We start from the raw sequence: 72089 nt of genomic DNA on the forward strand, positions 1-72089 counted from the left end.
TAAAGTTTAGTTTACAAGGCTACAAAACTTAACTGTCTGGAATGAATATTTGAATTATACAACTGAATGAAATTGTATAACTTGTACTTGGTTGAAAGGTTAGCTTCATGTAAGTCTAGATACATTCACAAACTCATAGTTTGAGATAAGTAAATTCACATAACAACTTGGAATTCTTATCAGTTGACATAAATCAAATTCATGACTCACATGCTCTTTTAAAAGTCTTAAAAGACTATGAATTTCCCTCTAACTTAAACCAAAGACCATGGATTTCTCTCTAACTTAAGCCAAATTGGTTCTTTTTGAAAAAAACTCCAAGCGTTCAAGTCAATTTTACACATACCCCCTATTACAACAATTGGCATCAAGACATTCAATAGAATATTCAAGGTCCGAATTACAAGTTTAATCCTTGAATTTTCAAATTTGTATCTACTTAGTTTCCAAACTTTAAAAAGTTTCTAACAGGTCCTTTAGGTCTCTAAACTTTAAAAGAAAAAAAAAAATAGTGTAATAGGTTCTTAAACTTTCAACTTTGTGTCAATAGGTCCTCGAAATTTCAAATTTGCATGTCCTCGACCTATCCAATGTTTTTGAAAATTCACGGATCTATTAGATACAAAATCCCAAATTTAAGATCTCCTTATACATAAAATTCAAATTTGTATCTAATACATCAGCTATTTCAAAACCTTTTTAAATAGGTCTGGATTCTATTGGACACGAAATTAAAAGCTCATAGACTATAGAAATACTATTAAGTTCAAGAACTTACTTGACATAAAATTGAAAGTTTAATAAACTACAAACACTTCTCAAAGTTCAAATATGAAATAAACACAAACCTAAGCGAAACTTGTAGTTCAACCAAGTGACACCACAGTTCTACACACACTCTAACCACAAAAACATCTAAGTTCAGAACTTCTTTAACAAAACCAGATCTAAAATCATCCCTTTCTCCTACTGGGGATCCACAAAGATTCAACAAAACACAAAGAAAACAGAGTTTACATTCCAAAAACTACATGAAGTTCAGAATTTTCTTCTTGGGCTTTCTCATCCATCAAACAGAGTAACAAATCCATTAAAAATAATCATACCGAAATATATCCCAGCAGGTTTCCAAGCCTTGAACCGGCGGCGGAAACCCATCCTTAGCAAAAATACTCCGGTAAACCGGCCCGACCGACGGCCTGTCAGCGGCGGCTTCCTTAGCCTCCTCCACCTGAACCAAGTACTTCCTCTGCATTTTTCTTCTTCCGAAATTTCAACAGGTTCCCAAAATTTGAGAACTTTATTTAGGATTGAAATCGAAGATTTCAAATCTTGAGACAACGTGGGTAAGAAGTTAATATTATAATTAGACTGAAAAATATTAAATTCGAGAGCTTGAAGATAAGACCGTTTACTTTGATTTTCAAATGCAAGGGCAAGGCTGGCTCTAACTTCATTTTTCTTGTGGATATTTTTAAATGGGGTTGCTTTGATTTCATGAAGGAAGGATCTTGACTTTTCAAAATGACAAATTTTTGCTTTTTTTTTTTGAAAAATTCCTCAATTTGGGGACGAGGGTGGTTGAAATGATCGAGTTGGATATTGCTTCCTGAAAATTGGGACTTTTCTTGACCGTACGATTTGTTTTTACGACGTACTGTTGTACCCCGATGTTCTTTTTTCAAAAAAGAAAAGGACTATTTTTATATGATTATATTTTAGAAAGGTCATAGTTTTTTTTTTTTTTTTTTTTTTTTAAGGCATAAGAAAAGGTCATAGTTTACTTTGTTTATGTGTTTTATTTGATTGTTTAGATTATAAAGTAGATTATGTTAATTAGGGTTATTAACTTATTAGTTTGTAGTTATTCAAATCGACCAACAAGTCAATTCATATTTTCTATTTAAATAAAATTCTCTATAATTATTCAAATGTAGCTCCAAGTCAAAATCTTTTGTTTTTCTTACACTTGATGTGATTAGTGGTATTACTTAGTTTGATAATGGGATGTAAAGAGAGAGAAAAATAATGTTCGGTGAATATATAAACTTGGTCATCATAGTAAGAAGATGTGATTTATAAATTGAGCAACGTCCTATTAAAAAAACAAGGATGAGAATGTGAACTAATTAGTCCAACATTTTAAAAAGATATATTTATTTTATACACTAGAGAAAATTTTAAAGCTCCGTAATACAATGTAAATTATGAACTATTTTAAAATTTTAAAATAATTGAAAAGGACTACTTTCTTATATATCAAGATTGTTAAATTAGTAGTACAATGGATGAATCTAAAATTTTATTTAATCTATCAGAATGGTGACCGTGTAAATAGATTTTAATTATATGTTTATGATTTAGAAATTGTTATTATTTTTTATAAAGGATTTAAAAGTTGTTATATTTTTGTTAAGAATGTATATACATACATGATACATCTTTAAAGAAGATTGATAGTAATTGTGGTGATTAAAAAGTTCTCCCAAACATGGAATTTTCTGACCTTCTTAAAGGTGGGACTATGTTTCATGAGATATTTTAGTTTTAAATCAAATACCAAATAAAAAGGAATCATTCAAATCATATTTTGAAAACTTTTCTACCTATTTTAGAATTCGGATTGGTTCCCATATATTTGAATCACATCATAAACTATAAATAAAGTTTGTTTTCTTAAAATAAATAAACTTTGTCTTGTATTTAAAAAAACTTTATTTATCTTGCATATTCAAATACCAAAATTATTGTACCCATAGTTTTAATATCTTCTATACCTATAAAATAATATATACCACTCAAAGTGTTCGCTTTAGAGAATCTAGAATTTTTATTTAGGAGTTAGGACATGTCATGGAGTGATTCTTAAAAATTACTTTTTGTCATTTTCATAATCACTTTTTTTAAATCATTCAAACTCAATTTTGATGATATGAGTATTGCATTTAAAAGTATAAAATTAAATATCAAATTAATTACGAGGGATTAAAAATGTGTTTTGGATATGACAAAAATGATTTTGATAGTTTCAAAATCGCTCCCAAACATACACTTAGTTTAAAACAAAATTACTTTCAATTTCGTGTCTTATAGGTCAACAAAATATCAAATAGCTAATGACCTATTACTTAATACATAGACATTCGAACTTAGATCACGTTTACCAAAACAACAATGAAAAATTTGGTGTAATCGTAATGGAATCAATTGATGGATCAATTGTAATTAAAAGATGTAAAGAATATGAATATTTTTGTATGTTAATGATAAGGGAAAATACTGTGCATTGAAAGGAGAAGAAGGCACGAGAATATAAAGAGAAAAAGGGAGGATATGTGGCAACCCAATATTGGTTATCTTATAACCACTAATACAACTAAAAAGACTAAAAAAGACTTACATAATGCAATAGTAAAGATGCTATTTTATCATCCCCTATAAGTTGAATTGGAGGGTGAATGACGAAAAGCTTGTTCCTGGGATTGCAGAAGTGTTGAGAAGGAAATGGTTTTGTAAACATATCAGCTAGCTAGTCATCAGAGGGAACAAAATGAATGATAAGCTGTCGGCGAGCAACAAGTTCTGTAATAAAATGTTAGTCAATCTCAATGTGCTTAGTTCGAGAATGGAGAACAGGATTTGCTACCAAAAAAGTGGCATTAACATTATCACAAAGTAACAAAGGAGTAGAAGAAGGAGAAAAGCCTAATTCTATCAGCAATGATTGAACACAGAATAATTCACTAGCAGCATTCGACATCCTTCGGTACTCAGATTCGGCACTGGAATAGGAGTATACCTTTTGTTTCGAGGAAGACCAAGAGATCAAGTTGCCTCCAAGGAACACATAGTAGCCGTTTGTACTACGATGATCATTCGAACAATTTTCCCAATTAGCATTTGTCTAACATATCAAGGACAAGTCAACAGAGAGTGAGAATGAAATCCCAAGAGAATTGGTTGCCTTAAGATAATGCAAAATGCGTTTAATAGCCTGCCAATAAGTAGTAGTCGGGGCATGAAGGAACTAACACACTTTATTAACAACAAAGCTTAAATATGGACGAGTAAGAGTATAATATTGCAATGCTCCCACAATGCTACGATACATAGATGGGTCAGGAAGCAGATCACCATCATGAGCAGACAGAGGTGAGCCCGTAGCCATTGGGGTAACAATGTGCTTGCAATTGATGAGTTCAGCACGCTGAAGTAAATCTGCTATATATTTGGCTTGAGACAAATGAAGAGAATCACCTTTGCGATAGACTTTGATTAAAAAAAGATAAATCTCTAAGATCCTTTAAGGAGAAGTTAGTATTCAAATCATAAATAAATTTCTGTATGAAAACAACATCACTTCCAGTTACAATTATATCACCCACGTAAATCAAAATGAGACCAAAGACTGAGGCAGAGCGATAGACAAATAAAGAGACATTAGACTTAGTTGCAGAAAACCCCCAATTTAGTAGCCATGTACTAAGTTTAAGGAACCAAGCTCACAGATTTTGCTTCAAGCCATACAATGCCTTACAAAATTTACACATATAGGATGGTTTATCCTGATCAATGAAGTTGGGTGGTTGAGCCATATAGACATCCTCATGTAATCACCATTTAAGAAGGCATTATGAACATCTAATTGTCTTATAGGCCACCTAAAATGGACAGCTAAGGCTAGTACAATGCGAATGGTAACTGGTTTAACTACCGGGCTAAACATCTCAAAACAGTCAATTCCATATGCTTGATCAAAATCTCAAGCAATCAACTGAGCCTTGTATCGTTCAATGACTCCATTTGGTTTTAATTTTAGTTTATAAACCCATTTACATCCAATGACTTTATAATCATATGAAGGAGGAACAAGGCTCTAAGTTTGGTTTTTAGTTAAGGCTTCAAATTTATTTTGCATAGCTTGTTTCCACTCAGCAAATTTAACAATAGTCTTAAAATTTGGAGGTTCACTAGGGGTAGAAGAAGGAGAAGGGGGGGGGGGGGGGGGGCTTAAAGACAACCAAAGCTTTGGTTTAAAAATGCTAGCCTTAGACCTAGTTATCATAGGATGGGTATTGCCTAAAAGGGGAATGGATGCAAACAGAGGCATGGAAGATAAGAACTAAGGATGGGGTGAAGAGGTTGGAATAGGAAGAGAAGAACATGCTGCTGATGAAGCAAGGAAAAAGGAGTAGGCAATGAGGATTCTGGGGAAGAGGAAGTAAAGGGGATAAAGGTTGAAGGACATAAAGAAGAAATAGGGCAAGGATCTAGGGGAGTTACAAGTGATGGACTAGGAGCTTCAATGTGATGTTGGTGAATAGGAGCCTCAGTTGACAAAGATAAACGAAGAGTAGAATAGGAGAAACCAGGGGGTGCTAGTGGAGAGATAGATGCGAGATTAGTGAGAGTAGGGGAGGCCAATAGAGATGTAGATGGTGTAGATGGAGCACGTGAATTATCAGGCTTAAAAAGTGATGGAGATAGAGTAAGGGGGAAAAGATGAGAGGGTCGAGAGCCATATGAAGCTATAGGCCAATGAGTGTGGTCAGAATGAAATTTGGTAGTTTTAGAAAAAGCCAAGGGGATTGTTGGGAAGGAAAGACATCTTCATTAAAAAAAATAACATGACGGGAAACATAGATGCAACCAGAAAAAGGATCAAGATACAAGTATCCTTTGTAATTCTCACTAAAACCAATAAAAATACATTCACGAGAACGAAACACAAGCTTATATGAATTATATGGTCTAAGAAATGGAAAACAGGCACACCCGAATACTTTTTAACATTTGATAATCAGGAAGATATCCATAAAACATGAGGTAAGGAGATTTGTAGCCCAAAACATGAGTAGGCAAGCGATTGATGAGATAAATGACCATTTGGAAAGCGAAGCTCCAAAAAAAAAGTGGGTAAGTGGGAGTGAGCAAGTAATGCAAGCCCCATCTCAACTACATGTTGATTCTTTCTTTCAGCGCGACCATTTTTTTAGGGGTATATGGACATAAGACTCGATGGATAATCCCAAGGGAGGAGAGTAAGGGAGTAAGACTTCAAAACTCACCACGCCAATCAGTTTGAAGACTTTTAATATGAGTATTAAATTGTGTTTCCACAAAGTTCTGAAGTGATAGAAGCAAGAAATTGTTTCATCCTTAGTTTTAAGTAAATAGAGCCAAGAGTAGCGAGTAAAATCATCAACTAATAGGAGAAATTAATGAGCTTCATTGATTGAAAGTTGAGGGGAAGAACCTCAGACATCTGAGTGTACTAATTGAAATGGTGCACAAGTTTTTGTAGTAGATAGTGGAAAAGGTAAACGATGGCTTTTAGCCATTTGACACGAATTGCAAAAATCAATAGTGTTAACAGTAGGAATTGAAAGATTACATAAATGCAAAAACATGTTTTAAAACTGGGCTAGCAAGATGGCCCAAGCGTAGAAGCCATAAGGAAGAGCAGGAATGAAGACAAGATGCAAAAGTTGTTGCAGAAGGGGAGGAAGAGCTTGAGTAAGAAAAAGGTTGGGGAGACAATTTGTATAGTTCATCTTCAAGAGTGCCCTGAAGAAGAACTATCTTGGTTTGAAGATCCTTCACAAGAAAGAAAGAAGCATAAAACTCAACAAACGCTTGATTATCATGACATAGTTTAGCAATTCTGATCAATTTATTTGAAATAATTAGAGTGTGTAAAATATGCTATAATAGAACAGGTTTAACATATGAATAAATTTGTGTAGTTCTAGTATGGAGAATGGGAAGTTGCTTACCATTGCCAACCATGACTTGTTCACCACCATAATAAGGAAGAGTGTTGCTAAGCATAGAGGAATCTGGGGTCATGTGGTGTGTGGCTCAAGAATCCATAAACCAGGATTCATCAGGATGCTAAGATCGGTTGTAACGACAAAGGAAGGATCAGAGGTAGGAGGAAAGGACGACTGAGGAGTAGCCATGCTGAGATGAGCTTGAGAAGAAGGCTTCCGAGAGGCAAAACTAGGAAGTTGATAGCAAACAAGGGCCAAATGCCCAAGTTTGTTACAGAGTTGACATTGAATTTTCTGGTTTGTAGGCTTAGGGGGCCTAGCGAGGAGAAATGATTGAGGTTTACCCAAAACACTAGGAGAAGAGTTTGGAGAAGGAGAGGAGGAAAAGGGCCTAAACTGAGGAAAGTTGGAGTGAGGTGTGGGGGGGGAGGTGCACTTTTTGTTAACTTGCTAAGTAGAAAGACTAGTAAAATGAGCCTAAGCCAAGTTCAACTATTCAACAGAGGTTTTCTTTTCCAATCGTGCCTCATAGGCTAACAGTAAACTTCTTACATCTTCAAGGGTAGGGGTGTTAGCTCTGTTTTGAATGAAGTAACAAAAGCATTGTATTCAACACCCAATCCTTCCCAAATATGACCCAAGTGATCCCTATATGAAATAGGTTCCCCTGTAGCAGCAAATCTATGATTTCTTTAATTTGAGACAAATATTGGTTAATAGATTGACTATCTTTTCGAATTTTATGGAGCTTGGTTTTTAGAACCATTATTCTAGCAGTGGTTTTAGAATCATACACACGACATAGAGATTCCCAGATTGCATGAATAGTTTGAAGAGAAACCATCTCACCCATTTTGCCTTCAGATAGAGAAGAATACATCCAACATATTAATACCTGATCCAAATGATGCTAGTAAGTAAAATCATCACTGACCTAAGTTTGATGAACATCACAAAATTGAGGAGGACAAGGCACACACACTACCATTAAGGAAACCTTCAAGGCCATTGACTATAACAGCATTCATGAGTTGGGTTTTCCAGAGGAGATAGTTGGTGTTAGTCAGTTTAACAATGAGAGGTTGTGGTAGGGTGGGAAACATTGGGGGAAAGGTAGCGTAGGGGGAACGAAGGAGGAATTGAGGATACTGAGGAGGAAGATAAGGAGGGTATTTTTAGGTTGGTACATAGGGTTGAGTACGAGGATACTTCGATTGGAACTGAGGTTTCGGAAACCTCTGAGAACTTGGGAATTGAGGCTGGAAAATTTGGGTCTACGTTGGAAGCTATTCTGTGGTCGAGGTTCGAAGACAGGGGTTGGAAGAGGAGGATTCAGAGAGATGGGAGGATTGGTATTCGAAAGAGAGTCGCTGAACTTTGGAAGAGAAGATGAAGAAGAACCTTCACCTGACATCATTGGATGACAATATAGTAGAGTCGTGGCTCTGATACCATAAAAGATGTAGAGAATATGAATATTTTGTATTTACTGAAAAGGGAAAATATTGTGCATTAAAAGGAGAAGAAGACAAGAGAATATCAAGAGAAAAAGGGAGGACACGTGGTGACCCAATATTAGTTATCCTATAACCAACTAATACAACTTAAAGGACTAAAAAGGACTCACATAATGCAATAGTAAAGATGTTATTTTATCAGCAATGAGCCTGAATAGCAAATGTAGTTAGATTGCTTTTGATCACGTTTACTCGAAATTATGAATTTTGTCAAATTTATTATTACCATTACTGTTACCATTATTTCTGAGGGTGAAACAGTAACATTAACGATAACAATAAAGATGTCCAAATTCATGATTTTTCTCCTGAAACAGTAACAATAATGGTAATTGTGACGGTAACAATAATGATATTATTAGAGTTTATGTCATAAATCTCGTGGTTCTCAGAATTTGTAATATGTATATGAATTACTTATTTGATAAAAAAATGAGTTATTTTACTCGACATTTAGATTGCATTAACTTAATCCAATAAACTAAGATCCAATGATATTTTAAACATGTATGTGGTTGACATATAGGTGAATCATGGTTAAGTAATAACCTAAATGGTCTATAACATATGAATAAAGTTGGGTGCCTTATTTTTGTGACACTACGGATATGACCCACTTTGTAATTATGTGTTACAAATGATGTGATCGAAATCATTTTTGTAGAGATATGCGAGTGGAAGGATTTTATATAAAGAGTTTGTGTAAGACCGATGTTGGGTGAGAATGCGATCAAAGTCCCACATCAGTTATATAAGTGGATGATCATGGGTTTATAAGGGAATCTAGGGTCGGTATGGCAACCCCTCTAGGAGGTGAATAGAGTTTAATCAAATTAATTAAAACTTTTTATTAATGTGAGTCCACTTAAATAAATTAACAAACTTTTTGTTAACATGTAATTTAAACACAATAAATTCATGCAAATAAATTCAACTCAAAATAAACAAGAAGTTAATAATACTACTTTAAAGCACCCAATTTGATTCTAATAACAAGATTGATGAAAATGTAGAAATTTAAGAACTACCAATCAAAATATACAAATATGAGCAATTAACTTCAAGAATAAGTATTGCAATTAATTTCATGTAATAAACTATAATAACACATTAATTGCAAAATTAAAGTAGGAGAAGGATAGAGAAATTAACATTAAAAATTTTTATAGTGGTTGGACACAACCCGACCTACATCCACTTTCCAAGCTCCACTCGAGTATGTCACTACGAACTTGACTCTTTCCACGGTTTTGAGTCAACCCACTACAATGTTCTTTTTTCGGAAGCCTGATCATTTCTACGGTTGAAGATCAAAATGTTACCACCACTCTTTTTAGGGATCAAGAGCAACCTTACAATGAATTTGAAAATAAATAACAATATGAGAAAAACTCTCTTAAAGAGTAGATTTATAAATTTAGCACTCAATGAGTTAATCTTCACAACATAAAATATCTCTCAAGAAGAAGATGAAAAGAAGAAAATTTAAGCTTGGAGAGAGAGCAACAATGGTGGTTTAATGAGTGGAGGATTGGAAAAAAAATAAAAATTGTTCTAAATATTTGAAGAATAATTTGAGTTTAAATAAAGAGAAAAAATTGTTGGAAACCACATTTAATTTGGGTCAATGGATCTTGGAAAAGAAAAATCAATGGTATAGAATTTAAACCCAACTAGTCGTTAACACAAAATATATATATATATATATATATATATATATATCTTTTTTAAATCATTTCTTTTAAAACTAAACAAAAAGCAAATGTCCACCATGTGTCCAAAACTAGTCGTTAGATACAAACATAAGATAATATTAAATTTATTGTCTTTTTAAATTCATTTTCTTTTTAAAATCAATTCAAAAATCAAATCCCAATATGTGGCACTTCTCCATTGATCCAAGTGACAGAAAAATTCTGTCACGTCATCAGCTCAAGATTTTTCCATTAAGATTGTTACGGTCATATCTTCTTCGTTTGATGTCCGATTTAGGTGATTCAAATTGCATTGGAAACATTGTTCCGAGCTCTGCACAATAGACACTTCAAAACAATCAAATATTGATAAATAAAATAATTAATTAATTTGGGATTAAGGGCCAAAAAGCCACCGGGAGGACAACTATATCTAATGGTATGAGGCCTTTTGGTAGTCCCAAAAGCAAAGACATAAATGTTTATGCCCAAAGTGGACAATATCATATCATTGTGGATATATGTGAAGGTTCGTTGTCCTTAACAACTAGTATTAGAGCCCTAACCTACCAGTAAAATTCCTTAGTGGTCAAACAAGATGTAGTCATATTTAGAATATTCGTTCGTGGTTGAGCCTTTAGATGGGTAGTGTGCTCAAGTGTAAGTGGAATGGATGACTACTTTATGGTTGAGTTAACATGGAGATCAAATGACTATTTGAAAGAACATTTGGTGGTCCTTTGTTTGAGGGGAGGATTATTAGGTGGGAATGCAATCAAAGTCCTACATCAGTTAAATAAAGGGATGATCATGGGTTTATAAAGGATGACAACTATCCCCAATGCTATAAGACTTTTTGGGTGGTACCAAAAGCAAAATCACGAGGGTTTATGTCCAAAGTGGACAATATCATACCATTGTGGAGATATATAGAGGTATGTTGTCCTTAACCGTGGGCATTCTAACTTCTACTGGCAACTAAACAGAGGATGATATTTTGATTGAAAAATCTTTTATTAACTACTTTACTCAAATTTTCACTTCTTCTAACCCTTCACAAGAACAAATGAATGAGGTTTTGCAATCTGTTCAGCCTTATATTACTCTTAATGTTTTGATTCTAAGGTGGAGAATCCAAAGACAGTAAGGGATTATAGACCTATTAGTCTATGTAATGTAGCTTATAAGATTGTCTCTAAAACAATTGCAAACAGGTTAAAAATAATCTTTGATGTTGTGAGTTCTCCTTCCGAATCGACTTTCGTGTTCCTGAAAGACTAATTACTAATAATATAATGATTGATCGTGAACGTTTGCACTTTACGGGAAAAAAAAGCTAATGAGGACGTTGCTTCTCTCAACTTGATCTTAGTAAAACATACGATTGATTTAATAGTCTTTTCTAAAAAATATGATACAAAGAATGGGTTTCATCTTAATTGGATACAATTGTATTACATCTTCTCAATTCTCAATTGTTATAAATGGGAGCCAAAATGATGTATTAAGCCAAGTAGAGGTCTTCGTCAAGAGGATCATATTTCTTTTTCTCTTTTTCTAATTGTTGTTAATGGCTTGCTTTTTATTTTGCATACTGCTCTCTCTAATGGTGCTTTATCTAGAATTTTAGTCTTACATTCTTGTCTAGTGATCTCTCATCTTTTATTTGACCGATGATAGTTTGATATTTTTCAAGGCTGAAGAAAAGGAGTGTAACAACCTCAAGTGTATTCTTCATTCATATGAAAAAGCTTGGTGCTCTAATTAATTTTGCAAAGTCAATCATGCTTTGTTCTCCTAATATGCCAACTTTGAAAAAGCAATTTTGTTCTAATATTATTAAAATTTTCTCAAGATTTTGGTGGGGATCGTCTGATTCTAAGCGGAAAGTTCACTAGTTAAAGTGGGAGAAAATGTGCCTGCCGAAAGCCTTAGGAAGCCTTAATCTGGAGATTGTTTACCTTCTCGGACAGTTTGGTGGCCAAGTTTCTAAAAGGTATATAATTTCCTGATTGTTCCGTATTAGAGGCTGAAATTGGTTCTGAACCATCTTATTTGTGGAGAAGTTTATTTTGGGGTGGAGATTTTTTAAAAGAAGGGATGAGATTTAGAGTATCAAATGGGGAAAACATAAGAATGTTTTTTGATCCCTAACTCTAAAAGGAACTTACTTTCAAGCCTTTTTGTATTAATCCTGATCTGAAAGATGCACTAGTATTAGAGTTTATTTCTCCAAGTGATGAATGGGATTGTTCTTGATTTCAATATGCTACTCATGTTTGCATGAGTCAATATCAAGGTAAACTCTAGCAATAGATAGGATTATAGTTTTCTATTTCTAATATTATCCTCCCTTTCGACGGGCTTGTTGGGGTAGAATTATAAGATCTAAAATGATGGATAACATTTACAAAATCACATAGTAGTTAATGTGTTTTGACCAAATAATGGTAGCTAAACGTTATAGAAATAAGAGTTATTCTGGCATAATGTTTGGTTGAGAATGTCTCAATCTAATGAAGGAGCACTTGACCTACCCTTCGGCGGTACTTGTTCTAAATCATTGGAGTATCATTGCATTAGACATGATTTATAGAGTTCATAGAATTAATGTTAAATTTAAATAGATATTTGATTGCATGTTGTTAACTAATATATTTTGTATATTTCCATATTGTGTCATTTTCTCTCATGTTTTTTATTTTGAATTACCAATATAAGTCAAAAGTTGAGAAGAAAAATATTACTTGGAAAAGTACCATAGACACTATTATAATGGCAATGTAATTTTCAGAATTTGTCTTTAATTGAGAAATGTCTCAAAGTTTTATTGTCACTTCATGAATTGTTGTTGTCACTTCATGAATTGTTCATGAACCATGTGATTGATGAGTCACAATGGGAGAGATAGCTTAAATTTATCTCCTAACTAACATAATTGATGTCAAGCATGGAAGATACAAGACAACAACATATGAGATGTTGAAATCAATATATGTTTAATTTAGATCATTATCTAAATAATCTCAAGATTAAATATTATGATCCAAGAATATAAACGCGGATTTTTTTTTTCAAATTATCTTGGGGAGTCACACTTTAAGGAATTTTGAAAATACCTCATATGGAAGAAAAATAAGAACGAAAGTAAATATGATTGACTAGATTTTTTGTAGAGAATTAAGATTCACACCTAGATGGTTAAATAAGAATTCACTCTCAATTTTTTCTTCAGTATAATTAAATTGAAATTCTTGGAAAATACTTAATAATGTAGAATGGTTTCTACATGCTGGACACCAGTAAACCCATCTCAATTAGTATAGTGAGAGACATGAGATGTCATAATTGTTACTTATGTTGAACATGGTGGTTTTATCACCATGAAATTTTATTACTAATTAATTCATAAGGTATGAATGTTTCATGTAATAAAGTGTATTCTAAAAAATTGTTTGAAAATATGTTCAGCTTCAAATATGAGTTAAAATGTTTAACATATACAAAAAGCTACACTTAGACATTCATAATTATTGAATCCATAATGGAAAGGCAAATTATTTTCTTCTAAAAAATACTGTCTTTGACAATTAAAATTGATTACCATCAATTTAATAAAATGACTACTCTCATACGAGCTCCCGGCGCCTCGTTTCAAAAAAATACGCCGTCTGGGGGCTTAGAGTTAAATTACTTTACATGTTTAAAAATCTTGCCTTTCATGTAAGATAGTCAATGAACCTTATTGGATGAGGCAAAAGGCCAAAGAACACGTTTGACTAGCACATTTTCACCCAAGTGGTTTGGAGAATATAAAAGTCAAACAAATATCATAAACAAATACCACAAATATCATATTTATTTGAGTTTTAATCTAACATCTTTATCTAATGCAACTAAAGTCTTTTCTTTGAAGAGTTCAAAGAAGTTAGATTAAAACTCAAATTAATTAGGCAAGTCTATCAAGACATATTATGATTAGATCATAAAAGTACATAAATTACAATACTACACCTAGTTGACAGAAAATGAGATTATATCTTAACTTTAAGCATTTGATACAGCTTGGGTGAACTTGTGCTTTAAGAATGAGAAAGATGACCTTGTTAGAATTAGTCACATTAATGATGAGTACTTTATTAGACATGGTCACATCATTAATAAATTGCACATCATTGTTAGATTCTGGTAAGAACGTGCAATAGAGAATGCACTATGAACATTATTCTATCTAAAACTGAGAGACAATTTCAAATTATGGAAGTGTAGTAAACTAGTTTACAACATTTTAGAATACGAGTACGTTAAGATGCACATGCTGAAACAAACCTAAGAGGAATATATATGTTCAAAGATCTACCTATGGGTAGGTTGTCGTTGAGGAGAAACAAAATGGTCTTTTATGCAATCCTAAATAAAATAATGTATTTGTATGACGAATATTAATTTTATAAGGAATGTCGAATAAAAGACTACATACTTTTACCAAGGTTAAATAGTGTTATCATTTTGGTTTCAAGTAAATCTACTAAATAGTTAATAAGTGTTATTAACTATTTAATCACATTTGAATGTTAAACGAATCCTAATCAAACAGGATAAGTCTTTATTATAGCGAGAGAGTTATGAGATGACTCAACCTTTACATTGACTTAATAGAAGTCAAAGTTGTCATATTAGTTGACAAGTTGAAGGTTTGTTATTCTCAAAGTTATGTTGGGGGGATTAAGCATTGTTTGGAAAAAGTCATGATCTTGAAATAAAGTCTATGTACTTCATTTCAAGTCTGGATTTGTAGACTTTCTTGATAGGGTAAAACCCATAGAATATGAATAGATCTACAAAAGAGATGTCCATGTGTAGATAAGAAGATACAAATCTTCAAAGTAAGACTCATGGCAGAGTGAAATCTGTTGAGAAAAATTAGACTGTGGGTCAATTTTCTCACTCATTGCCATAATAAAGTCTTTTGAGCATTGTTCATTATTGAATATGAGATATGTAATATGAATATTTAGATTCTTTTATGAAAAGAATTTAAGGAATGCATCTACACAGATAAACAGAGGAGTTCAACTTTTAAAGATCATATGTAAAGAGTTTGCATAATTGTATATGTTCATTTGAGAAATGAATTAGACAATTAGAGATCTTTGAATATAAGGTTTAATAAGAGTTATCGTAATCTATGAATTTGAACAAATATTAATGATCTTGTATAGACAAGAGAATCATTAGTTGACAAGTAGATATTTCTTATGTTTTATGTTTATGACACGTTACTCATTTTGAATGATCTAATATAGCATAAAAATTTGACTACCTAACCCATTAGGAATATAATGCTAAGAGAGTTTGAAGCATCTTACATTTGCAAAATGTTTGTTAAATATTCGATACAAAACTTCAAGAGGATGATAGTGTATCATTCTAATATAAAGCTAAGTCTAAGAAAGAGTATTCTAAGACACCTCAAATGTTGAGGATAGATGATTAATTATCTTTTCTTTATAGGAGATAATTAATGCATTAATAAGACTTAACATTTAATTGTTTAGTTATATCGGTTATATTAATGGTGTGGCCATTGAGTACAAAATTAAAAACTTCCTCAAAGTATCTACAAATAATGAGAAAATTTGTGTATAGTGTTAAGATATGATTGTTCACAAGATACACTAGGTCTTATAGAGATTTAGAAAAATCTATAGGAAGGTTAATTTTATCCTATGTGGTGGACATTGGTACACAAGACATTTGTTTTTACTTGTGAAGCAAAACTTTGTGTAGCCATAAAATATCCTTAAAGATCTTAAAGTGTTTCAGTTCTGAATTAGTCTATCACACTTTTATGATGCAATAACGATGCAAAGACTAAGACTAAAAATATTATAAACGCTAGTGTCTAGAGTAAGACATATTAGGGTAATGACCAAGATGACTTTTAATGACATATGGTGTGATTTATATAAAATGACTCTCTAGGCTAAAGTGTATGAGGCACCTAGAATGTCTAGGATTACGAGACATGTCTCTTCTTCACTAGGACATGTGGGAGATCAGTTGGGTATAGAGTATGTCCTAGGATACATGTCTCACTGGCTTTAGGTAAGCAGGAGATTGTTGGGATTTGTGCCCTAAAGCCTCATAATTTACTAGTTCATTAATTTAATTATTAATTAAGCAGTATTAATTTATCCATTAACTAGAAAAATCCAAGGTTATTGTATGAAATCTTAAACATGTGTGTAGTTGATGAAGGGATTGGATTCCTGAAGTAGAAGCGTATGAACACCTTGTGTCTTGAATTTCTTTGTAAAACTCAATAAAATAGAGAGACGGAACACAAAATAAACAACAAAACCTAAGCATGCTTTTTCTATAGAAATTTAGAGAAGAAAGGAAGATCGAATAAACTAACCCTTAAAGATTCGGTCTTCTCAAAATCCTCTTCATTGAGATCACAAACGGTAAAGTTTCTTCTCTCGAACCCGAACACCATGAACACACCAATGAGGACACCACCACAATATTACCTTGTTATTCTCAAGGTGAGATTCACAAAAAGTTTTATAGGCTTCTATGTTTAGTTTTGCGAAAAGGACGAAGAGAGATCTAGAGAGATTTTTTGAAAATGAGAAAGATGAAGAGGGAAGCTAGAGAGCACACACCTACAAAGAGATCAAATCTCACGTTATTATAATTTCCCTCTTCTTTAGGCCTCTTGAGAGGGGTGGGGGAGATCAAAATAACTCCCTCCCTCATTTGAAAATAACTTCCTTGAGAGTTAATTTTCAAATTTCAAAAAATAAATTTTAATATATATTAACTAATTTAATATAATATATCAAAATTAAACCATATGTTATATCACATATAACATATATCCTATAGTCTATATGATATCACGTATAATATAACCTATAGTTTATTATTCTTTTATATAACTTATAGTATTAACATTAATCATATTCATATTAGTAACCTATAGTTTTTATATGAACATATTCATATAACTAATATTTGAATCATATTCAAATAGTCATTTCTCTCATTTAGACTTTATATTATAATGTGTCATATACATTATATTAATTGTATCACATACAACAAATTTCCTTTAATTAATTTAAACAATTCAAATTAATCCAAAATTAAGTTGATTTTCATTAATTCTTTTTGAGCTAACAAGGGAACCTTATGGACCTACAGATTGAAACTCCAATGGTACAATATTAATTAATTAAACTCTTTAATTAAATTAATCTCCGTTCATTAACTGTTGGTCATTCCACTAAAAACCAAAAACTGCACTCTTCGCACTATAAATATATTTCTATGTTCATTGAATATAACTAATCAACAATGCGTTGAATCTTCACAAATAGCTCGTAAGTACAACTGGGTCAAAATTATCGTTTTACCGCTGTAGTTACATCTAACTCCTTAAGTACCATTGATCCCTCTAATGAACAATTAGTCATTGTCCAACTATAACTTAACTACTCTCGGGTTAGGAGAGGGTGTGGTACTACATTGAAGACCCGGAATCAGCCCTTAAGGGAGCAATTTATCTACTTACCCTAACAACAGGAATGAGTAAATTCCTTTTTGCGTAGTTGTGTTCCCAGCTCCCCGATCAGACGAATCTCCAAAAGATAGGCTTATTGAGTCGATGAATCTGGCCACTATCACCCATGCAGATCATAGGACCATTCCCATAGGCGGGAGTTCACAACTCACTCAGGATTAAGATCAAGTCACCTATGGTTATCCTGGTGAAATGTAACTCCCTTCTACTAACAACGTTATAAAGAGAGACTAAACATTTCGTAGTCCGGTCTTATACAAACTCTTTGTATAGGATACTCCATTCACATTTCTCCACATGAATGATCAATATCATATCATTTGTAACAATTACAAAGTGGGTCGTATCCATAATGTTACCCGGATAAGGTACCTAGTCTTATCCATCTATTATAGAACATTTAGGTTATTACTTAAACATGATCCACTTGAATGTCACCACATACATGTTTAAGCTACATCAAATTACCTTGAATCTTAGTTTATTGGTTTTGAGTTGACGCAACTAAATATAAAATAAAATAATACTTATTTTATTAAATAAATAATTTGTTTGTACAAATAAAGTTTAAAAACTACAAGACCACGAGATTTAGTATATCAACCCCAATAATTGACATGCGGATGGATCATATTCAACAAATAATATAAAGGTATGGATAAGGATAGTGCCTTATCATGATTTATATGAATTAAATTTAAGAGATCTCGAAGTTGATTATAATTTGAAGAAAATAAATTTAAATTAATTTTACAAGATGACTGCTTTAAATTTGTTTGCAAAAGGATCTAGTATTTGAATTAAAAAAGATTTGGAATTTGGAATTTTGAGAAGATATTTGGAATTTAAGAAGAAAAAGGAAGGGAATTTAAATAATATATATATATTGGAAAATTAAAAGTGAAAAGAAAGAAAGGAAAAAAAAGAAAGAAATTCAAAGCTCTCTCTTCTTCTCTCCGTGTACGCAAAGCCGCAGCCCCCCTATGTTTTCAAGCGCTTCGCGTCAAGCCCTACCTGCCGTCGACTGCTTCAGCAACCAGCGTCGTCGCTTCATCACCCGCCGACGTCGCATCTTTGACCACTCCAGTCCACCGTCGACTGTCCGCCGCTCGTCACCAGTAAGGTTGTAGTTCGACCTCTCTCTCTCACGTCGGGTTCTCTCTCTCTAAGTTTTTCCTCTTTCTCCGTTCGACGTAGGTACTCCGTCGTCACTAATAGCACTAGTTCGATGTTGTCGTCCGTCGTTTGCCATCGCTCAGCCTCTGTTGTCGGCGAAAGCCACTGCCATCACTTGTCGTTACCAAAAGTTTGGAATTTTAGTTTGGTGAGTTCGTTTTAATTGAGGTTCTTGGAGATTCTTGATTATCCATTGAGGTTTGATTTCAATTGGTTGATACATATTCTGTTTGGAGGACAGACTGGAGGAATTTTGAAGTTTTATTGTGTGTCCGGCTAGTTTTAGGGGTGTTTGGCTCCCAAGTCGGCTAGTTTTAGGGGTGTTTGGCTCCTAAGTCGGATTAAGTTGGATTGGGTGGATAAAAAAACTCACTCATTCTTTGGTTCACCAATTATTAAAAAGGTTTATCATCCGTATCAACTCTTCCAATTACTCTCTTTTTATAATAATTATCAATTCAACTTAACTCTACACGTTCTAACTTTTTAAATTTTATGTTTGGGTTAGAATTACTTTACATTGAAGGATTGGAAGTGATTTTGGGCCAAGCCACCGTTGCAGTAAGTTATTTATAGACATTTAAATAAATTTGGTTAATTGGAATTAGATCCTAAAGGTTTAATTCAATTTTTGGCTTAATTATTTTAGGTCTTGAATTAAGATTGTGTTTGGCAAAGAGAAGATAAGTGTACTTGAGTATATTTTGGGCCTAAATTTCGAGGTAAGTAATCTTGCTACTAGAATCGTCTTCGTATCAGACGATACAATTTTATGTTTGAAATATGTTAAGTGTAAGAGCTTGATCTTGATTTTTATAAGATGTTTTATGACGATGAACGAGCCTGATCTAAATTTTATATGATATGTTATGAGGATGTATGTGCATGATGTATTATTTCCATGTTGTGGGACTCTGATTTATACTACATGATAAGTTAATTAGTGATGATTACCTCCTACCTATAGTCATATACCTACTAGGGGTTTGAGTTTTCTTCGGGATTTACAAGAGGTTTGTGTCTTCCTCGAGATTTATCAAAGGTTTGTGTCTCTTAAAGGATTCACCAGAGGTTTGTGATTTCCTTCGGATTTTCACTAAAGGTCAGTGATCTCCTTTGAGATTTCACCAAAGGTTTGTGAGTACCTCTCATCTACGGTAGGAGGGGTTCAATTATTCACTAAATGGTCATCCATGGTCAGTTGAGGTTTTTTGCACGTCCCACAAGAATGTTGCATTTATTAAACATAAATGCATAATCTAGCCCCAATAGTAGAGTTACTTACTAAGTATTTTATACTCTTCTCTATTATGTTTTTTTAGGAAAGGGTAAGGATACATTGGCGAATGACAGGTGGAATCCGTAAACTTTTCCTATGATTTCACAGTTTGTCATTGAATTTAGTGAACTTTTAGTTTTTGCACTGTTGGTTGTTTTAGATAAAATTTTTTAGTGATGTCTTTATTTATTTATTTTTAATTAAGGGTATCATGTTTAATGATTTTCAATTATTTACTTTTAATAAAAGTTATTTATTCTATAACATTTATTTGGTTTTTGCCCATTCATGAAAAATGTCGTTTTGAGGTGAATGCATGTATATAGTAATGGCCTATTACAAGTCCTAGGGAGTCGAGTCGTTACAACTATGGATACAACCTACTTTGCAATAGTTACAAATTGTTTGATCCAAACTGTTCATGTGGAGACATGTGAGTGAAGTTATCTTATACAAAGAGTTTATATAAGATTGAACCATGAAATATTTAATCTTTTATAGTAAATTCATTAATTGATGAGATTAATATATCATAGGATGATCATGTGCAACTTGATCTTAATCTTAAGTGATTTATGAACTCCTATCTGTGAGGTCAACCCTTTGATTTGCGCAGGTGAAAATGACCCAAGTTGTTGACTCAATAAGCCTACCATTTTTGGGACTTAACTAAATGAGGAGCTCAAAACATAACTTCACACGATGGAATTCACTCTTTCCTGCATAGGTAAGTAAGTAGATGAGTAGTTCTCTTAAGCATTGATTTCGAGTCTTGAACAAGGGATCCCACCCTCTCACTGGCCCAATAGGAACTTAGTTCATAGTTGGATCATTAACAAATTGTTCATTAGAGAAAAGCAGTGTTACTTAAGGAAAATAGGTAATTGTAAGAGTACAACGAATATTTGACCAAACTGTAACTATGAATAACTCGTGAAGGATCGACTTGCTTATATTAATTATATCTATGTGAAGGAACTCTAAATCGAGATCCAGTGAACGAAAGCGGATTGTTCCAAATCCTATTGAGAAAGAACATAAACAATTATAGTCCACACAGAAACGATTATGCATAATCAGAAATTACAGCATGCTACTTAATAAAGGAACAAACAGGGATAGAGTGTGCAAACCTTTGAAGAACCTTCAAATATCCCTCGATCGTTTAGCAAATCGTTCAATCAGCACGAACTTCGAACGCAACGATCAGAACTCGATCTCAACGAACGTCTGAATGAACGTCGATCCTAATCGAATCCAACTCGATCCTCGAACTGAATAGGAATACCAACACAAGTGTTATCTTGGTATTCTCGATGTGAGAATATAGGAGATGTAGGCTTTGTATGATTTTGGATTGAGGAAAGCAGGAGGTAGACGATCGAGTAAGTGGGAGATGTATGTTGTCTATCATATAGACGAAATACTCAATCGTTTAGAAAGATGAAGCCTATCGTATAGACTTTGCTACTCAATCGTATAGCAACAAGTAAACGAGTAATTATCATATAGTAAATTTGTAACTTAATCATGTATGTTTTTTATGCTATTGTTTGGTAAAACTTTTTTACTTGATAGCCTTTTTGTGAGATTAATCTGAATGGACAAAAAATCAACTAAATTTTGGAAAAAAAATTTCTTTTATCTCATAGTTACAACAAAACTTTCAATAACATCCCACTCAATTCGGTTATTAGAAAAAAAAGAATAATTAATTATCATGTAATTAATATCATTCTTTACACAACAGTCTGACTAGTGTTAGAGTGAAAGTTCTTCGGTGGATGGTTAATGATAAAAATAAAAACGAGGTTCGCAAGTGTAGGTGGCCGATGAGTGGTTTCATTAAAAAATCAACCCTAGAGGATCTGCACACACCTGGGACTTAGGCCTATAGTGATGTATATCATTTCGTAATTACAGCTTAAGTTTTCACATGTATGACATTTTGTTTACTATGTTAAATCAGATTTATGTGTAATTTTCGTTCTCTACATGACTATATTATATCAGAACATGTATGTAGTGCAAATGATGAACATGATCATGTTGCTAATAAAGCATAAAGTTTCAGTTGAAAGATCTTAATCGACATTGTTGTTTCGACCCTGTAATGGTTTGTATTACTCATTTGTTGAATTGTCCAATTTTTTCATGGAAACCATATTGTTGCTTTATGAACACTTCCCAAACCATTAGATGTAATTGTCGTAGGAGAGCCTTAGCATGCCTCACGAGGTGTATAAAGACATTTTGTGGGAGTCATGGTCAAAGGTTAATGTTGTTTCAGAAGTGAAGAAAAATCATCTAAATAAGTTAAAAGACAGTTCATTACCACCTGGTGAATCCTGTCTTGAGGGTAAAATGACTAAAAGATCTTTTTCTAGAAAAGGTCTTAGAGCCAAAGAACCCTTAGAGCTCGTACATTATGACCTTTGTGGTTCAATGAATGTTAGAGCTTGAGGAGAGTATGAATATTTCATCAGCTTCGTTGATGACTATTCTAGGTATGAGCATATTTACCTGATGCATCAAAAGTTTGAAAGATTTGAAAAGTTCAAAAAGTATAAGGCTAAGGTTTAGAATCAATTAGGTAAAAAGCTTAAAACACTTCGATCAAATTGAGGTGGTGACTATGTGGACTTGGAATTCAAAAACTATATGATAGAACATGGAATCCAATCTTAACTCACAGCCCCTAGCACACCTCAACAAAATGGTGTGGTGGAAAGAAGAAATAGACATGGCTCGTTCCACGATGAGTTATGTTCAATTACCAAGTTCTGTTTGAGGTAATGCGGTACAGACTACAGTATATATTTTGAACATGGTTCCCTCGAAAATTACTTTTGAAACACCTTACGAGCTCTGGAGAGGATCTAAAGAAAATTTACGTCACTTTAGAATTTGGGGTTGCCCGACACATGTGTTGGTGCAAAATCCTAAAAAGTTGGAGCGCCTTTCAAAAGTATATCTATTTGTAGACTATACAAAAAAAACGAAAGGTGATTTATTTTACGATCCTCACGAAGACAAGGTATTTGTATCAATAAATGCAACCTTCCTAGAGGAAGACCACATGAAGAATCATCAACCTCGCAGTAGGCTAGTAATAGAAGAAATGTCTAAAGAAACGATAAATACATAACCAAGAGTTGTTGATGATACTGGTATTTCACATCATTCCCAAGAGTTGAGAATGCCTCATCGTAATGGGAGGGTTGTACAGTCCAAACGGTACATGGGTCTAATTGAAAATCAAGTCATCATATCAGATGATAGCTTAGAGGATCCATTGTCTTTCAAACAAGCAATAAATAATGTGAATAAAAACCAATGGATTAAAGCCATGGACCTTGAAATGGAATATATATATATATATATATGTCAATTCTGTCTATGATCTTGTAGATCAACTTGAAGGGGTAAAACCCATTAGTTGCAAATGGATCTACAAGAGAAAACGAGACCAAGCAGGTAAGGTATAGACCTACAAAGCTAGACTTATGGCAAAAGGGTTTACTCAAAGAGAGGGGTAGAAGAAACCTTCTCTCCAGTTGCCATGATAAAGTCAATTAGAATACTCTTGTCCATAGCTACATTTTATGATTATGAAATATGGCAAATGGATGTCAAGACATCCTTTCTGAATGCCTATTTTGAAGAAAGTATCTATATGTCTCAACCAAAAGGGCTTATTGAATAGGGTCGAGAGCAAAAGATTTGCAAGCTTAATCGATCCATTTATGGGTTGAAACAAGCATCTAGATCCTGGAATATAAGATTTGACACTGTAATCAAATCTTATGACTTTGAACAAAATGTTGACGAACCTTGTGTTTACAAGAAAATCGTTAACAAAACTGTCACTTTTCTGGTTTTGTATGTTGATGATATTCTACTTATTGGGAATGAAGTAGAATTTCTAGTTAATGTTAAGAGATGGCTGGCTATGCAATTCCAAATGAAAGATTTGGGAGAAGCACAGTATGTTCTTGGGATCTAAATAGTTCGAAATCGCAAGAACAGAACATTAGTACTATCTAAAGCATCTTATATAGACAAGACATTGTCTAGATATAAAATGCAAAATTCCAAGAAATGAATGTTGCTTTTCAGACATGGAATTCATGTGTCTAAGGAACAAAGTCCTAAGATGCCTCAAGAGGTTGAGGATATGAAACGAATTCCATATGCATTAGCAGTAGGGAGTTTAATGTATGCAAAATTGTGTACTCGCCCTGATATATGTTATGTCATTGGAATAGTCAGCAGGTTTCAGTCCAATCCTGGATATGATCATTGGACTGCCGTTAAGAACATTCTTAAGTATCTTCGAAGAACAAGAAATGACATGCTCGTGTAAAGGATCTGATCCTTACTGGATACACTGATTCTTATTTCCAAACCGATGTTGATTCTAGGAAATCGACTTCGGGGTCAATGTTCACTCTAAATAGAGGAGTTGTTGTTAGGAGAAGTATCAAGCAAAGTTGTATAGAAAACTCTACAATGGAAGCTGAGTATGTAGCTGCAAATGAAGCAGTATGGCTCAGAAAGTTCCTAACTGACCTAGAAGTAGTTCCAAATATGCACTTGCCTGTCACCATCTATTGTGACTACAGTGGTGCAGTTGCAAATAAGAGGGTTTCATAACATACCTTTGTAGAACCACTTAAATTTCGAATTCATCTACGAATTTTCTCCAAATCTTCTTGTGAACCACCTCAAGGTCTTCCCTACTATTCTCTTGGAACCGTACATTGAGTTGTGAGACTCAAAATAAGCTTGTATAAAGGGAATTTGGAGAACAAACACACTGTTGCAACTAGAATAACACCTTTTTCAACCTCTCAAGCTTTTCAACAAAAACTCATGAAGTTCATCAATTTGCATGCCCAATTCTTAGTCCAATCTTCTCTATTTATTGTAAGACCATCATGCGAAATAGATTGCTGCATAAAACCAGCTCATGCTTAAAGATTGACTCAATTAATTTGGTGGGAAAAGAGTAAGCTACTACAATGAAGAAAGTGGAGATCTCCCACTTTTTCCATTTTTGATCTTTTCAATTTTTGTTTTTACAAATTTGATTTCCAAAATCAATTTTTGTTTTCAAAAATTGAAAAACTTTATTAATTTTACAAAATTAATTTTCTAATAAAAATAATAATAAATAATTAATTAAACGCTTTAATTAATTCTAATTAATTCAATATCAAATATTAATTTACTACTAATTCCACCATCATGAATCTATATTCATGAATTTAATATGATATTCTCCAATTTTATTTAATTCCAAAATTAAACGTGTAATTATATCACATATAATTACTAATTCCTTTAATTCTAATTTGAACGTTTCAAATTAACTTATCACACTACTCTAAGGCTAATCCATTTACGAGCTAGTAGAGGGACCTCGTGGACGTACAGATCATGGGCTCCAAGGATCCAAGATTAATTGGCTAAACTCTTTACACCGAATTAACCCCCATTCGTTAACTACTGGGTCTCTCCACTAAAGCCCAGAGTTGCACTCTCCTCACTGTAGATATATTATGTCCACTCGATATAACTATAATTAGTAAGTTGACCCTTCACAGGTTGTTCGTAATAACGGCTGGGTCAAATGTCTGTTTTACCCTCGAGATTACCTCTTGTTCCTTAAATCCCACTAATTCTCTAATGAACAATTGGTTTGTGATCCAATCAACAAACCGAGTCCTCTCAGGCTAATGAGAGGGTGGGGCCTTTTATTCAAGTTCTAGAGTCAACACTTAAGGGAATAACCTCTCTACTATCCCTAAAAGCAGGTAGGAGTGAGTTCCATCTTGCACCCTAAGTTCCCAGCTATCTACCCATCCTTACACCTGAAATGGAGGTTTATTGAGCTGGCGTTGTTGCGTCAACCCTCACTTATGAAAATCTAAGGATAATCCCGAATAAACAAGAATTCATAATTAGCTCAGGATTAAGGTTAAGTTACCTAGGTCATCACTTTGAAATAGTCAATCCTAAACAGTAAACAACATTATAAAGTAAGAGTGCCTGATTTTGTGGTCTGATCTTGTACAAACTAGGGTTGGAAAAAAACTCGATGGGGCGGGGATTCCCCGGTTTGATCGGGGATAGGGTCAAACCGGGGAATTTATTCGGGGCCCCGTCCAGGGGCGGCGTAGGGATGGGGACAGTAATCCCACCCCGACCCCGACCCCGACCCTGAATATATATATATATATATTTTATCCCCTCCCAGTCCCCTCTCGCTCTCTGCAATCTGCAACAAAACATCCCTCCCCTTTCACCCTCACCCTCGCTCTCGCCCTCGCGCTCTCGCTCTCGCTCTCACCCTCGCCCTCGCTCTCGCCTTCTCCCTCTCGCTCTCGCCCTCACCCTCACCCTCTCGCCCTCGCCCTCTCGCCCTCTCGCTCTCACGCTCTTGCTCATCCCTCCCTTCTCACTCATCCTTCCTCTCTGTTGAAGTCTGCCACGAATGGGGACCCCATTTCCCCGATGGGGAATCCCCGCCTTCAAATGGCGGGGATGGGGGACAATTTCTCCTACGGGGGCGGGGACGGGGGATGCCCCCCGCCCCACCCCAGCCCCATTGTCAACCCTAGTACAAACCCATTGCACAGGATGCCCCCACTCCTCATGTCATAACATGTATGAATTAGGATCACATCGTCTGTAGCACTTTATAACTCCTTGTAACAACTATAGAGTGGGTTGCATCCGATAGTGTTACTAGAATAAGGCAACCAACCTTATTCATATACTATAGATCATTTTGCTATTTACTCGAACCTGATCCACTTTTATGTTAATATTCATGGATCTTTTAGTTTATTGGATTTATTTCTAAAACGAAATAAGTAATTCATATATTCAATAACAACTTATTGAATTTTCAGAATAAGTTTTATTGTTTACAAACCACGAGTTTTAGGACAAAAAACCCAACAATTTCTCCCAACTCTAAAGAGCTTGCCCATTGCTTGGCATCATGACGAAGTGAATAAGGAAACAAGGATATTCTGATTGCTTCTGGCATGATTCCAGGAATAACGAAGAAACGTTTCATGTGAGCATGGGGATCCTCACCACGATCACCTCCAAACTGTCCTACTGTCTACAACATTTGGAGCATTATTGATTTCATTTCAAAACTTGTCGCATCAAGCGTTGGGTAGATGATCTTAAGTGAGAAATCATATAACATTGGTGATGCATACTCACGCATTGGACGTGTGCTATTGTTCATCATTATAATAAGATTTAGTGCAGCAATTACCTAGTTATTGGGCCAAGTTCTTATTAATTTGGTCGCCTGCCATTTGTTGTTGTTGTTGTTATTGTAGCTGTCACCTTAACCTTCGGCGTCGATTCGATATGTTTCTTTTTCTGAAGGTTCTTTCAATTTCAGGGTCATATATGAGTTCAAGAGTGCTCTCTCTACTCATTAAATGTTCACAAGTTCAGGCTTAACTTGTAATACTCCTTTGATTGAAATTTTCTGCAAAATATATAAAAAGCCAAATTCCGGTAAGCTACGTTGCCAGAATCCCCGACAATGGTGCCAAAAACTTGTTCGCCCATAATTTTGATTCTAAATGCGCTTATGATGACAAATGTAAACGGTGATGAATGATTATGGTGAGTGAACATGGATGAAGGATCAATCTATCTATTGGTATGAAAGTAAGGCGATGTGTTGGTGATAGATGTGTGTACACTTTGTTAATGCATACAAGTTATCTTGAGTTAGACCCAAGTATAAATCTAACCCAAGTTTTCTCGTAAGTCTAGGATCAAACGTAGGGACTCTAAAATGTACTAATGCAGGGTTTGTTTTCGGATATAATGTAGAAGTTTCCTAATTAACTGGGAGGCGTTGGTTATTTACATTGATCTAATGGCGTGCATGCAAGAAGAAATAGAAGTTCAGAGGGAGATAGGGATTATGAATGAATGGTTTTAAGGTTTGAATGTTATACATTGATTTCCTAGTAGGAATAACAAGCCTATATGAGCTCAATGAAGATGAAATGGAGATGATGCAAATGTTTGTTTACAATCTAAGTGTACGTGTTATGCATTGAGAATTTTGTTCTTTAGTTCATGCTAAGTTCAATATTCTCGAAACAAATGTCACACATAATCCTATCTCTAGGATGCATGCATTAGTTACAAAGAACGGACAAAAGACATGAGCAATTCTATCTCTAAAATTACTACACACTCTGACTTGATGCGTTCAACAGTTAAATTATTCTTTTGAATAAATTAACTACTTTATCACTTCAATCAACTGATCAGGAAGACTTAAGCAACAAATTTCATGCTCTCATCAAGCCGGGAAAGTTAACAAACACAAACAACTTTGAAAGTAAATAGATGGAGAAATGATGAATGGTTGAAAATAAGATTGAACTTAAGATAATAAAGGTTGATACAAACATTCTTAGTTTAACAAGATAGAGTAGTGAATGGAAATATAAGAAGAAAAAAGAAAAGAAGCCGCAGAGTTCAATATCTTGTCCTCTTTTGCTTGTTTTTAATGCTTGTTATGACCAACTTCGTGGAGGAGTTGAGGAAGATATTTCTCTCGAGCTTCTTTCTGGTAACACCTCTTTATCAACGGTGGAATGGTGGTTGTCCTCCTTCTTCTTACTTAAAGACGATAGAGAGCTTCTAACTATTGGTTTCTTTTGAAAACTATAACTGTCTAACCTCTAAATTTTCCCACTTGATTTTGCAGGTGGCTTCCCTTTTTATAGGCAATCTCTCAACATCTTGGTGATTTGACTGCATTAAATTCCATACCATGGGACAGCCGCCACCACTTCTGAATTGCTCAGACGCCATCAATTAGATTCCCATGCTTGCAAGTGGTGATTGGACATGAAATGCACGAGCCAAATGTATCATTCATGCCTCGAATAATTTTAGACGCATACCTCTTGTGTTGACCTTGTTTGCAACACTTGGTGCACTTTTTCTGATTTTTGCATTGAATGCGTTAATAAAGCAGCTTTTTACTTAAAAGGCTACTTTTGTATGATTTTATTATATGTATGGAATTTCATGTGTTTTCTTTTATAATGAGTGCGTTTACATCACTAAAGATCCTAATTATTCCAACTTCGAAAGAATAATAACTTGTATTTCTACAAGTTATCAGGATTAAATTGCTAGTAGGTAAATCTCTTATTCTTGATAAAACAATTTCTTTTGACCCTTCTGATCATTGTTTGGTGGTAAATAACATAAATTTCCTTTTCTAGGAAGTCGACCATAAGGAAAGGAAAATTGGAGTTAATACATTCTGATATTTAAAGGCTTATTGAGGTGGAGTCACTTGGTGGAAATAAATATTTTGTCACTTTTATTGATGATGCTACTCGAAGAACTTAGGTATATATGTTGAAGACAAAAATCCAAGTGTTCAAGATTTTTAGGAAGTTTCATGTCATGGTAGATTGTTCACAATATGGTATTAGGCATGTGTAGATAGAGTCTGGTAGACCAAAACACAATGGAGTTGCTGAGAGAATGAACAGAACAATTGTGGAGAAGGTGAGATGTATTCTTAGAATGTTTGATCTTCCTCAGATATTTTGGGGTGAAGCAGTGCAATGTGTCATGTATTTGATTAATTGATCTCCATTAATTCCTCTTGGTCTAGATATTCCAAAGAGAGCATGGAAGGGACATGATTCCACTTATTTGCATCTCAAAGTCTTTAGCAACAAAGCATACATGCATGTACCTAAAGAACAGAGGTCAAAGCATGATTCGAAGACCAATCCATGTATTTTTGTTGGGTATGGTGATGAAGAGTATGGTTATAGGCTCTACGATCCAGAAAAGAAAAAGGTAGTGAAAAGAAGAGATGTATTATTCTTTTAGCACGAGAAAGGTGTAGATCTTCTTAGTACAAGGTAGACTTCTACTTCAAAGTTGTGTTTTGATACTACTAATGATTCTACTTCTACTCCTTCTATTGTTCAGCCGACAAATGAGAATGTTGATGATGTATATGATAATGTTGGTAAGATACAACCTGATGGTAATGTATCAAATCATGTTGGTGATGATGATCTTGATGAATCTTCTTCTGATGAAGAAATTCATGAGGAAAATGCAAATGAGGAAATGATTCATGGAGAAGTTCATGAGCAAAGGGAACAACCTATTCCCTAAGTGGAGGATACTCATGCTCGAAATTCCACCAGAGTGCGTAAACCTTCAACAAGGTATCCAAGCTTAAAGTTCATTCTAATGTTGAGGTTGATGCCCTAAATCTCGTAGAGTCCGATAGTTTGTAAATACATGTATGAGCAAACATTTGTGATGTAATAATATGAGATATTTATTTCACTACTGTCTATGAAATATGAGATATTTTAGTTGTATTAACCACAAAGCAATAAACTAAGATTCCTGGTTATCGTTGTAACTTAAGCATGTATGTGATGACATACAAGTGGATCGTGCTTTAAGTGATAACCTAAATGGTTTGTAGTATATAGATATAGGAGGAAAATCTTATCCTGATGATGCTATTAGTGTAGCTCGCTTTGTAGATATTACAAGTGTTGTAAAGTGCTACAAATGGTCTGATCCTGACCATTCATGTAATAGACATGCGAGCGGAGATGCTCTATACATAAGAAATTGTATAAGACGGGACCATGAAATGTTTAGTCTCGTTATATAACGTCGTTCATGACAGAGACTTTCATTTCACTATGATGACCATAGGTAACATGACCTTAATCCTAAGTGAGTTGAGAAATCCTGCCTATTAAGACGGTCCTTTGATTTGCATGGATGCGAGTGGCCAGATCGCCGACTCAAACCTACCACTTTGGGGATTTGTTTAACTAGGGAGCTGGGAACTTAGCTACATAAGACGAAATTCACTTCTTTCCCAATTCAGGGGTAAGTAGATAAATTTCTCCCTTAAGAGCTGATTCCGAGGCTTGAACAATGTTACACCACACCTTCTCTTGGCCCGAGAAGGGTTTACTCATAGTAGGACTATGATGTATTATTCATTAGAGAAATCAGTGGTACTTAAGAAGTTAGATATAATTACAGGGGCAAAATGGTAAATTGTCCTAGTTGTACTTACGAGTGATTTGTGAAGGGTCATCGTACTGTTGATTGGTTATATTCAATGGACACAGAAATATATATGTAGTGCGAAGAGTGCAGGTGTCGATCTTTAGTGGAATGTCCGACAGTTAACGGATGGTGGATATCGTGATTAAAGAGTTCAATTAGATATTCACGTGCCGTTGGAGCTTCAAGCTACAGATCTATAAGATCCCCTTGATAGCTAAATGGATTCATGTTGAGAATCATTTTTTGGGTTAGTTTGAAGTGTTCAAATTAGCAAGAGGAAATTTGATTATATATGATATAATTAAATTGTTTAAATTATATGTGATATAATTGATTTGGTGTATTAGATACATTAATTGGAGGACATATTATTAAATGTCATAAAAGAGAAAAAGAAATATGGCTTATATATTGCATGAGATGTGATATTAAAACTATAGGTTATGAATATATTATTTATTTGTAATTAAATCAATAATGGGATAATTGGTTTCGATTTTTTCTCCTAATAACCAACTTGGTGGGAAGTTGTGGCTAGTTATGGTAACTGATGGATAAAATGAAAATCATTTTCATTTTTTGATTATGAGATTGTTAAGCATTTGATAATCGAACGCACAAAAGAATATAGCTATACGATAACTTGAGAGCATAAACGATTGTCCATTGAGTTTGCTATATGATAGACACTCGTTTCCTAAACGATCGAGTATTCAGTCTATACGATAGACTCCAGATTTCTCCCATTTACTCGATCATCTATATGACCATTCAATTCCTCCTTTCCTCTTCCAAATCCATACAGAGCCCACAACTCCTGGATTCTCACACCGAGAATACCAAGGTAGCCTAGTGGTGGTGCCTACTTGTTATTCGAGGGTCAATGTTATTTGTTCCTGTTCAAGGAGTTTGCTGAGGCGTGACGTTCGTGTTGTTAAACGTTCGTACTTTAGATCGATGAAAACAAGAAGAAAAATTATTCAAGGGTAAGTTCACTCAATCTTTCGTATTTTCCTTTGGAAGCATGCTGTAATTTCAAGTTTATGCATAACTCTTACTGTTTGATTGTAAATGTGTATGTTCTATCACAATGGGGTTTAGAACGATCTTGCTTCCGCTCATTGGTTCTCTTTGAATAGAGTCCCTTCATCTAGTTAGTGAAGATGGAGAGCGAGAGAACTATCAAGAGGTTGAAGGAAATCAAACATGAGGATTTCCATGAGTAGCAGAAGGATCCTTCCAAATTCCATTCGAGCGAACACAATCAATTACAATCTAAGAACGGAAACTAGCAGGTCATGAAAAACTCGAAATTACAGCATGCTTATAAGAGTATCAAGGAATAGAGTATGCATACCTTCGAAGAAACATTCTTCACGAATCCCTCAATCAATCTTCAAGTATCCAAGGATAGCAACGCTCAAATGCAACAACCGGAACAACACGAACACAACGAACGGCCTCTACGAAACCAATCGAGTCACACTCGATTCACAAAGTGAGTGAGGACACCACCACAATGGCTATCTTGGTATTCTCGATGTGAGAATCTAGGAGTTGTGGGTTCTGTATGATCTTGGCTTGAGGAAGAGACTGGAGGACAACGATCATGTAGACAATCGAGCAAGTGAGAGATAACACAATCTATCGTATAGACAAGGTGCTCAATCATTTAGTAAATGGCAAAGCTCCATGTTTCCATCGATCGCTTTGACTATACAATAGATTTAGCCACTCGATCGTTTAGCTATGATCAGCTGATAACTATTGTATAGTCAAAGCTTCATGATCATTTAGTCTCTGCACAACTATCGCTTAGTGAAACTCTTTCACTTGATAGCTTTCTCCGTGAGTTTTTTCCTTTTATCTCACGGTTACCGTAAAACCACCAATAACCTCCCACTCAACCGATTATTAGAGAAAAAGATTTAATTATCATATAATTAATATATTATAAATAAATATGATAACCAACTTATTATATTATATTTATAACCTATAGTTTTAATATTTCATCTCATGAAATATACAAACTATAGCTCTTTTCTATTTTATGGTACTTAATTGTAAATCATATTTACATTAATCCTCCACTTGATGTATCTCATACATCACACCAATTATATCATATATAATTGAATTTCCTCATGTTAATTTGAACATTTCAAACTAACCCCAATAACTAATTCTCAACTTGAATCCATTGAGCTACCAAGGGGACCTTATGAACCTGTAGCTTGAAGCTCAACGGTACGTGAATAACTTATTAAACTCTTTGGTCACGGGATCCACTATCTGTTAATTGTCGGGCACTCCACCAAAGATCAACAACTGTCTATATCAACCAATCAACAGTGTGATAACCCTCCACAGATCGCTTGTAAGTATAGCTGGCCAATTTACCGTTTTGCCCCTATAGTTACATCTAACTTCTTAAGTACCACGGATTCCTCTAATGAACAATAAGTCATAGTGCTACTATGATTGGGTCCTCTCTTCCAAAGAGAGGATGTGGTTGAAGGAAATTGAACTCGAGATTCCCTGAGTAGTGGAATAAAGATCATTCCAAATTACAATCATGAATGAATATTACAAATTATAGTTGTACAGAAACATGCGGTTATACAATAAATACAGAAATTACAGCATGATAACTACAAATGAATAAGCCGAAAGCTACAAACATTTGTAGGCTCGTCTCCACGCTCCTTGCTCACGAATTCTCGAACACAATAACCTCAAATGCTCAAACAACACGATCGCTCTGTAGCACGAACACCATGCACTGGAACTCTGCAATCGCCACGGTCACGAACTCCCCAGCAAGAACACGAACGGCCTTCAATGAACCTCGACGGTGTTGAGTTGAGTATGACATCACCAAGAAGGTTACCTTGGTATTCTCGGTGTGAGAATCTAGAGGGTGGGCTCTGTTCGAACTTGGTATAAGGTAGATGAAGGAGGAAAGAACAATCGTGTACATGGTTGGGCAAGTGAGAGAAGATAGGAACCTATCGCATAGGTCGATGCCCAATCGTTTAGCTAAAACTAAGCGATCGTCTAGCAAAAGCTAAGCAATCGTTTAGCTCTCGTTTAGCTCAGTGTTTGCCGCCTACAAAACACTACACGATTGTTTACTAAAACACATTGTTGCTTAGTAAATCAGTATTTACTTGACAAATGCTTGTGAGTTTCTTTTTGCGAGAGAAATCTCAAAACAATTTTTCAACGTTTGTAAAAACTTACTAAAATTAGGAAAACAATTTTCCTTTTGACTCATGTTTACCATGAATCACCAATAACCACCCATTCAATTGGTTATTAAAGAAAAAGAATTAATTATCCAATAATTAATATTATTATAAATATAAATGATAACCAACTTATTATACTATATTTATAACCTATAGTTTTAATATTTCATCTCATGAAACATATAAACCATAGTTCTTTTTCTATTCCATGGTACTTAATGTAAATCTCATTTACATCAATCCTCCAATAGATGCATCTCATACATCACACTGATTATATCATATATAATCAAAATACCTCTTGTCAATTTGAACATTTCACATTAACACCAAGAACTGATCCTCAACTGAATCCATTGAGCTACCAAAGGGACCTTATGAACCTGTAGCTCAAAGCTCCAACAATACATGAATAACTAACTAAACTCTTTAGCCACGGGATCCCCCATTCGTTAACTGCCAGGCACTCCACTAAAGACCGACAGCAGAACTCTCCTTACCACAGATATATTATGTGTCCATCTTAACCAATCAGCAGTGCGACAAACCTTCACAAATCGCTTGTAAGTACAGCTTGGCCAATAATCGTTATGCCCCTGGAGTTACATTTAACTCCTTAAGTACCACTAATCCCTCTAATGAAAATAAATCATAGTCCTACGATGATCGAGTCTTCTTTTCCAAAGAGAAGTTGTGGCCACTATGTTCAAGCCCTAGAATTAGTCTTTAAGAGAGCAATCTCTCTACTTATCCCTACTTTGGGAAAAGAGTGAATTCCATCTTGTGGATTGAGTTCCCAGCTCCCAGATCAGACAAGTCCCTAAAAAGGTAGGCATGTTAAGTTGGCAATCTGGCCACTCTCAACCATACTAATCAAAGGACCGCCTTCAAAGGCAGAAGTTCCCAAAACAATCAGGATTGAGGTCGTGTCACCTATGGTCGTTTAGGTGAGATGCAAGTCTCTAGTATCAACGGCGTATATACAGAGTCTAGTCATCTCGTGGTTCAGATCTTATACAAACTCTTTGTATTGGACACCTCCGCTCGCACGTCTCCACATGAATGGTCAGGATCTATCATCTGTAGTAGTTTATAACACTTACAAACCTCTACAAAGCGGGTCGTATCCGTAGTGTCACCAGGATTAGGTATCCCCTCTTAATCCTTATACTATAGACCTATTTAGGTTCTTACTTAAGTGTTTTTACCAAAAATTCTTATAGCTTTTTGAAACGTAATCACTATAAGAGCTACTGAAAATAATGGTGTAGTACCAGAAACGAGATAGATCTTCCAAAGAAAAAGGCATGATCCACTTATATATCACTATACATGTTTATTCACATAAGGTAACCAAGGAGCTTTGTTTATTGGATATGATTAAATTCCAGAATTAAATAACACTTATTTTATTCATCAAACAATGTGTATCTTTACAAAACAACGAGACTCCGGGAGAATTATACCAATCCCAACAGTAGCCACTATGTTCAAGACCCAAAATCAGCCCTTAAGGGAGCAATCTATCTACTTAACCTTGCTTCGGGGAAGGAGAGAATTCTATCTTGTGTAACTGAGTTCCCAGCTCCCCAATCAGACAAATCCACAAAAAGGTAGGCTTGTTGAGTTGGCAATCTGCCACTCTCACCCATACTAATCAAAGCACCGCCCTCAAAGGCAGGAGTTCCCAAAACACTCAGGATTAAGGTCATGTCATCTATGGTCATTTAAGTGAGATGTAAGTCTCAAGTATCAATGTCGTTATATAAAGAGATGAATCATCTTGTGGTTCAGTCTTATACAAAATCTTTGTATAGGACACCCCTACTCGCATGTCTTCACATGAATGGTCAGGATCAAACCATCTATAGTAGTTCACGACACTTGTAAAACTCTACAAAGTGGGTGTATCCGTAGTGTCACCAGGATAAGGTATCGCCCTATTCGTATACTACAAACCTTTTATTACTTAAGGCATGATTCACTTGTATATCTCATATACATGCTTAAGTTTACATACAATAACCACGGATCTTTGTTTATTGGATATGAGTAAATGCAAATAAAATACCTCTTATTTTATTAATAACAATGTATACAAAGTTTACAAACTACGAGACTCCAGGAGAATTAGGACACCAATCCCAACAATCTTCCACTTATCCTAATGCCTCGGGAGACTAATGTACAATACATGAAAAAATAAGTACAATATACAATAAACTATAACATACTCTATACCCCAGTATCATCTCCCACTTGCCCTAGACAAAATGTCGTATGTCCTGTAGACCCAAACTCTCCAGATGACCCTCGAACACTTTAGTCGTGAGAGCCTTTGTAAACGGATTAGCAGCGTTGTGCTCCGACGCAATCTTCGTGACTATCACATCACCACGATGCACAATCTCCCTGATCAAATGATATTTGTGTTCTATATGTTTGCCTCTATGATGACTCTGAGGTTCTTTTGAATTTTCCACAGCCCCACTATTATCACAATAGAGAGTGATCAGAAAAGACATATTTGGAACAACTTCCAAATCTGTAAGGAATTTCCTCAGCCAAATAGCCTTCTTAGCAACTTCACAAGTGGCTACGTATTCGGCTTCCATAGTGGAGTCCGTGATGCATTTTTGCTTGATGCTTCGCCAAACTACAGCCCCTCCATTCAGAGTGAACACCAACCATGATGTCGATTTCTGAGAATCTCTATCAGTCTATAAATCAGTGTCTATGTATCTTGTAAGGATCAAATCCTTATCTCCATACACGAGCATGTAGTCCCTCATTCTCCAAAGATACTTGAGGATCGTTTTGACCGTCGTCCAGTGATCTAAACTTGGATTGAACTGATAATGACTGACAATCCCTACTACATAGCAAATGTCAGGTCAAGTACATAACATTGCATACATTAAGCTTCCAACAGTCGTAGCATAGGGAATCCATCTTATCTCCTCAACCTCTTGAAGTGTCTTAGGACACTGATTCTTAGACAGAACAATTCCATGCATGAAGGGTAATAAATCCCTCTTGAAATCCGGCATTCTATATCTGATCAACATTTGATCAATGTACGATTACTTACGATCCAAAATGATTTGGAACCCTAGAACATACTGTGCCTCTCTCAAATCTTTCATTTGGAATTAGGCAGCTAGCAATGATTTAATGTCAGTCAGAAACTCTACATCATTCTCAATGAGTAGGATATCATCCAAATACAGTACCAGGAAAGCCACTGAGTTGTTAATGATTTTCTTGTAAATACAAGGCTCATCAACGTTTTGATCAAAGCCAAACGATTTGAACGCACATTCAAATATAATATTCCACGATATAGACGCTTGTTTCAACCTATAAATGGACCTATGAAGCTTGCAAACTCTTTGCTCTTATTCTGGAATGATGAACCCCTCTGGTTGAGCCATCTAGATGGTCTTCTCAAGATTACCATTCAGAAGAGCAGTCTTGATGTCCATTTGCCATATCTCATAATCATAAAATATGACTATGGACAGGAGTATCCTGATAGATTTGAGCATGACAACAAGTGAGAAAGTTTCCTTATAGTCCACTCCCTCGACCTAGGTATAACCTTTGCCACGAGTCTAGCCTTAAAGGTCTGCATCTTTCCATCTACACCTCGTTTTCACTTGTAGATCCACTTACACCCTATAGGTTTTACCCGTCAACTGATCCACAAGTTCCCAGACATTATTGAAGTACATAGACTCCATTTCCTAGTTCATGGCTTTAATCCACTCATCTTTGTCAACATCGTCCATTGCTTGCTTATAAGACAATGGATCCTCGACCCCATCATCAGATATGATGTTTTGGGCTTTAGTTAAATCCATGTAGCATTCTGGTGGGTTCATAACCCTCCCACTACATCGAGGCAGTCTCAACTCTTGAGATGGTTGACTAGATGAACCGACCTCAATAACTCTTGTTGATCTGTCAATCTGTTCAACAATTCTTGTTGAACCCTCAGTAGTCTCACTAGAAATCTCATGTAAAACAAGCTTGCTTTGTGGTTTATGATCCCTAATGTGGTTTTCTTCCAAGAAGATAGCATTTGTCGATATAAACACTTTGTTCTCACTCGGATCATAGAAATATCCACCCCTCGTTTCACTGGGGTAGCTTACAAAGAGGCAAACTGTCGAACACGATTCCAACTTCTTCGGGTTAGCCACAAGCATATGGGTCGGACATCTCCAAATCCTGAAATAGCATGGCCTCTCCACAACTCAAAAGGTGTTTTAGAAACACTTTTTGAGGGAACGTTGTTCAAAATATAACATGCAATCTCCATTGCAAAATCCCAAAACGTATCTGGAAGATAAGCATAACTCATCATAGATCGAACCGTGTTCAACAAGGTTCTGTTTCTCCTTTCTGATACATCATTCTGCTGAGATGTACCTGAGGCCGAGAGTTGGGACGTAATTCCATGTTCTAACATATAGTTCTAGAATTTGATGTCCATATACTCTCCACCACGATCAGATCGTAGTGTTTTTATCTTCTTACCTAACAAGTTTTCAACTTCATCCTTATACTTCTTGAACTTATCAAGAGCTTCAGACTTACGTTGCATTAGGTAGAGATACCCGTATCTTGAATAATCATCTATGAAAGAGATGAAATATTCATACCCACCTCGAGCTCTAACACTCATCTGACCACAGAGGTCTAAATGTATAAGTTTCAAGGCTTCCTTGGCTCTATAACCTTTTCCAATAAAAGGTTGTTTGGTCATCTTGCCTTCAAGGCATGATTCACATACCGGCAAGGATTTTTCTTCTAAACTCTTTAGAAGTCCACATTTCACCAACTACTCAATCCTATTAAGGTTGATGTGACCTAAGCTTAAATGCCAAAGATGGGCATTTTCCTTAGGAGAAACTTTGGTCTTTCTGCAATTGTCGCCGTACTAAACATTTCAGTATTAAGAAAAGCTTTTATGACTAATGACCTTAGTACATACAAGTTATTTTCCATTGAACCAAAACCAATCTCCATACCATTCTTGAAAATAAACACTTTACTCTCAGAAAAGGAGACGGTGTAGCCTTGTTCAATGAGACAAGAAACCAAGATTAAGTTCCTCTTGATATGAGGAACTACAAAAATATTATCTAGTAATAGATAACGTTTCTTGTCCAAAAATAACTTTAGCCTGCCTACAACAACAGCTGAAACAACCTCACTAGTACCGACTCAAAGAGTCAACTCTCCATGTGGCAACGTTTGCCAGGAACTAAATCCTTGGTAAGAAGAACTAACGTGATTAGTAGCACCTGAATCAAGGATCCAGGCAGAATCATCATTTTCTACTAAACACATCTCCAAGACAAATAAATCATATTTACTGTCTTTAGACTTCCTCCTCTTTGGAAAGTAGTGAGATTAGTATTAGAACCTAAATAAGCTCCAAGTACCATTTCAGAGTACACTTCTCGTCTATGAACTTGAACAGAGTCATCAACACTTGCTTTCTCTAAGTTGAGGTTATCTTGGGAACTGACACTACTGGTTTCTTTGTCATCCTCCCTCTGTGCCCAAAAAGTAAGAACTAACGTTCAAAAAATTCTTATAACGAGTCCATGATCTCACATGCAATGACCATGTTTTCAACCCTTTTACCCAAAGCAGCAGGTATACTAGCCAAAATGTGAAGTCAGACCAATGAATTAGCCTTCATCCACACCTCATATGCATTACGAACATTTCGTGGTGCATCAAGGGTCGGGGCTTGAGGAAATTCCTCAACCATGACAAACTCGAGGTCATTTACCACGATATATGTTTTAACGGACTCTTTCCACTATATGTAGTAGATGAAATTACAGGCATTTAACGTAAAAACATTCATGTCGCTGAAAAAGAAACACATTGACCTACATTAGATTTTAGCAAATACTCGTTAAAAAACAAACAACATCCAATACGGTTTAGCAAAACTGAAATGAACCCCGTGTGACATCTAGTTTCACAATGACACTTCAAAAGTTTAGGACAAAAGCCACCGAAGGGTAGTCAATTCATCTTTCCTCTGAATTGAGACATTCTCAACCATTCATTAATACCAGAACAAAGCTTACTCCTATAACGACTAGTCATCATTGATTTGGTCAAGAAATCATTAACTTGCTTAACAATTTCCCATAAGTGTGACCCGTCATTTTAGGCCCTAGAGTTCCACCCCAAGCAGCCAATAAAAAATCCGATTAGAGCAAAAACTAAAGTGACCCTATCCATTTCTAGATTTCACCTTGATATTGACCAACTATATAAAACCCTTCCGAAGAAGGACGCTCCCAGAGCGCCACGAAGGAGTGCAAGAAGATCTTACGGTGCGAACTAATGAAGGAAACCGTAGGATGTGTTGACACACACCGTTCACCCATTTACTATAAACATTCTCTCCGTCCACCTTAATATTGATTCATGCAAACACCATCCGAAGGGGTATGCTCCCAGGGCACCACAAGGCCAAGCATGAATCTCACAACGTGAACATTCAAGGAGAAACGTGAGTGGAATCATTGACATATCATCTATATCTCTTTCTCCCACTGAGTATTTTATAACCAAGAGTTTAGTTTACTTAGAAAAAACACGACTAAGAATTTTAACTAATTGACTTTTTAGGTTTACCCAAGAGTAACTCTTACCTTGGAAAGTTGAACAACTTTTGATCATCATTCATTAAACTCTTTAACAAAGTCTTTAATCAACTGTCGCATGCTTGCTGAAAATCTATCTAATTCACCTTTCTAGGTAGGTTCCTAGGTAGGGGTGTTCCGTTTCCGTCATCTTAAGTACCCCAACCTAGACAAAACCCGCCTTAGACAAAAGGTCCCTTATAGATATATTTAATACAAATTTAATCTTTTATGTCAATCAATTTAATCCTATTAAACCGATTTAAAAGATTAAACTTAGGTATCTAATCGCATTAGAACCTTGAACTTAGGTCTATCTTAATCCAATTTTAAAACTCTTTTAAAACATAAGTTCACCTAAGTCCGCATGCAACTCTTTCTTATCGATTTTAGTTCTAATTTTCATTATAACGCTTATAACAAGAAACAACTAAAACCAAAAAAATGCGAAGCTACACATACAAGGCATTCATAACGCTTACAAATTAGCCTAAGTTTCATGCTCCATGCATTGTTGATTCATTGCTACTTTTATATAACACTTATACAACCAAGCAATGAACCAAGCAAACATGCTTCCATATACCCTCATACTATAACGTTTATAATATAAAGATGATGTATTAATATGCTTACTACATAAATGTAACTCTTATATTTCATGATGCATGCACATGCTCTCTTTTAATTTCATCATGCCAAAAGCTATATTATAACACTTATATATGATGCATGAATCAAATGCATAACCTAAGGTGGCTTTCAACTCTATATGTTATACACTATGGCATAGAAACTGTTGGATCAACACCATCAATCAGCGAAAGAAGTCAGGATCCATAAGCATTCTAATTCATTAATTTTGGTTGAAAAGAAACATGCTACAAACATAGTATAATGGGTTTCAAGAACATACCTTGGTCGAACCAACGAAATCTCCATTTCCAGCTGCTAAATCCTTCAAATCCTTGTGTAGACCATCACAAGATCTTCCCTACTATCCTCTTGATACTCTAGATTGAGTTGTGGGACTCAAAATAAGATAGAATCAAAGGGAATATGGAGAAAGCTCACTGAACCAATCCATTGAAGAACACCTTCTTCATCCGAAATTTTCAGCAAAAATTTAGTCGGTTCATCATTTTCTTCACTCCAATCTCTTCAATATATTGCAGACTATCATGCAAAGAGATGTGTTGCATAGGATGCAGCTCATACTTGGAGTAAACCAAAGAAGAGGTGGTGGGTTCCTTGTAAGCTAGTTGAAGATGAACTTTGAAAAACCCATTTTTTCAAGTTTTGTGTAATTTTTCAATTTCAAAAAATCTATTTTGATTTTTAAATCATAATTTATTTCTAAAATCAAAATTTATTGATTTTACAAATTAATTAATTTTCTAATAAAATTAATAAATAATTATAATTAATTTAATATCCAATATTAAATTAATTTTTACACAAATTCATCTTCATATATTTAAATCATATTTAAATATATTTTCTCCAATTCCGTTTTATTCTAATTTGAATGTTTCAAATTAGCTTATCACGCTACTCTAGAGCTAATCCATTTTCAAGCTAGTAGGGGGATCTCATGGACCTACAAATCATGGGCTCCAACGATCCGAGATTAATCGGCTAAACTCATTAGACCGATCTAACCCTCCTTCATTAACTAATGGGTCACTCCACTAAAGTCCATAGTTGAACTCCTCTCACTATAGATATATTATGTCCACTCGATATAACCATGATTAGTAAGTTAATCCTTTACAGGTTGTTCGTAATAACGGCTGGGTCAAATCTTTGTTTTACACCCGAAATTACCTCTTGTTCCTTAAGTCCCCACTGATCCCCTAATGAACAATTGTTTTGTGATCCAATTACAAAACCGAGTCTCTCTCATGCCAAATGAGAGGGGGGGATCCTTTGTTCAAGCCCTAGAATCAGCACTTAATGGAACAACCTCTCTACTATCCCTAAACGAAATTGTGGTTATCTTAGGAGAAGTATATTGAATGAGTGCTAGAAATGTTCATTATAAAGCATTCTAAGCCTATTAGTACACCACTAGAAACTCGTTTTAAGTTAAGTGAGAGAGCTTGCCCTACAATAGAGAAAGAGAAAGAAGTTATGTCATCCATTTCTTACTCTTCTACTATTGGTTCTTTGATGTATGCTATGGTTTGTACTATACCTGATATTACACATGCAGTCAGTCTAGTGAGTCGTTTTTTATCTAATACAGGTAAGACTCACCAGAAAGCAGTGAAGTGGATATTCAGATACTTGCAGGGCACCTCGAAATTGAGTTTATATTATAGAGGTGGCAAACATATGCTTGAAGGCTATACTGATGCAGACATGGCAAGTGATCTTTGTTGGGATTGGTGTCCTAATTCTCCCGGAGTCTCGTTGTTTTGTAAAGATACACATTTTTTAATGAATAATATAATTGTTATTTAATTCTAGCATTTACTCATATCCAATAAACAAAGATCCTTGGTTATCTTACGAACTTAAGCATGTATATGTTATATACAAGTGGATCATGCCTTAAATGATAACCTAAATAGGTCTGTAGTATAAGGATTAAGGTGGGATACCTAATCCTGGTAACACTACGAATATGACCCACTTTGTAGAGGTTTGCAAGTGTTGTAAACTACTACTGATGGTAGATCTTAACCATTCATGTGGAGACGTGCGAGCGGGGGTGTCCTATACAAAGAGTTTGTATAAGACCTAGACCACGAGATGACTGGACTTTGTATATAACGTCATTGATACTAGAGACTTGCATCTCACCTAAATGACCATAAGTGACACGACCTCAATCCTAAGTGTTTTGAGAACTCTTGCCTTTGAGGGCGGTCTTTTGATTAGTATGGGTGAGAGTGGCCAAATTGCCAACTCAACATGACAACCTTTTTGGGGACTTGTCTGATCTGAGAGCTGGGAACTCAATCCACAAGATGGAATTCACTCATTTCCCGAAGCAAGGATAAGTAGAGAGATTGCTCCCTAAGGCGGATTTTGGGGCTTGAATATAGTGGCCACAGCTTCTCTTTGGAAGAGAAGACTCGATCATAGTAGGACTATGACTTATGTTCATTAGAGGGATCAGTGGTACTTAAGGAGATAGATGTAACTACAGGGGCATAACGGTTATTGGCCCAGCTGTACTTACGAGCGATCTGTAATGGGTTGTCGCACTGCTGATTGGTTATGATGGACATATAATATATATGTGGTAAGGAGAGTTCAACTGTCGGTCTTTAGTGGAGTTCCTGGCAGTTAACGGATGGTGGATCCCATGACTAAAGAGTTTAGTAAATTATTCACGTACCGTTGGAGCTTCGAGCTATAGGTTCATGAGGTCCCCTGGTAGCTAAATGGATTCAGTTGAGGATCAGTTCTTGGTGTTGATTTGAAATGTTCAAATTAACAAGAGGTATTTTGATTATATATGATATAATCGGTATGATGTATGAGATACATCTAGTGGAAGATTGATGTAAATAAGATTTACATTAAGTACTATGGAATAAAAAAAGAACTATGGTTTATATGGTTTATATGTTTCATGAGATGAAATATTAAAACTATAGGTTAAAAATATAGTATGATAAGTTGGTTATCATTTATATTTATAATCATATTAATTATTGGATAATTAATTATTTTTCTTTAAAAACTAAATGAGTGGGTGGTTATTGGATTCATGGTAACCGTGAGTTTAAAAGGAAAATGGTTTTCCTAATTTTAGTAAGATTTACAAACTGTTGAAAAGATTTCGTAAAAAGTTTTTTGAGTTTTCTCTCTCACGCAAAATAAACTCACATAGTCGTCAAGTAAATACGAATTTACTAAACGACGGCTAGGGCGAGTTAAAAAATCGTGCAATGGCGAGCTAAACGATCGTACAGTATTTACCAAACGATCGCATAGTTTTACTAGACGATCGCTTGCCCTAAGTAAACGATCGTGTAGTGTCTGTAGGTGACAGATCGAGCTAAACGATCGCATAGCTTTTGCTAGACGATCGTTTAGCTTTATCTAAACGATTGGGCATCGACCTATAAGATAGGTCTCCACCATCTCCCACTTGTCCAGTCGTGTACACGATCGGTGTTTCCTCCTTCGTCTACCACAATCCAAGTCCGAACAGAGCCCACCCTCTGGATTCTCACACCGAGAATACCAAGGTAGCCTTGTTGGTGGTGTCATACTCAACTTGAAACCGTCGAGGTTCTGTGGAGGTCGTTCGTGGTACTGTGGAGGTCGTTCATGTTTCTGAGGAGTTCGTGACCAAGGCGATCGTTGAGGACAAGCATGAAGTGTTCGTGTTATGTTTATTCTGTGTTGCGGTCATGTAGATTGAGCGTTCGAGGTTTCTGTTGTTCGAGCAGTCGTGCGCAAAGGAGCGTGGAGATGCATCTTCAAATATTCATAGAGTATTCTCTTTGTTCATTTGAGTTTTCATGATGTAGTTTTTGTAAGAATTGCATAACCGCTTGTTTGAAGTCAACTGTAAATGTATTGTTCATTCATGATTGTGATTTGGAATAATCTTGTTTCCATTGCTCATGGAAATCTCGGATCTGATTTCCTTCAATCTTGATAACAGAAAGTCTACCTCTGGTTATATGTTTACTTTTTTAAGAGGAGCTATCTCATGGCAATCTAAGCTACAAAAATATGTAGCAGTGTCCACAACTAATGCAGAGTATATTGCAGCAACGAAAGCAAGCAAGAAGATGTTATGGCTTAAAAGATTCCTTCAGAAGTTGGGTTTAAAGCAAGGTGAGTATGTACTATTTTGTGATAATCATAATGCTATAGATTTGAGCAAGAATTCAATATATCATGCTCATTCTAAACATATTAACATTAGATATCATTGTCTATGAGATGTACTTGAAGAGAAGAGATTGAATCTGAATAAAGTCCACACTGACAAGAACAGTGACAATATGTTGACTAAGGTAGTTCCTAGAAGCAAGATTGAGCTTTAAGCTTGCCAGGATGAGGTTCAAATGATCATGAATATGATTAAGTCTTTCCCGTGCTGGGCTGGAGGGGGAGATTAATTGATAGGACCCAAACAATATAACAATAACCCACTAGGATCTCCTCCGACCAAATAATTGTTCTCCAAAACATCAAAAATAAATCACAAAATAATCACCAAGAAATCAACCAACAATAGACAGCAATAACCACAAAATTCTGGAAGACTAAAAATAAATAGCACACATGAATTATATGTGGAAAATCCCTTCGATGTGAAGAGTAAAAACCACGCGACTTGTAAGGAGTTGATAACGGGCAGAAATGCACGTTATCATAGTGCTAAGTTCTTAAACAATGTTGGATTGCATTGATGAAATATGTTAACTTGCGTCCATTAAGTATCGTTTTCATGATATTGCGGTCGCATGCGTTCAGTGCATTAGAACAGTTGATTTTTGTATTTTTGTGCAGAATATGCGTTAACGCAATGCAAAGATTGCGATCATAGGAATTCATTGGTCGAGCGCAACTTCACCATAAGGATTTACGTTGATCGTGCTCGCAAACATTCGCCCAAGAAGGATCGCCACAACTTGATCAGCGCAACATGGTAGGCACATCTGGGTGAAAGGACAATTAAGAGCGATGGGACAGAAAACTGATGACAGTCAAATCCAAATTAAGTTGACAGTCGATAACAGTCACAAAGTACATTCAGCTTTATCGGTGATAATTATTCGGCGCATCAATCAGGAAGTAAAGCTATCCCATCTGTACAACTAGAAGAGAGAAGCCGCCTTTCACCATGGATGCTCTATAAATACCAAGGGCATTCTTCAGATAAGGGGTTGACTAGTTCACGAGTTTAGTAGTTAGAAATTTCATACTTCAGTTCATACGTCTTTAGTTTTCTTTCATTTTAAGGCAGACACGAGGGAAGAAGTTGTGCCGGTAGATCATTCTGGTAAGCTTGGGAGAGTGTCGAAAGCTTCAAGGATAGAAAGGGGGCCGACGCCTGTGGAAGCGGGAACATCTTTAGATCAGAATAGAGATTCCAGTGTAAAAAGCCTCGGTCAGCAAGGAATTGCTACCAAGCTCTCTACCTTTACTTTCCATTGTCATTTTGTACTCAACTCATCTATAAAAATGGAATTCCCTTCTCTATATTTGTTCACTCTCTGTTATTTACGCATGAGTAGCTAAATCAGTTGAATGGGTTGAGAAGCATTTAGCTAGCACAACTAGGGAATCTTCATTCTTTGCGATTATCTTGTTTATATATGCTTCATTCGTCCATTAGAGATACTCGAGAAGGTAGTCTAAGGACAAGATCTAGACTTGGGAAGGTCAGGTTAGAATCTAGACTCAAAAGAGCTAGATTAGAATGCATAAAAAAGAGATAGATGCTTAGGAATGAGTACTATTTGTTATCAACGCATCACATGCATCCTAGAGATAGAATATGATTGTATGCGGTCACCTTGCTTTTATGATTTTTTTGCATCATCGCATAGGACAAGAGTAGAGACTTAGGGATGAACTCTATGGACATTTTGTATTCAACACATGCGTCCTAGATTTAGGAGCATCGCATTTACATTGGAAAATGACTTGTTGTGCATGGTTGTTACATGATCGCAAAGTCCGATGCATTTCGAAGTAACGCTAGCTAAAGATCTTCTCAACCCGTTCATCGCATACTCATTACATCTATTAACGCAACTGTCTTTTCTCAACTCCACCGCATTTGTTTATTTCTTTTTCATCAACGCAAACAACAAATCCAACACCTTATTTATTTATCCGATTACCGCAAAGTTCTTCATAAAAATTACCAACGCAACTGTTTTCACAAGTCCCTATGTTCGACCCTGGACTTACCAGAAAACTCAGAGGAATTTACACTTGGATTCCGCTGGGAAAACTTGAGTGCACAACACAATTCCATCAACGCATAGCATCCATATTTCCACTTCATAAATACAAGTATCAAGTTTTTGGCGTCGTTGCTGGGGATTGCGGAAATGTTATGCGAAGAAGTCTCTTATTTTACTCCATCACTGCAATCCAAAGAAGAGAGATCGCCGCAAAGATGGATGCGTCAATACACAATGCGGGCGACAACGCAAAATTTGGGAGTGTATTCTTCCTTATCTTTATTTCAAATTTTGTGCTATCACATTGCATTTTAGCTTTCACAGTTTTATCACCGCATCTTCTTTGATTACCGCAATCATTTGACGTAGATAAATTTAGTAGTTTATCGCATTTTGTTTCTTTGCCAAGTAGGATTTCAATGATGAAAAATATGCTTCTATTTCTTTCGTATATCCTAGAGTCAACTTAGTCTTAAGATAGTCCCCTCATGAAATATTTCTTGAAGTTAGGGGTTGCTAGCTTTCTTTCAAACTCTCTTTACAACACATTCTAAGAACATCACATGACTTATTTTAATCTTTTGACAATGAGGATATTGCTGCATTTTAAATTTGGGGGTGAGGTATTTATTTTCGACCTTACTATTTAGATATATATATATATATATATATGCACACTGAGAATAATAACTCCACTATCAACGCAATGGGAAACCCCTGTTGATAAGAGTTAAGTTGTGAAAGACACTTACCCGTAGTTGGATGTCCACATTACACGCGTGAGGGCAAGCCAAAACGAAAGTAAGTTACTAGGATCAACGCATAAATAAATGACCGCAACTCCACTGCCAAATTGGTATGAGTTTAGTCTGAGAAAGAGTGCATTGCTCGTAGTTCAATGTCTGCATGATACCCATGGGGGCAAGCCAAAACGAAGGCAAGGCACTTGGACCAGCACAAAGTCAGGAAAAAAATATCAATGAAGAAAATTTTTGTGCAAGGATAAAATCATTTGACACCTCGGTAGAAAATTTTCTTTTTGAAATAAATCATGCGATGTTCCAGAATTTAGTAAAGTCCTTTTGAAAGTTAAGCTTGCAGTCCCTAGGTCTTAGAAATATTTTAAGAAGAGACTTGAATAAGACTTAAGGAAATTTTGGTATATAGGATTTGAACAAAGTATTTTTGAGAAATCTAGGAAAAGAACAGTGTGGTTGACTCGCTAAAGGAATCTTTAGCTTATGCTTGAGGACAAGCATTGTTTAAATTTGGGGGTGTGATAACGGGCAGAAATGCATGTTATTATAGTGCTAAGTTCTTAGACAATGTTGGATTGCGTTGATGAAATATGTTAACTTGCGTCCATTAAGCATCGTTTTCATGATATTGCAGTCGCATGCGTTCAGCGCATTAGAACACTTGATTTTTGTATTTTTGTGCAGAATATGTGTTAACGCAGTGAAGAGATTGCGATCATAGGAATTCATTGGTCGAGTGCAACTTCATTGCTTTTCATTGATCATGCTCGCAAACATTCGCCCAAGAAGGATTGTCGCAACTTGGTCAGCGTAACATGGTAGGCGCATCTGGGTGAAAGGAAAATTAAGATCAATGGGATAGAAAGCTGATGACAGTTGAATCCAAATTAAGTTGACAGCCGATAATGGTCACAAAGTACATTTAGTTTTATCGGTGATAATTATTCGGCGCATCAATCAAGAATTAAAGTTGTCTCATCTATACAACCAGGAGAGAGAAGCCGCCTTTCACCATGGATGCTCTATAAATACCAAGGGCATTATTCAGAGAAAGGGTTGACCAGTTCACGAGTTTAGCAGTTAGAAATTTCATACTTCAGTTCGCACGTCTTTAGTTTTCTTTCATTTTAAGGCGAACGCGAGGGAAGAAGTTTGTGCCAGCAGATCATTCCGGTAAGCTTGGGAGAGTGCCGAGAGCTTCATGGATAGAGAGGGGGCCGACACCTGTGGAAGCGGGAACATGTTTAGATCATAATAGAGATTCCAGTGTAAAAAGACTCGAAAGAGCCAAATTAGAATGCATAAACAAGAGATAGGCGCTTAGGAATGAGCACTATTTGTTATCAACGCATCGCATGCATCCTAGAGACTTAGGGATGAGCTCTATGGACATTTCACATTCAACACATGCATCCTAGATTTAGGAGCATCGCATTTACATTAGAAAATGACTTGTTGTGCATGGTTGTTACATGATCGCATAGTCTGATGCATTCTCAAGTAACGCTAGCTAAAGATCTTCTCAACTTGTTCATCGCATACTCATTGCATCTATCAATGCAACTGTCTTTTCTCAACTCCTCCGCATTTGTTTATTTCTTTTACATCAACGCAAACAACAAACCCAACACCTTATTTATTTATCCAGTTACCGCAAAGTTCTTCATAAAAATTACTAACGCAACTGTTTTCACAAGTCCCTGTGTTCGACCTTGGACTTACCAGGAAACTCAGAGGAATTTATACTTGGATTCCGCTGGGGAAACTTGAGTGCACAACGCAATTCTATCAACGTATAGCATCCATATTTCTACTTCATAAATACAAGCATGAGGAGTCTACCCTTGTCAACTTCTCTTATTATGATAAAATTGAGGGAAAAAGAACCCAAATAAGTCGTACAAAGGTTCACTACCCACCCAATACTTTCATACATAAATGATGAACACTTCAGAGATAAAAAGAATGAAAATCACCTAGTTTTATAGATTTTATTTGGCAGCAATTACGGATAAATTAGAACTCCAAATAAGGATCCAATCATTCAAAACGAGACCATATATGTCCACAACAGGCTGACCAAATTTTAGCATGATCTAACGATTCAAACTCTAGTAATCAATAACTTTGTGGAAGTTGACACTAAAAAACCAAACTGTTATCTTTCTCTCCGATTTTTGCTTCTTTTTCACTCTCTTTTTTCCTTATGGCATCCTCATATCACATAAAAGAAGACCTAGGCCTTACAAGATGGGCCAATCTAAAAATTAGCTCCAATTGGGCTCACAAAAAAAAAAAAAAAAAAAAAGCTTAAAATAAAGTCTTGCTTGTGCAACAAGTGGGCTGGACACCCACAATAGATGAGCGGTATTTAATCCATGTGTCATGCCAATCGTTGCATTGAAGGTTGGTAAATTAACGGTCATTTGGGATTTCAAGCAACAAGAAAGATACAAACTAATTGTCTATATATAAAACCCTTCATCATCCTAATCCATCACTAACGCTTCAAATTTGAATTAATTTTTCCTCTTTTTTAGCTAAAAAAAATAACAAAATGTGACCTGATTATAGCTATGATTCATATGGCAATGATTGGTTTGGTTACGTCGATGATCTTCCCAGTTCTGATCCACCAAGCCCTGTCACACCTCTAACAAAAGAGGAGTTATCTAGGGAGGATGATGACTCCTCGGAAGCCCGCTTCTCGAACTACCCGTCCGATCAATGAACTTAGTGTACTAAAGTTTAGTAATTTCAGACCGAAAACGGTAACTAAACGACTATAGGAATTAAAAGCTATTTGGGAGATAGTGTTTGGTCAAAATTGTTTGTTTTAGTGAAGGAGTATCTGACTGCCCCTCGATAAATGTATTCTGACTCACTATAGTATCATTGCAAATAAATAAGGGTTATGGGTACATTCTTACTTGTTTTCCTAAAATTTTACTTTGGATTTAGTTGCAATCTGCTAATCAGAATTTGTTACAAAATTTTAAGCATGTCAAAATCTTCTAGAATACTCGCTTCCGAGTTAGTTAAGGTAAAATCGAATCGACATACAAATTACTAGCAGTTAATGGTACTAAAAGGGTTTTAACACAAGATTGTCCTCAATCTCCCAAATCATCTAAAGTTTTGAACTATATATGAAAATGCAAAATTCGAAAAACAAGATGATTATGATTTACTTGATATCGAAGCATGTTTAGTGGAAAATGATAAAACCTGGATAATTGATTCAGGTGCCGTTAATCATGTCTGTACTTTCTCACAAGAAACAAGTTCCTAGATACAGTTAACAGAAGGCGAAACAATCTTTAAGGTAGGGACCGAAGAGGTTGTTTCAACTAAAGTAGTGGGAGATATGAAGTTATTTATAGGAGATAGATACATTTTGCTTAAAAATGTTTAGATATTGCTTAAAAATATTTAGATATATTTTGCTTAAAAATGTTTATTACGTTCCTTCTATGAAAAGGAATCTGATATCTGGCTCTTGTTTGCTGAAACAAAATTATAAAGTTTCTTCAAAACTGATGAAGTGTTTATTACTTGAAAGAATATTAAAATTTGTTCTGCAAAATTGAAAATAACTTGTATTTGTTAAAACCGACTAGGGTAATGGCCGTTTTGAACATAGAGATGTTTAAAACAGCTGCTGGTGAACACGATGAATCGGTCAATGGAGTAGAAGGGAATGTGAGTACCATAGAAGGGAATGTGGTTATTGTTAGGGTTGATGCCTTAAAGTCTCGTGTCCTGTAGTTTGTAAACAGTATGTATGAACGCTTGTGTTGTTAATATATAATATTTACTTCACATCTTGTATTTTGCTCACTTAATTGTTTTATTTGCTTTACCACAAACCAATAAACATAAAATCCCTGTTTATCTGTATGTGACTCAAGCATGTATGTGGTGACATACAAGTCGATCATGTCTTGAGTGATAACCAAAATGGTCTATAGTAAATGGATAAAGGAGGGAAACATTATCCTGGTAATGTTATGGATGCGGCCCACTTTGTGGAATGGTCACAAGTGTTGTGACTTGTCACAGATGGTCTGATCCTGATCATTCGTGTTAGGGACATGCGAGCGGGAGCGTCCTATATAAAGAGTTTGTATAAGACCTGATCACGAAGTGTTAACGTCTCGTTATATAACACCATTCATGATAGAAACTTCACTTCATTAGGATGACCATAGGTAACATGACATCAATCCTGAGTGAGTTGAGAACTCCTGCCATTGAGGGCAGTTCTTTGATTTGTATGGGTGCAAGTGGCCAGGTCGTCGATTCAAACCTACCATTTTGGGGATTCGTCTGATTTGGGAGTTGGGAACTCAACTACACAAGATGGAATTCACTCATTCCCCGAGGTAGGGGTAAGTAGATAGATAGCTCCCTTAAGGGCTGATTCCGGGGATTAAACAATGTGGCGCCACACACCTTCTCTTGGCCTGAGAGGTGTTCACATATAGTTGGACTATGTTGTATTATTCCTTAGAGGAATCATGGTACTTAAGGAGTGAGATGTAACTAGAGGGGCAACACGAAAAATTGGCCCAACTGTACTTACGAGCATCTGTGAAGGGTCATCGTACTCATGATTGGTTATATCCGATGGATACAGAAATATATCTGTGGTAAGAAGAGTTCAGTTGTTGGTCTTTAGTGGAATGCCTGACAGTTAATGGATAGTGGATCTCGTGGCTAAAGACTTTAGTCAGCTATTCACGTACCGTTGGAGCTTCGAGCCATAGGTTCATTAGGTCTTTTGGATAGCTTGGATAAAGTCAAGAACCAGTATTTGGATTAATTTGAAATGTTCAAATTGACAAGAGGAAGTTCGATTATATATGATATAATTGGACTGGTTAATTATATATGATATAATTGAAAAATGTATGAGATACGTCATTATGGAGGAAATTAGATATAAATATGATTTATTTCAAGTAGAGGAGAACCCACTATAGTAGATATGTGATATCAAACTATAGGATATAAATATAATATGATTATATTTATTAATTAATTAATTGATTAATTATATGATAATTAATCCTTTTTCCATGTTCGGACGTGGGTTAGTGGGTAGCGTTGATTATGGTAACCGATGAGTTAAAATGAAAAAGGTTTTCATTTTAATCGCCCATTGTTCAAAAGCCTAAAGAGAAAAAGTGAGAGCGCGTTGGTGATTCAAAACGAACGCTTGAGAGCCTATACGATAGTGTTCTCCGCCTAAACGATCGTATACCTCGCGCCTAAATGATCGCACACTTCCGCTTACACGATCGGATAGTTTCTCTAAACAATCGTATAGTGTGTCGATTTAGCTAAGCGGTCGTATACCTTTTCCTAAACGATCGTTCAGCAAATCCTACACGATCGTGTAGCTTCTCTATGCGATAAGCACTTCTGCTATACGTTAGCGTTGTTTTCTCTCCCACTTGTTTATCACCTACACGACTCGTTTTTCTTCCGCCCTTTACCAAATTCACCAAAGCCCACCCTTGGGTTTTCACTACGAGAATACTCGAGGCTCATTAGTGGTGGTGTCGTCCCCATTGCGGCGTTCGTGTTTGCATTGATCGTGCTGTTGCAGTCGACGTTCTCGTCGGGCGTTGGTAGATCTCTTAGAGGGTTTCTGTTGCGTTGGAGTTCCGGAGTGTGAGAATAGTCTTCAACTGGTATGAAACTCTTTCCCTGTTATATATCTTGTTCTGAGCATGCCGTTAATTAAGTTTTGATTGCATAACTGTATGTGTTGAATGTATAATGTTATATTTTGGTCACGGTGAGATCGGATCGATCAGAACACGATCATGGAACTCTCGGTATGAGATCCTTCAATTGGTATCAGAGCCAAGTTTTGATAGTTTGATTTCATCTGTTGCAACGAAATGAAATATACATTCATGGTAGGTGCATTTCTACACTGTTTTAATTGTTAAATCTGTTGTGGATGTACCGAATTAATTGATGTTTTCGGGATGAATAGCCTCGGTTTGTTTAAGATCCTTTTACATTTGCGGTTATTTGTAAAGGCCCCTACGTTTTTGGGCATTAATAATCATTATCGAGTCTGTATTCAAAGTTTGTTTGAAGTTTTGAGTCGTTTGTCGAAGTTCTGGGCAAGCGTTGCGGCTCTTCGAGGAAGAAGGCGATCTAAGGTTGATCGCATCATGTCGAAGAAGTTCTACGCGATCGTTGTCCATCGCATCGTAAAGATGAAGGAGCACGCAATCATGGTTGAACACATCGGTTAAACGACGAGGAATGCGATCAAGAGTTGGTCGCATCGGGTTGACAATCGGGTACGTGATCGCTGAGTATCGTTTAATGCGCGCGTGCTAGACGATCGTTTAGGTCAGCAAGCTTCATCGCTTAGTAACTGACTAAACAATCGCTTAACATCGTAAGGTAAATCGTTTACCAAGTTGCACGCATCAGTTAGACGATGAGATGCTCGCGTATCATTTAAAGCACGCGCGCTAGACGATTGTTTAGGTCAACAAGCTTCATTGCTTAGTAACTAACTAAACGATCGCTTAGTAACTCAAGGTAAATCGTTTACCTGTCGTCGTGTTACACGATCGCATGGATGGTCAGCCTTCACAGCCTCGTCGTCGTCTACACGATCGTTTTCTTATGCTTCTATCGTCTAGTGTCACTAAACGATCGTCTACCTGCTGAAGTTTGCTACACGATGAAGACCTTCCGGCGGTTCAAGCCCGGTTCGCTTGTGAACTGGTTTGCTCGATGAAAAATGTAATAGATAGGGTTTTTCATTCCAAATTTTGTAAAGGCTCATCCCGGTCCATTACTCTTTTGTTTATTACATGCGATGTATGTTTTTTATATGTCATATGGTATGCACATATAATAAATCCCACCATAGGTTATGCAATGGTCATGCATCATCTATTTATTGTAATTGTTATAATTTAGAGAAGTATGATTTAACTATGTAAGAGCATGCTCATGCATCATATAATATAAGAGTTATATTTATGCATGCATAAAAAGCATTGACATGCATCATCTTTATATTATAAATTTTATAGTATGAAGGTGAATGATAGCATGTTTGCTAGGTTGTTACGCGTTATATATATATATATATATAAGTTATATATAGTAATGACCGGACATTGCATGAAGTATGACACATAGGTTAATTTATAAATGTTATAAATGCCTCGTTGTGCACAATGGTTTTAGTTGTTTATGAGCAGCGTTTAACAAGACACATAGGTTAAATGTGACTACTTGCACTTATTCATATTTCATAGGCAAACATTGTTTATGAGCAGAGTTTAAAAAGATGACTTAGACTAAAATCAGTAGCCGGATTTATCTGGGTTAATGAATCCCTAGGTAGAACATTCAGTGAGAGGTACTTAGGGGATGAGATGCTTCACTTAAACCTTTCACTTTTCTCTTAAATAGTCCACACTGTGAGATCTATCATCGGCCTCGTGGCACCTTTGGCGTGTCCCCCTAACGGATGGTGTTTGGATAGGTCAATATCAAGGTGGATGGAGAAAATGTTCATAGTAAGTGGTAGTGGGAAATTTGACAGTATATCCCTCGGTCTCCCTTATTAGGTTGAATAAAGTTACTCCGCATCCCCTTGAAGCACCCTGGAAGTGTCCCCCTAAAGGATGGTAGTTTTGTGCGTTTCTTTATTTGATCTTCTGTAAGAGGATAAGGTAACTTAGTCTCTTGTCCTAATCTATTTTTTCCCTACGGTAAGCGCATTAGGGCGGGACTCTGGCACCGAAAGCGAGGGGTTACACTTACGCGAAATAGTTAAAGGTTAACGATTCTGGACTGAAAAATGGTGGTTGTTATGTTCAGTTCCAAGAGTTGGTTCTGCCTAATGGTTGAGAATATCTCATCCCAGCAAAGGGGCAACTGATCACCCCAACGGTGGCGTTTTTCCTGCCTCACTGGGGCATCATTGCAAAATAGAAGCCTATAACTTAGGGTACTTGAAACTGTTTTGCAAAACTGATTGGTTTAAAAGTGGTTTAGCAAAATCTGATAAAGTTTTGTTTGTATTTTCAACAACTTTTTCAAAAATGGCAACAGCCACGTTAACATTGCTAAGCACCGAAAAACTTACTGGCGATAATTTCTGTCACACCCTGTCCCAGACTACTCTCTGAGCCTAGGAAAGGACATGACTGTAGCAGTTATCAACCCTTTTGTTGACACTTACTGCCTAATAACTCTTGCGGAAATAACTTTGATACCAATGAACAAATTCAACAACCAACTGATTAAATAGGCCCATTTTATGACCACAATGTAATGTTTATACAACTCCAAGACTTAATAACAAAGTTTACAACAACAACTCTGATAAAAACCATCTAGAAGTATAATTGTGATTTGTGGCAGACCTTGACCTTCGCAGCACCCTGGAACTCCTCACCTTCCGCTACCTAGGAAGAAAACATTTGAAAAACGGGATGAGTTTGCTACCCCAGTGAGTGACAAGAAAATTGATTCTTATGAAAAAGAAGTATCCCATGCCTTGGATACTTTTTCTCAGATACCTTCTCAAAACTACGTCCTTCAGTATCGAGCTGCTCGGATACCTTTTCAACTGTCCTTCGGTATCGAGTTTCAAGCATAACTAGTCATACAATGACTTCCTTTAATAAAACATAGAAAACATATCTGAAAGATCTTTCTTTAGAACATGATTTCTTAAAACATTGTAAATATTTTAGTCAAATATTTTAGTCACTCACCTTGATCGTTTAGAAACCTTTCTTTCTAGAAGTTCCTTGGTCACCTCAGGCTCCCTTTTGAACCCTACGATCCAGATTCAACTTAAAGCTCATATAGTTCTAGCATTTATCTCGAGTTCCTTCCTTCTACAAACATGCTCTAAAATATCTCAGGAAGCTTACCTCAAAATCTTAGATCAGTACTCCTCGTGGTTTGGCTGAATGGCTCAAGCTTACCCGACAGCTCGACCCTTCTGTCTTGTCCTCGTTCTTCAACCCGAATCCTTGGAGCTTCTTCTCCAACAACACTACCCTAAAAACTAGATCTTTTAGCATTCAGATGGCTTTAGAATCACATCAAACGCACGAGTATTTTGGGAGAACTCCTCTTCCCAAGTTGATGCTACTTCCAGACCTTTCTGTCCGACAGCATCTCTTTCTCTTGGAACTTCATGACCAACGCATGGTCTTGCTACCAACGCATGCGTTCCTCCATCAACGCATAGTCTCCTCCCAGTCAGCCTTCATACACTCTTCTGAATGTCCTTTAAGGAGAATTTGAGTTATGGTCTAAAGTCCTTGGCCCTATTTATAGGCGTCCAAGATTGCTCCAAGGCCGACACCTCTTACATGGCCGCATGTCTAAGTGTCTTTTCCTTACACTATTACCACAATCTTGCATCAGCGCAAGCCAAGGTGTCTTACTCCCCTTTTACCAACACATAGCCCTCAATTTTGCATGTCTTCTTGTGCATCTATCTCATTTGCTTAAGGTTTAAGATTTCCTCCTAACAAGCCACATGTCCGGATGACGACCTTGAATGCGTCCATCCTCCCTCATATGCGTTCATCCAACTTCATATGCAGTCATCAAGCCACACATGCGCCCATCCAATTGCCGCAACCTTCCTATGTCTGAACACCATCAATCGATGCATGCGTCTATTCAATCTTTCCTTGTGCATCTAGTTGACGCAACTTGTTCACATATGCTAAATGCTCGCAAGGCTCATCTTTAGCCGCATATCCTTCTCTTTCGCATGGCTTACCTTTGCTCTATGTGTTCAACTAAGATAATGACCAACACTCTTTCAACGTATACTACTAGCTTGTCCTATGCGCCCACATGCCCTCGGTGTCCAACACATAGTATATGTCCAATGCATAGCACATCACCAACGCATAGTGTTTTCGTATACCATCGCGTACACTGCCGCATCCATAGCATCTATCGCTGCATACCATCGTATAGCACTGTCGCATCCATCGCATAGCACTGCCGCGTCCATCGCCGCATGCCATTCATCGTTGTATGCCTCGCACCGCATCACCACATCACTGCATACTACCAACACATTTCCTTCGGCCACATGCCTTCGGTTGCATACATGCATACCATCGTGTCCAATGTCCAGCGCCCTTGGATGCATAACTTGAGGCTACTGCATGCGTTGTTCTAACCTCTCAATACATTTGGCTGCCGCATGCATTGTTCTAACCTCTCAAAACATTGGTTGCCGCATGCATTTCACTTGGCCACACTTTGGCTTCCTTCAACGCCCCAAATAACCTCTAAAAGCTTCATGGCTAATGCATGGCACCATACCAACGCATTGTCAAATACTTAGTCATTTTTGCCTTGGCTTCCAATGCATAGTTCCTTTTTGGCATTATACTTAACCCAATTTTTACTAGTTAAGGCTTATCCCAAACTACTCAAGAAAAATCTATTCAACACTTAGAAATTTCCTTCACTTCAACATAGAATTTAATTTTCACCTACTTAAGTAGGAAAAATGAAAATCCGGGTTTCACAATTTCGCAACATGGAAACACATGATCACGACGATCCTAATCATCGAGGATCTCATGTTCGCTCTCACGGAGGCTTGTCTTCCTATTCTAGTTCCAAATGCCACTCGGAATGTTCGGGAGGCATACGAGCGATGGACAAGGGTGAATGAGAAGGCCCGAGCCTACATCTTGGCAAGCCTTTCTGAAGTCTTGGCCAAGAAACATGAGCCTATGGTCTCAGCGCGTGAGATCATGGAGTCCCTGCGGGGATATTTTTACAACCGTCTGAATAGCTTATTCATAAGGCTCTTAAATATAAATTCAACTCCAAAATGCAAGAAGACGCCTCTGTTCGTGAACATGTGCTAAACATGATGGTCCACTTTAATGTGGCGGAGTTGAATGGGTCTACCATCGATGAGGGCAGCCAGGTTAGCATGATCCTGCATTCTTTGCCGGAGAGCTTCTTGCACTTTGTTACTAATGTGATTCTTAACAAAGTGAAGTATAACCTTACAACTCTCCTCGACAAGTTGCAGACGTGCCAATCTTTACTAAAAAGTAAGGAAAAGCAAAAGGGTGAGGCAAATGCTACTTTATCCTCCAGGACGTTCCATAGAGGTTCGACCTCAGGAACGAAGTCTGTACCTTCTGCTTCTAACTCTGCAAAGGGAAGAAAAAGAAGAGTGCTAAGGGAAAAGGGAAGGTACCTACTAACCCACCGCCTATCGCCCCAAGGAGGTGTCCACGAGTTGCTAAGGGAAAGTGTTTCCATTGTAACCAAGATGGATATTGGAAGAGGAACTGTCCTCGATATCTGAAAGAGAAGAAAGTAGCTAAGGCTAAGGCCAAGGCCGTTAAAGGTAAATGTGATTTAATTATGCTTGAAACTTGTTTAGTGGAGAATGATGATTCTGTCTGGATAGTTGATTCAGGCATCACTAATCATGTTTATTTTTTTTTCAGGAGATTAGATCTTGACGATAGTTAGAGGCTGGTGAGATGACGATGCGAGTAGGCACTGGGCACATCGTCTCAGCTGTGGCAGTGGGAGGACTCCAGTTAGCTTTACATAATAGGTTTCTTATTTTAAATGATGTATATATTGTTCCTGAATTAAAAAAGAACCTTATTTCTATAAAGTGTTTATTCCAATTTCTATAAAGTGTTTCCAGTTAGCTTTACATGTCTCGTTATATAACACCATTCATGACAAAGACTTCACTTCACTAGGATGACCATAGGTAACATGACCTCAATCCTGAATGAGTTGGGAACTCCTGCATTGAGGGCGGTTATTTGATTTGTATAGGTGCGAGTGGCCAGGTCACCGATTCAAACCTACCATTTTGGGGATTCGTCTTATTTGGGAATTGGGAACTCAGCTACACAAGATGGAATTCACTCATTCCTTGAAGTAGAGGTAAGTAAATAGATAGCTCCCTTAAGGGCTGATTCCGGAGCTTGAACGATGTGGCGCCACACACCTTCTTTTGGTCCGAGAGGTGTTCACATATAGTTGGACTATGTTGTATTGTTCATTAGAGGAATCAGTGGTACATAAGGAGTGAGATGTAACTACAAGGGCAAAACGGTAAATTGGCCCAGTTGTACTTACGAACATCTGTGAAGGGTCAATGTATTCATGATTGGTTATATCCGATGGACACAGAAATATATATGTGGTAAGAAGAGTTCAACTATTGGTCTTTAGTGGAATGCCTGACAGTTAATGGATGGTGGATCTCGTGGCTAAAGACTTTAGTCGGCTATTCACGTACCATTGGAGCTTCAAGCCACAAGTCCATTAGGTCCCCTGGGTAGCTTGGATAAAGTCGAGAACCAGTATTTGGGTTAATTTGAAATGTTCAAATTAACAAGAGGAAATTCTATTATATATGATATAATTGGACTGGTTAATTATATATGATATAATTGGCAAATGTATGAGATCCAATTATATCATATATAATCGAATTTCCTCTTGTCAATTTGAACATTTCAAATTAACCCAAATACTGGTTAATTATATATGATATAATTGGCAAATGTATGAGATACATTATTATGGAGGAAATTAGATATAAATATGATTTATATCAAGGAGAGGAGAAAATACTATAGTAGATATGTGATATCAAACTATAGGATATAAATATAATATGATTATATTTATTAATTAATTAATTGATTAATTATATGATAATTAATCCTTTTTTCCACGTTCGAACATGGGTTAGTGGGCAGCGTTGGTTATGGTAACCGATGAGTTAAAATGAAAAAGGTTTTCATTTTAATCGCCCATCGTTCAAAAGCCTGAAGAGAAAAAGTGAGAGCACGTTGATGATTCAAAATGATCGCTTGATAGCCTATACAATAGCATTCTTCGCCTAAACAATCATATACCTCGCACCTAAACGATCACACACTTCCGCTTACACGATCGGATAGCTTCTCTAAACCATCGTATGGTGTGCTAATTTAGCTAAACGATCGTATACCTTTTCCTAAACGATTGTTCAGCAAATCCTACACGATCGTATAGCTCTTCTATGCGATAAGCACTTCTACTATACGATAGCGTTGTTTTCTCTCCCACTTGCTTATCGCCTACATGACTCGTTTTTCCTCTATCCTCTACCAAATTCACCAAAGCCCACCCTTTGGGTTTTCACTCCGAGAATACCTGGGGCTCATTAGTGGTTGTGTCGTCCCCGTTGCAGCATTCGTGTTTGCTTTGATCGGGCCGTTGCAGTCGACGTTCCCGCCAGGCGTTGGTAGATCTCTTGGAGGGTTTCCGCTACGTTGGAGTTCCAGAATGTGAAGATAGTCTTCAACTGGTATGGAACTATTTCCCTGTTATTTATCTTGTTCTGAGCATGTCGTTAATTAAGTTTTGATTGCATAATTGTATGTGTTGAATGTATAATGTTATATTTCAGTCCCGATGAGATCGAAGCGATCCGAACACACTCATGGAACTCTCGGTATGAGATCCTCCAGTTATAACAAAAAATTTAAAATTCAACGTTCGGACCAATCAAACAAACTAAAATCAATAAAAGCATCGGTAGCTTTAGTGCTATTAACTTCACCATAATAATCGATAGATCGTTAACACGAAGAAAGGAGGTTATAAAATTGTTAAAGCGACCAAAATTGCTATCGATACTTCCATCTGTAAAGCGGTATCTCCCCATTTCAAAGGGTAAATGACGGAAACTGAGACAAAAATATTCTTACGAAATATGTGGGTCCCACTGCATATTCAAATGCAATTGGATTGAGGACCTTCCCAAGCTCAATCAGATTTCATTACGGATGGTACGGTGGACCCCACTTTTAATTACGATTATGGATGGACGTGAAAATAAAAGATAAAGTAACCCGATGGGGCTCACAAATTGAATTGAGAATGATTTATACCCATTTCTCCGATGTAAATGTGGCCTTAATGTACAAGGTTAATTTATACATTTTCCAATCTTCTAAGGATTTAATTCCAAAGATTTTGTAACTTTAGAGGACTAATTGATCAAATTTAAAAAAAAAAAAAAAAAAATGAGAGTGTTGTTGTAACAACTCCTATAATTCTTGGGTAATCCTTGCAATTTTTTCAAAAATCAATTGAATTATCATGACCTCCTTACCTTTAGTTCTATCTAATTTGTCGTGCAATATATCTTTAAAGTATGCTTGTTCAGGTTTCAATTTTACCAAAAAAAAAAAATGAAAATATCACTAACATATTGATGTTGATAGATAATTCTAGAAAACTTATACGATTAAAAAAAATTAAATTAGTAAATAACTATTCTACATTTTATTAAAAAAATAAAAAGTTTATTAATTATATTATCTTTATATTTGTGACATATTTCATTGATTTGCTTAACGAAATAATTAAAATGTTAATTCACTCCTCATGCCAATATCGAATTAATTTAAAAAATTCGATGAAAATATTTGACATGTCAATAAAAATTTAATCCCTATTTGTTCTATATGATTTTATTCCTTGATCATGATGAGTCATGAGAGAGAGATTTGTTGCAAAGCTGAATTTATAATGTGAGAAATAAAATTATGCTGCAAAGATTACAACATGAAAATACAAAAAGAGGGGGAAAGAACTTTGAAATTTGTCTATCCAATTACAATGAAAGTAAAATATACTTTTTTTTTTCTTTTGAGTTACACAAAACAAAATAACAATAAGTAAGCTTCTTCCTTTCCCTTTCTTCCTTTCTGAACCATTACCCTTCGAAAACAAAACCCTCTCTGTCTCTGTTTCAACAATTCCCTAACCCAAAAACCATCCACTAAATCAAGCAGAGGAGAGAAAGAGGATGAGCAAACAAGAGAAAAAAACTTCTTCGTCTCTTCACTCCTTTCTTCCTCCAATTCCTTATTCAAAACCAATCCCCGTTTTTCAATTCTGCACAGTTATCATCAAATCACACAACAAAAATGAAAAACCCTTCTTCAAGTACCCAAGTTGTACCCTAAAACAGAGACATTTGCTTGTGAAGCAGAGTGAATATACACAAACTCCATACTTTTCAGTGGCGCCAATGAACCCACCCATTTAGGAAAAGTGTAGATATTCCCAGATTTTGTTAGCCCCCATAAAGGTCCATAAAGCTTAGAAATCGAAATCCGGAGATTCCTCACTGTTTTTGATGATTTATTTGTAATAACAGAGGAATATCTGTAATAAACTCTGCCTTTGGCCTTCCATGAACTCGTTACTCTCTGCACAATCACAACAGGGGAGGAGGAGGAGGGAGAAGAAGGAGAGGGTTTTTGGGTAATTGGGTTTGTTTTGGGAGGTGGCGGAAGGGCTACCGGAAGAAGCTGGTCGTAACCGGAGTGGCCGCCGTGGAATCTAGCTAAGATGCCTAAAAGAGGGGCGTTGTTGTAAGTGGCGGGCTCTGTTTGCTCGTAGTTGTCTCTTTGATCGGCGAAGTTGTCATAGGCGTCGGGGCCGCCGACGAGAGCTCCGACGAGGGTGTTGGGGTCGCTGGTTTTCTTGCTGAACCAAGTGGCGTAGCCTTCACGGCAGCCTATGAATTTGGAGTTGAGTTTGTAGGAAACGATGGAGGATCCACGGTGGTGGACACGGCGGGGGAAGTTGTTGCCGTATCCTACCATGTAGCTTGTGGCTCTTGGATTGTCGCCAAGAATGTAGTCCACCTGCTCAATTCAAACATTTTTTAAATCCTCAAATACCTAATCAAATTCTGAAATCCCCTGTTTCTGTAAACTTGCTTCAGGATTAAAATATGATGGATATGTATGGAAATAAATAATAATTTGTTAATTTGTTATCGTCAATGTGTATTTATAAAAGATATCATTGATATCAATTAAATTTTAAATTTTGGTACATCAACTTTCAAAAGGGATTCCAAATTTTAAATTTTATATCCAATGAGTCTTTAAATTTTAAAAAGTATTTACCAATATATATTTTTAAGCTTTCAACTTTTTATAAATAAATTGTTTAATTTTAAATTTGTTTATTAAAAGATCTTATGTTTCATTAGACATTGAATTCAACTTTATGGCCATATATCTCATAGCTATAGATTAGTTAATTTTCAAAGATTTTTAGTATGTCATAAAATCTATAAGACACAAAACTATCATTAAAGACTTATTAGATAACTTTTAAAAGAATCTGTGGACCAAACAGATACAAATATAAAATTTTGGAGACTCAACTGCAATTTTACCAAAGTTAGGGAAAAACGAAAAAACGTACCTGAGATTTAGCGAAAGTGAGTAACTCAGAGGGTTGAACATAGCCGACGGGGCACTTCATGGAGCTGTGAAAGGAGGTCAAGTAATCGGCGTAGACGGTGGCGACGAAGGAGGCGGTGGTAACAAATTGCATATTGTTCCATCTCTGTCGGAAAATGAGGCCGCCGGGGGTAACCTGAACATTTCGACTCCCTTTTCTCAAGCAAGAACAAAGGAAGGATTCGGCCTTGTCCTGGTAGCGCCGGAAAATTGGAGCGTAGGCGTCGGCCTTACCCTGCATCATGAACTACAAGAGGAAGGAGATCAATTAGAGGAGGGAGGTAAGAAAGAAAGTGGAAATGATTAGGGATTTGGAGAAATTAGGGTTTTACTTTGGCGACTAGGGTTTGGACACCAACGTATTTGACGTCCCAACTAAATTCCGTCATGCTCCAGCTGGTGCCGCCCATGGAATCGCCGTTGTCAGCAAGGTATTTGAGGTAGTACTGGTTGTTGCTTGCTTGGTATAACCATGCCGCTGCCCATAGCAATTCATCCTTTGAAATTTTGAAAAACCAATATCATTAATTAATTAATTAATAATATTTTTTTAGTTCAACCACAACAATTAATAAAATAATGACTAATTACTAAATGCTAATTCAAATAATAAAAGATTTTTAAAAGTCTATTTGGATTGATTCGAAAAAATATATATAATTTATTTTTATTTTTAAAAATCCTATGCGTATGTGTTTTCAAAATTTAGAAAACGTTAAATATAAAGACTATTTTAATTATTGATAGTAAATATAATGAACTGAATTCCCTTTGAAAAGAAAAAAATGGTAAGAGGATTAAAAGTTACGCACTTAAAAGTATATAAACAAAATAGAACCGTTCATAAGCACATAACCGAATAATGTTTTAATATGCAATATAATATAGAATATAGAAACAATATTGTATTTGAAAAATAATGATATATTCTACTACAAAATAATTACGTATATGACAAAAAGAAAAGAGCAATTATTAATATAAATATCTTATTTAACATAATTAATAATTATTCTAAGCAAAAGTCAAAGAAAAATGAAATAATTACTATAACAAGCAAGTCAGTAATTAGTGTCTATTTTTTCCAAAAACAAATGTTACTTTAATCATCAATTCTTAGTAAAGTATATGTTTCCAATTTTTTAATAATTAAAAGAAAAAAATAATTATAAGCGAATAAATTTTCATTTGCTTATTCAAATCATGTAATGGGCTTCAGCCTTTGGGCCAAAATCCAATAAAAGGAAAAAGGAATAATCACGTACATTGTATCCACTGACAGATCGGTAGTACTTCTGAGCTACTGTAATACTACTGTCGTATTTGCCCCTGTATTTATCCGCAAAATTGAACAGCTGAAAATGCCGGTGAACCAGATCATTGTTAGCTAACCGTTAGATTTTATTTTAATACAAGGGTATAATTGTAAAAATAATTAAATACGAGGGTGAAAAGGTAAATGTACAGTGCCACCAACACCGTACTCCCATGACTACGTGAACTTTGAGCATATTTATTGGATCATGTAAAATGGAGGATTGTGATCAAGGAACCACGAACTTTAAAATACGTGTACGGCTTAAAACCTCGATCCTAAATATGCGCCGAACATTTCCAACTACTTGATTATCTAATCTCCATTTCTATGGGTAAATGGTTTAGTTTATTTTGCACTTCTATTATTATTATTATTATTAAAAATAAATCTTTTAATTTAGATTATTTTCAAATATAAAAAAAGAAACAAAATATAGTAAAATTTTACTATTTATTTGTGATAGATCATAGTCTATCACATATAAACGGTGATATTTTACTATTATTTATAAACATTTTAAGTAATTTTATCATTTAAAATATTTTTTTTAATTCTTAATTTACAAATTATAAATATTTTAATACATAGTTGTTACTATATTTTTAAAATAATAGTGAATTAAGCATCTTGCTAAAATTTTGATGGGAGTATGAAAACAATAAAACATTTCAAAAATATATAGATTAAAATAACCAAAAGTTGAGTGTAGAAATAGATATTTTAAAAGTATAATGACCATAACCATACATTATTTTTATCATTGCCAATATTATGCATAAGTATAATGTATGTGTGTATATATATTTTTTAAATGTATATACATATATTTGAAAGAAAAAAAAAGTAAAAAGTTTGAATATCACTCCAAATTGGTATAAAAAAAAGTTTTTTTAAGAGCAATACTTAAATGCAACTAATTCTATATTTTTTTCACAAAAAAATTAATAATTTTTTTTTAAAAAAATCAAATTGTCACGTCACAACTTTCAACTGAGTAAAGTAAAAAGCAGCATAATAGATGGTGCGGCCTAAATGCATAAAAAAAGATTTCCTTTTTAAAACACCACCCTTTGACATGTATAACATATTCTTACAAAATTGGCAAATAATAAATGTCTTAACTATGTAATATAACAATATAATATTAATAAAGTCTATGAAAGTATGTTTGAAGATAATCAAAGTAAACATAACTATACTAAGCTCTGAGAATATGTGCCATGGCATAATCGAACCATTTTTACAAGAAAGTATTAAACTTGAAGTCGTTGGTTAGATCTCCAACCCACGTTGTCAAAAAAAAATTAATAAATAAATAAATAACAAAAAAAATTACTAAACCTGATAGGCGTGGTTGAGGAGGGTGTTAGCATAAGCAGGATTAGAGTGGCGGAAGACGAGAGAAGCAGCAGCCATGGCGGCGGCAGTTTCTCCGGCGAGATCCGAACCGGGATTACTCGGATCAATCCGGTAAGCCCGGCGGTCGGTAGTCATATCCTCCGGCCGCTGCCAGCAGTAATGATCAGTGTTCCCATCTCCCACCTTCAAATAAAAAACCCACAAACATCAAAATCCCATTTCACAATTTCAAAATCAAACCAAAAGAGACCAAAAATAAAAAGAAATCAAACCTCGCCGTACAGAACATTGGGTTCCGTATGAGCTTTAATGAAGTAATCAGTCCCCCATTTAACAGCATCCATGGCATGGCCAAGCTCCCCACTGGCCGCCAATTGAGCTCTGTATTCCAAAATACTCCAACTCATCATCGTCACAGTGAAAGCCATTGGCAATCCAAATTTCACATTGTCGCCGGCGTCGTAATATCCTCCCACCAAATCCACCTGCAAAAGTTCAAGAACGTCACTCTCTGTTTTTACGCGGAAATCAAGAAACACACACAAAACAGCGTTCGAATTGTGAAATACTGACTCCACTGGCTTTTCCATCTTGAAGACCAGAATGAGAACGCCAATTAACTCGTTGGTTACGTGGCAAGAAGCCGGATCTCTGAGCTTCAAAGAAGAGAAGGCTTTTGGTGAGGGCGGAGCCGTAGTCGTAGGCGGCGGAGGAGAAACAGGGGAGGAGGAAACAGAGAAGAAACAAAGGAGCCATGGCAATGAGATTAGCCATTTTGGAGAAAGAGAAACGTAATGTGGGGAAATGAGGTTTGGGATTTTTGTTAGAGAATCAGAGAAATAAGGAATCCATGGATGAATGGATTGGAATTAGGAGGATTTGTGAAGTTTGTGGTAATGGAACTGAGAGGAGGAAGAAGGAAGTTGAGGGAGTATATAATGGAGTGGAAAGTGAAGAAGAGTCATAAATGCGATTGAATTATAATAATATTTGAAAAATCATAACTTTTAATTAATTAATAAATTAATGTTTTGGTTACTTTTTTATGTTCATATGAAAAACGTAAGCCGTTGTGAAAGGAACAACCTCATGTGGGTGTCTCTTGCCAGGAAGGTCGGTGTAGCTGTGAAAATATTTAAGGGGGGAAACTAAGGTTATTTTGGTCCAGTACATCTTTAAATTAGTTATAACTTTTTTCTACCATGAAAATTAATAATATAATTTAATCTATTTCAATCTTAAAAAATTGATCAAAATTAGTTTCGATGGAGTAAATTAAAATATTTAATAAAAAGTACAAATACTAAATTTAAGATTTATTAAAATTTGAATGGAAAGTTTTTTTAAAAAAAAACTAAAATTGGACAAAAACTCAATGTATAAAGACTAAAATGATATTCTAAATAAAAATAAAATATTTAATTTAGCAATTTAAATTTAGTTAAAATGTTCAATGTACGTTTATATAATTCAATTTTAATTCATGTACTTCAATAACGGAAAATTTTTAAATGTCAAACCATTTATAGAAATAGTAAAAAATATTGATAGACTCGTCTATTAGTGATAGAAAGACACTTCCTCTATCAAAGATATTCAAATTTTTCTATTTTGTAGTTTTGAAAATTTCTTTTAATAAATGTTAAGTGTAGTTTCTACTTCTAATTGATTGTTGATTTTTTTAAATGATTTTTGCTATTAATTATTAAATTTTTCATAATAATTTTGGAAACTTATACATACATTTTTTTCATGAAAATTATTATTATTATTTAATCAATTTCGATAATATTAAATTTAATATTTTAAAAAATAAATAGAATAAAATTGAACAAATCAAAAAGTCCATATATCAAAATAATATTTTAATGTATAAATTTTTTAAAATAGGATTTTGTTATATGTATTTTAAAAAGTATTTTTAAATTTTCTCTTTTTGATTGGAAAGATGGGTCATGGGTGTTTCTTTTAAAGACTATTGAGAATAGACCGAGTGAAATGCTTTAGGTGTCCAGAGTAAAAAAGTCGCACAAAATTTGGCCAATGGGGCTCTCAAATTAATGTCCCATTTTGCCCCTCGTACATCTATTTATTAATTTTACCTTGTCTCTATTGGTAAGAACTCAAGTAATTAGAATAAAGATAGCATAGCTGACATAAAAATGTGAATTTTTACCATCTATAGTAATTTTAAAAAAATTGTTAGGATTTTTTAATATAATAATGTAGAAGCTTGACTTAAAACATATCATCTTTAGAATAGATGAAAATTTTCCTGCAAATAGTGCAACGATATTGTGATTTATTCAAACGATCTTACATCTATATCATTTCACATGCTACATAAGTGTTAGAGGACCCCAAAATCGCAATGGAGAGGAGAAAATCCTTCGCCTCAAGTCACTTGTAATCATAGATTGCTCTTCCCTCATCTAGTAATTGATAGAGCTGACCAAATAAATTGAAATTTTAAATTTTCATTTAGATAAATAGCAAAAACTTTTTTAAATTGTAAAAATAGCAAACAAAATATAAAATTAAAAAAATAGTGAACTGTTGTCAAAACTACTCGAATGGAATTCTAAAGGTCCGAGGTTTTTAAAATCGTTTGAAAACAACAAATACACTCTACCTACAACTATCACACACTACACAATGTATTCTGACAAAGTTTCTAATCCAACCTCACACCTCATACGGTAAACAATGAATTAAACCAAAACCCCAACCGAACATTTGTTCCCTAAAAATTGTTCAATGCAAGAAGTAGGTGTGAGGGTTCTCGACAACTTCAAAAATTGTTCAAAAAATCGAAGATCTTCACTTTAAAAATCGTTTGACGGAAGAAAGATCTTCACTTTAAAAATCGTTCAAGAGAAGAAATACTTTCTCGATAGCTTTAAGCGCTTGACCTTCGACATTGAAGCTCCTTCTCGGCAGCTTCAAGGGACTTTTGCACGACATTGAATATTTCTCCACAGGTATTGAATCTTAACACTTGCTTCTAGTCCTTTTAAGACCCTCCTTTACTGATTCCCATACTTTTGATATTGAAGCCCCTTCTTTACCGATTCTATTGAGGGAGGAGGTCAAGTCTAGAATCTGCTTAAATTTTCTAATTTCGTACAACATTACGATTCCCAAACTTTCTTCTAATCTATGCATTGCAATCTGGTTTAACTCTTGTTTGCACGTTGAAGAGATGAAAAAAATGCCGAACAAAATTATGTAGATATAATATATAAATATTCCATTATTTTTTCAAAAATAAACAAAGATTTAATATTGGTTTTTTAGAACGTGATTTTCTTGTTAAATATTTAGAATCAAATCTTTTGGAATATAAAATAACACCGCCTTTTTAGGATTTATAAACAAAAACGATTAATGAAAATGATATAAAATATCGCCCTTTGGTTGATAAAATTGATAAATTTATGATTAATCAAATATTTATGTTATGAAAAATGAGAAAATCGAAGGAAGAAGCGCAAAAGATTAAGAGTAACTGGAATAGCTAGTGGAAAAAAACAAACAACCAAAGGCCAATAATTCTCAACAGTGACGAGGAGGTATGTTTTTATTTTTATTTTCAAATAGTTGTGAATATCAAATTTTGATCATGTATGTAAAAAAGGGGAAAAGAAGATAATGGCAGGGGTATCAGACATAAAACGTGCAACTCCAATAACTAACAACAAACGAAAGTGTGATGCTTCTACACTAAAGGTCAAATTTCAAGCAAACAAACTAAGGATAAAGAGCAAGGCCAGGATTATTTGATTGAACAAGAAATGTTAAGGATTGAAAATCTTATAGATCTAAATTGCAATGCAGACTGTGAAAAAAATAACAAAACCAAACAAGAAAGAGAGAAAGGACGTAGTAGAAGAAGAAGAGCAGCAAGAACTGCATGAGAGAAAGGTATGATAATGTAGATTTTATGGAATCATCTATTAAATATAGTGTTTTTGTTAAAGTATTTACATAATATAATTAATAAATAATGAAACGTGATGAACAAGATGGTAATGAGTATGAAGAGAAGAAAAGAACCTTGAAGAGACATGTGAAAACAATAGTAATGAGTATAAAATACAGTGTTTGAAGAGGGAAACAAACTACAAAGTAAAGAAAAACAATACTAAAAAATATAACACTATAAGTGCACTCAATGACATACGAGATCCTTGCAAGACCTACAATTATGACCCTTCTTACTACATCAACTATAATGGACTATAGCTTTGTTTTCTAAACAAAACGTGATTCTTTTTTTTCTTAAGCCTCCCAGCTAGACGTTTGA

At 35.5% G+C, this 72089-nt stretch overlaps 3 protein-coding genes, 1 long non-coding RNA gene and 1 pseudogene across 4 annotated transcripts in view; 2 read left to right on the forward strand and 3 right to left on the reverse strand.

Annotated features, from left to right (window-relative positions):
• Positions 1–1682, reverse strand: part of LOC120068522 (long chain acyl-CoA synthetase 4-like) — a 6636-nt gene extending 4954 nt beyond the window's left edge. Inside the window, exons 1-2 of the mRNA XM_039020321.2 lie at positions 1416–1682; positions 1107–1331 (exon numbers count right to left, since the gene is read on the reverse strand). Coding sequence (XP_038876249.1) covers positions 1107–1255 — 149 coding nt within the window. The 5' untranslated portion in view covers positions 1256–1331; positions 1416–1682. The remainder of the gene's footprint in view (positions 1–1106; positions 1332–1415) is intronic.
• Positions 1683–18332: 16650 nt separating this feature from the next.
• On the forward strand, positions 18333–19694 carry LOC120092854 (uncharacterized). The gene is made up of 6 exons (XM_090308005.1): positions 18333–18366; positions 18477–18693; positions 18773–18899; positions 18993–19154; positions 19260–19312; positions 19401–19694. The coding sequence occupies exons 1-4, from the start codon at positions 18333–18335 to the stop codon at positions 19029–19031; spliced, it is 417 nt and encodes a 138-aa protein (XP_090164131.1). The 3' UTR covers positions 19032–19154; positions 19260–19312; positions 19401–19694.
• A 950-nt stretch (positions 19695–20644) lies between these two features.
• On the forward strand, positions 20645–21554 carry LOC150031706 (uncharacterized). Its single transcript, XR_016525160.1, has 2 exons — positions 20645–20757; positions 21006–21554. It is a non-coding gene; the product is annotated as an uncharacterized LOC150031706 (long non-coding RNA).
• A 41793-nt stretch (positions 21555–63347) lies between these two features.
• Positions 63348–68748, reverse strand: LOC120068494 (endoglucanase 6-like). The gene is made up of 7 exons (XM_090308638.1): positions 68357–68748; positions 68056–68268; positions 67766–67966; positions 66372–66461; positions 65439–65603; positions 65069–65353; positions 63348–64497 (listed from the first exon to the last, which is right to left on the reverse strand). The coding sequence occupies exons 1-7, from the start codon at positions 68555–68557 to the stop codon at positions 63787–63789; spliced, it is 1866 nt and encodes a 621-aa protein (XP_090164764.1). The 5' UTR covers positions 68558–68748; the 3' UTR covers positions 63348–63786.
• A 3206-nt stretch (positions 68749–71954) lies between these two features.
• Positions 71955–72089, reverse strand: part of LOC150031707 (uncharacterized) — a 1591-nt pseudogene continuing 1456 nt past the window's right edge.

Source organism: Benincasa hispida, chromosome 12 (assembly GCF_027475165.1).
Source record: "Benincasa hispida cultivar pf3 chromosome 12, pf3_genome.v1.1, whole genome shotgun sequence".
In the NCBI taxonomy this organism is placed as follows: Eukaryota; Viridiplantae; Streptophyta; class Magnoliopsida; order Cucurbitales; family Cucurbitaceae; genus Benincasa; species Benincasa hispida.

Bases quoted from the DNA above. Each gene is read 5' to 3' on its own strand.
- LOC120068494 (XM_090308638.1), bottom strand. From the start codon at position 68,557: ATGGCTAATCTCATTGCCATGGCTCCTTTGTTTCTTCTCTGTTTCCTC. The intron at 67,967-68,055 runs GTTTGATTTCTT...TTTTATTTGAAG, and splicing joins CCAATGTTCTGTACGGCGAG to GTGGGAGATGGGAACACTGA. The intron at 66,462-67,765 runs GTTTAGTAATTT...CGGCATTTTCAG, and splicing joins TCCTCAACCACGCCTATCAG to CTGTTCAATTTTGCGGATAA.
- LOC120092854 (XM_090308005.1), top strand. From the start codon at position 18,333: ATGACTGCTTTAAATTTGTTTGCAAAAGGATCTA. The intron at 18,694-18,772 runs GTAAGGTTGTAG...CGTTCGACGTAG, and splicing joins CTGTCCGCCGCTCGTCACCA to GTACTCCGTCGTCACTAATA. The intron at 18,900-18,992 runs GTGAGTTCGTTT...TTTGGAGGACAG, and splicing joins AAGTTTGGAATTTTAGTTTG to ACTGGAGGAATTTTGAAGTT.